The sequence below is a fragment of the Argiope bruennichi genome, chromosome 2 (assembly GCF_947563725.1).
Source record: "Argiope bruennichi chromosome 2, qqArgBrue1.1, whole genome shotgun sequence".
NCBI classification, from domain to species: domain Eukaryota; kingdom Metazoa; phylum Arthropoda; class Arachnida; order Araneae; family Araneidae; genus Argiope; species Argiope bruennichi.
In genome coordinates, this window is record NC_079152.1 from 110,389,847 (window position 1) to 110,450,794 (window position 60,948).

Sequence of the window (60,948 nt, forward strand, 5' to 3'; positions counted from 1 at the left end):
TCTGACAAATTAATGTCAGCAATTAAAAGAGCAGAAAAATTCACTCAAAAATATATTTCAAGTCTTTTTATAAAACAACGTAATTAGATTTTGAGTTTTGTGATTATGTCGGTGAGTTGACTTTGGATAGATACAAAAACATTTCTTGTATTTATACTTACTATTAGTAAAAGAATATATTTAAAAAAATCGGTTGATTGATGTGACACATTTCAAACTGAAAGTACTTACAATTAGAGTGAAATTTGCAATCATTAATGACAACATAATGTCTAATTTATTTCTGTTCATTTTTATAAATCTTTGCGAAATAAACTCTGAATTTTAAAATATTGTCATTACCTGTTAATAGGGACGATTGTAATTTTAGAGGATTTCACTGAATATTTTATTCGTTATTTTTATTCATATTCATTTTTTTCCCTTCTTTATAGAAGAATCTGAGATCGTTTTGGAAGATTATTTTATTTTATTTTTTATTGGTTTTTTGTTAAAACTTAGCTGCGTTATGTCAAATATTTATTAGCTTCGATAATAATTCAGAAGCACAAACTAGAAAACCTGTTTGGGATAGATTCTATATTAATGTATTTTATTACAACAAATCTGGCAATTTTCGAAAATGTAGCACAGAATTCATGAATAATGTATCAAAATCGCATTAAATGCCAAAAAAAAAGAAAAAAAGAAAAAAAAACCTTGCAGAAGACTTTAAAAAATTACTTCATTTAGGAAATAAAACCAACTTATATTTTACAAATAGGTGTCAAGTATATTTTCTTCTGTAACTTCAATTCTGCCTACATTTTTTTTCTTTTATTCATGTTATATATTATTACATTACAAAATTTAGAAGTATATGAATACTTTTAAAATTTAAAATGATATATGTGACATGTATGTATATTGAATCTGCACAACCCGTATCGCTGACTAAAGCCACAAAATTTAGAACATGAAATATGAGTGGGAATTTGAATATTGGGCGATTTTTTGACGTTATAATTAAAATTTTATTTAATTAAAAATTTGGTGTGACTTAAGCGCTTTTCAGCTATAACTACTTAAAGCATAAATGTGAATAAATTATTTTACACCGTTTAAATTTTTAAAACTTGTACATTTTTAAGGAGACCAATTCAGTTATCATGCAATAGTTTCTGAATTTTTTATATTTTTAAAAATATTTTTTTACATAATTTTCAAAAATACTTCTTATTTTTGCAAAGGGTTTCAAACCGTTTTCATTGTTTCACCAAATATAAATCAGATTAATTTCTTCCTATAAATCACATTAATTTCTTCCAGTTTTAAAAATTAAGCAAGAAGAATCTGCATAGTTTACTTGAGGACTAAGAAAGTGAAATTTCAATATCGCAGAAGACAACAAGCAATTAAAAGATAACTCGAAAAATTGTGTTTTTAATAACATCATGCGATGTCATAGAACTTGTTTCTATCAGAAAATCAATGTAAACAATAAACAAGACATTGCTATTTAGTCAATATCTATCACATTTAAAACTTTGTTGAAAGGATCATAAAAAGTAAATAGTGAATAGGAGTAGAGATGTAAATGAAATGAAACATGTATGATATAGCTAGGTGACCAGTTGGTCACCCAAGAGGGCTAATCTCATGATAATCTCTGAATTACTCTCTATTCCCTTTTCGAAATCAAATGTATTCTTACGTTTTTTATGGAATATTTTATATATAATTGTAATTTTATCATTGTAAGAACGCCACTATAAAACATGAAGAAATTATTTTGCACTTTTTGTTATTATTTTATTTTTGTTTTGCTTTACATCCCAATATAATCCGAATTCAAAATCTTCATTAGAAGAAATGAAGTGATCCGTGAAAAAGCGTTCATTGTCCTCAAGATGAATGCAACAAACAACTCATTCTGCTTTATTTTCCAAATCATTTCATAAACTAGAAGTAAGAGTTAAAAAAGTCAAATAGATAATCCTAGTCAACGTTTAACAAATTCATACATGAAAGTTCTCAGTAAAACATTCTCACTGACTCTTCAACACTTGTTTGAATCGTCACGGTTTCGCCTTCTTCCATATCTTTCATATTGCAAGTGATAAACTTGTTGACTTCAGTCGTAATGCTTCACTGATTGCCTGTTGATCTGTTCACAAGCAACTTTATGAGTAATTTTTGCCTTATCAATGATTTAAGCTTAAAATTATTTGATCACTCTTCTTTGTTGGGCTCCTAAGTTTCCTATATTTCCATTGAAATTTAAATGATTGCAATATTACATGTATGGCTAAAGAATGTCTAGTTGCCTTTTTTGTGTGGATTAGATCCAGTATAAAAGCTGTAGTTCTATTGATCATTCAGTCAGATCAAAGTAAACGTCCACTTTCTATCCCGATTTCAAAATTGCTAAAAGACTCTGAATAATGCATTTAAATTTTGTTGCATTGTGTGTAACTGTTGGTGTTGTGAGTGTTTTTGGAGGATGTGTTAAAGATCGATTCTTGTTCCATGAGCATTTCCCGGCTAAGGAAGCCCATTTGAAAGATGTGGAATTAATTGATGGTGAACTTAAACTCAAACTGGATCGTAAAATAGAGGAGAAGGAACTGTTAGAGAAAACTTTGGCTGCTCTGAAAAGTTATTTTATGCACGAGCATGAAACTCTTGAAAAAGGGAAAATTCACTCGCTGGAGGAATTTCATGTCCCTACTGAAGAAAAGCATGAAATTACGTGTAAAATTCTTAAAGGCCTGTTCGGTTCTGATTTCAAAACAGAAGAACTCACTGAAAAGGATCTTGCAGCCTTTGAAGGGATTTTGAAGTATTTCTTTGAACACAGCAAAGGTGAAGAAGCAATCGATAAAATTTTCAAATCAAAAGTTGAGGATTCATCAGTGAAGCACAGTGAAGATGTAGAGAAAATTGCAAAAATGTCAGAATTTGCCCCTGAAGAAGGCAAAGATGTCAAGACTTATATCGCAGAAAGTATCCTACATGCTGGAATCAGTAAAGATGCCGATGTTCATCATGGAATTGAAGAAGGAGAGGCCTTATTCAAAAAACTTGAGAAAACTGGAGGAGAAATTCCATATTTCTTAATGGATGACGAAGCAAAGAAGTATCTCAAAGGCATAACTGAAGGAAAGATCAGTGAAGCTGAAATCCATACTTTAGTTGGTGGGGACGAAGAAGCATTGAAGAAGCTTTTTAAAATATTGAAAGATGGCGCATCCCACGAAGAAGGATCATTTTTATATTCATCAGAGCACATCAAAGGAGTTGATTTGGAAAAATCCGCCGAAGCTGCTAAAGCTTTAGAAGAACATAAAACTTTGCAAAAGGAATTGATTTCAAACCACGGTAAAGATCATGTTTTTGATGAAATTCTCAAAAAAGAAGAGGTTCATGAATTAGATGAAGGTTTTGAGGAGAAGAAATTTTTTGGCACAAGTAAAGCATTGGCAGAGCATAAGGAAACGGCTTTGAACCATGCTAAAGATCATATTTATGATGATATTCTTAAGAAGGAAGAAATCCACTCTTTGGATAAAGGTTTTGAAGAAGAGAAATTTCATGGGGCTGCTAAAAGTTTTGAAGAACATCTTATAGGGAAAGATATCCACGCATCAGGAGAGAAAGCTTTTGGAATTGATGAAGCTGTGGCAGAATCAAAATCTAAGGAATTTATTGCTAAATCTGAAGAATCTGCATTTAAGAAATTGTCGAAAGAGGAGGAGAAAGCGAAAGCTGGGAAAGATCTTAGCATAGAAGAAATTTTGAAGGAAGATGGTTATTACATCACCGGAGGTACCCACGCTTATGAAGCAGCTCGTGACCAGGCCCATGAAGATGCTAAAATACCACTAGTAGAAGGGAAGGAAAAAGCTATTGATTCTTCTATTGCTCATGGAGAGGAGGTATTTCATAAAGCAAGTGAAGAAGGAGCTGAATTCTCTAAAGGAAAAGAAGCCGTTCTTCATGGCATTAAAGGAAAAGAAGGTATTTTAAAAGAAAAGGTTCACGGAACTGATATTGCATTAAAAGAAGAGCATATCAAACATGGTATCAAAACCGAAGAAACTCATTTGATTCATGAAATTCCTGAAGAGCATCATATTGCGACAGACCATAAAATTGATGAAACTCTAACCAAAGAAATTCCTCATAGCAAAATGCATCAAATCAAACATAAACTTTTGAGCATGTTAGGTAAAATTTTGCATATCAAAAAGTGCCATCTTGTCACCATGCCACCACGTGAGCTATTAGGAATTGTTGACTGTATTTCCAGAAGTAAGTGAAATATTCTTCACAAATATTTATTGATTAAGAAATTAATTTAGTCTGTTTAAATTTTAATTCAGTTCAGATCAATTGATCAGTTCATAGTCACATCCATTTATAATTTGAAGCATTTTTATACTAAAATACTTTATTTCTATTATTATTATTATTATTATTATTATTATTATTTAAAGACATATCCTTCACTGGCAATGCTTTAAAAATATATATTTAACTAAGCAATTGCACATTTTATTGTGAAAATTATTGTTAAAAAAAATTATTTTTTCTACTGACACATGTCATAGAGCTGCTTATTACAGACAGGAAAATATTTGAATAAGGTTAACTACAATATTTTACATTAGTAAAAAGCTTAGAATAATATTTGTAGTAATTGATAAGTGATTAATGTTTGAATAAATTTAATTTTGGAAGCATGATACAATTAGTGTGCTAAACAGCAGAAATTTTTATATTTGATCTGCATTTTAATCCGTCTCAATCTCTCTGATAGGTAGATTCACTTCATATAAACGAAAATATAATTCCATTGATATTGATAATTAAATTAATATTAAATTCTAAAAATACTGAAAGAGTATCTTATCATTAACAGTATACAAATATAGAAAATATAACATAGAAAAAAGCGAGTGAAAACTGATCAGAAAATATTATCTTTTTAATCATAAAGCAAGTCACTTTAAATAAAAGTGTGTAAAACTTATATTTCTGTATCTATAACACATTGCATATATAATAATTTTATTATTCTTTTAAGGTAAAAATCCTTTACTTTGTGAGAAATTCGCTATGTGTGAAAAGAAGATGCCATTACAAGTAAGAATTTATGCATATTTTGAATTGAATAGTTTTTTTTTTAATTTGTTGTGAAGAATTAAAATGCAAGAAAATAAGAACGAATTCTTAGAATAATATTTATAATAATCAATAATTCTTTAACTTAATAATAAATTTGCAATAACATTTAATAAGTAGGCAGTTCTCCATATTAATATGAAAGCAAAGGATGGATATTAAAACGAAAGCAAACGATAATATGATCAAAACGATTTTTTTAACGAAACTAATTCCCACATATGTAAACAAAATGCAATTTAATATTTGAATATTAATCAGTCTCACCAGTATGATTTATTTCGTTTTCAATTGTTAAAATAATCTTAAAATTATTATTTGTATTTATTTTAATACGTAAGTTTTTTTAAAGGCATTGAAAGAGCGAATAAAAATGTATCTCTATACTTTTATTATTACTTTTCTTTTTTGTTAGTAAACAAGAAGTTTTTCGAAATGCTTATTTATATGCAATTTTACCAATTATTTTAGGTAATTCTTGCCCTCGAAAAGTGCCAAAAAGAAACAATTCCAGGTGAAGTGAAACGATGCAGCAAATATGAGCCACTTTATCCTTCTCTTGAAATTCCATACAAGGTGAATTTGAAAAACATGCATTGTTTCTTTATTCAAGTTGAAAACTCTTTTCACTTCATTTTTAATGATATAACACTTATTTTTCAAACAAGGAATTTTTAAAAGCATACTGCATTGAAAAACTATTTCAAATTACAACCTTCTTCTAACGTATAATATTATTTCCTTAAACGTGATGAATTAGGTTAAGTTTTATTTAATAAGAAATTAAAAACATTTCATTTTTTAAATAAATTAGATAAGAGTTTAATAAATTATTTAGATTTAATTTAAATACTGGCAATGTGCTTGATAAGGTTCGATATTTTATTATTAAATTTCAATCATTTTTTTATTCATTAAAAAATTTCAAGTTTTAAATTCAAATTTAAATTAAGAATGAATTATAATGATTGAATAATTTTACTATATAAAGGAAAAAAATAAATGTTTAAAGAAAAAAAACGAAAAAAAAAGAATTTAAGATAAACATATACTCTATATTAAATAAATTTTCATATATTTATATATATTTCAACCACTAATAAAAGAAATTCCTTTCAGTAATTCATATTAATAAAATTTCCTACAAAATATATTTTTATGATTAGCGTACTATAAAAATTAGTTATATTAATAATATAATAAATTCGAAACCAGATAAATATCAGGATTTCTATTTAAGCTATACGTGCATTGATAGAACGTTAACATTTTTCTATTCAAGCTATGTTTGCGTAATGGTATAATGGCAAACGAGTAATTCCTTTTTGACTAGCTACCTTTATCGAATTCACATTATTTATTATTGTGATTTGGTTTATTAGCAATGAAACTTAATAGATTTTTTTTCTCCCGTTTAGATATTCAAGTGCATTGTGAAAAATACACATGAGGCAAGTCAATTTTCTTTTTCAAGTTAAATACTTTGCTTACTTTAGTATTCTTTCAAAGTATTGTGAAAGTGATTATATCAAGGAGCATATAATTAATATCTTGTTATTGATTTTTATGAATAAAAAAATAATTTTATTGATATCAATTTATAAGAATACTAACATTTCTTTTTAGTAATTTTAATTTATTAGCCTAAAAATGAATCTTTTTTTTATTTCAAAATTCAATGAAAACTCAGCATTCAAATTAAATTTTATACAAATTCCTTTTTATCATAATAAATGGTGAAGGTGAATTTTTCTTTTTCAAATTCACTAATTGGAATCTCATTTTTTTTTTTTTTTCCTTTTTTACAGTTAACACCACCAGAGAAGAAAATGATGATAGATTTTGAGGTAAGGACACATTTGAAAAAATCTTTATTAATCTTAATTAATCGTAAGCATATGTTTTACGATACATATCACGGAATATCATTCGTTGTTGTGTTTTTTTTAAATACAGCGAACGATTTTCATTATTTTATACGGATTTTATATCCATTTAACTTCGTCCAAAATATAGACAATTATTGTTAATATCAAATTTTATCTTTAATAATATAAATTAATGATAATTTTTATTTATAAAATGCTACGTCATTCAATTAACTTTATTATTCAGTTTCATTCAAAAATTAAATCATAATTTTTAATAAAGTTGCATTTTTTAAAAATTAAACCTATATTTTTTTTTCCAGGAATGTGCTCGGCAAGTAAAGGTCGAAAGTTGCGGTAGAATCCCGTGGGGTTAACCGGCCATCATAATTTTAATCAACGAAGTTCCATTTCGTAGCAAATGTGCGCATTGATCTGAGCTTTCAGTTCTTCATTATAATTTATGAAAATAATGTGTTTTAATGCTATTTTAAATGCATACATGTGTTGCTTTTATTGCATTGCCACTTAATACAAATGCTTTTGATGTAAATGCGTTCCTAAGTGTTTTTTGTGAAAAGAATGTAATAAATTTTTATAAAATATTTATTTTTTGTATTTCTTTTGTATTTTTTGTATTATCATTTTAAAGACATTCATGCGTTTTGTTGTGCAATATCATACAGAAAAATGACTAGTGATAAACATTCAATCAGCATTAATGCCACATATCAACAACATTCTAAAATAATTATATTTAACACAATATTTAAACTAGCGGGATTAACCTTCTGAATATAGTTTAGACAAATAAGATTCTGAGCTAAGACAAAGACCGTAAATGTTGGTGAAGATATAATTATAGATATGTTTCGACTGATATAAAATCAAATATTGCATAAGAAAATAGATGTCATTTTTTGAATATACTATAAACATTTCAAACCATAAAGATTTTTAACATTGAATTACTCAATCAAAATATAAAGATATATAATACATAAATCTAATTATACTTCGAGTTTAAAATTCATTAAACCAACACATCAGATATTTACAACTTATTCTAATGAGAATATAAATGAGATTTCGACAATCAAGTGACTTTGTACAATTGTCAACAAATATAATATTCGAAGGGATAGTTTAACAAATCATTTCCTAAAATGTTCGCTAGATATATAAAAAAGAATACATTCTTTGACTATGCACAGGCAAAACATTGTCTTAACTTGAGCTTAAAAATTATTAATTAATGCTAGAAAAATTATTTCTTTGATTCCTAAACAAATAAAAAATATTTTATACATTTTTAACAGTAAATTAACAATAAAAATTAAAACATTTTTAACAACTTCTGTATAAGTATACTAAAATTTGTAATTAATTACGATGGTTTTAAATCACAGTTTCAGGGAATTAATTTATATTTCAAAAATACAGCTTTTATGATAGTTTCTTTTAAAAACAATAAACAATCAATGAAAGAAAAAACGTTTATAATATTTGATGTTAGGGCAATAAGACGCATTTTGTGAAAATAAATTATCATTACAATATGTAAAGAGTGAAAAATACTATCTCTCCTGAATTGATAAATACTATCTCTCCTGAATTGAAATGATCTCCTGAATAAAATTGAAAGAGAATCTCTTTGATAAACCATCGAAGGAAGAGCTATCAAATTTTGCAAAAGCATAATTTGAAGGGTGCAAAAGTGCCACGACATTAAGTAATAACCTTCCACGACATTAAGTAATATATCTAATATGCTAAAAGATTATAATCAATATTCTTTAATTTTTTTCATTTTCAAATCAAATTAAATTCGCAGCGTCATTTTTATATTGTATATATATATCCTGACATTTTATATGAAAAAAAAGCAAATCAATTTACCGTATTAAATAATATTCAATGAGATAATAGATGATATTCGTTGTTACATTTGCATTCAAATGTGATCTTATGTTATTTGATTTCTTCATGGAAATCTTTGTAAATAAATAAAACAGGTATAAGACTGCTAAAATAAACTCTATAGCCTAATACAGTCTAAATGTTTAACACAATTTGATGTTTAAAAATGCTATGTGGCGGGCATCATAAACATCAATTATATAAGAGATAATGAAATGTATAACAGCACCAATATTACCGTGAATACTAACTAGTAGCCAAAACCAACTGGCACTAATAAAAGAGTGAAAAACATTATAACGAAAAATACAAAGTAATTGGTAAATTTTAGAAGAAATCTATTTAATAGCATATAGTTCTATTTGAAATTCATTCATAAAATTATGAAAAAGCAATAAAAATTTCTTACTATTCCCCATAAAATAATAAGATTGTATTGCAGGGATCTCTATTTAAGTAGGTTTTATTGGTGTCCAAACTGAAAAATTAATACACCATATGTTATCATAAGTCCAACTACAGATAAAATCAAATTGTTCTTAAGTGCGAACAAATTCCAACCTGTAAGTTCGAGCTCTGTGCCTCTTATTGTATCTGCCAGAAGTGCTAAACAATGAAGTTTTGACAAGCTAATTCTGTTTTCTTGATGTGAGAAATGACAAATTCCTCTTTCTGATAGTCGAACCACTAATTTCTTTAAGATTTCGTCTTCTTCGCGTACTTTGTTGGCGCTACAAACTACTGACAGAAATTCGAACACTGACATCGAAAAACCACATATCGTGAAGAGTAAAACCATTTTGTGGTGGTATGCTTGATCCCCAAAGGCTATACCACTGAATATAAGAAAGAAACAGCTGACATTCGATCCGATCAGGAGCAGGGAGCATACTGAAAAACCGTCTTCCACGCAGTTACTGCAGTCTACGATCTGTCTAAAATTTCCTAGATGTTCTTGGATTCTAAATTCATCCAGAGAACCACATGCTATGAATTTCAGTATAGTTTTTCGATATTCTCGTATTCTGTCTCTCAGGTTCAAAAATGTTTGGAAAGACAGTAGGGTGACAAAGAGCATGGTCAGTAATCCATTTATGTAAGTCAGTACAAAGCAGATTCCATGTGCATAAACAATCAATATTGAAACGATTCTTGGCAAGTCATAACCAAACATCTTTTGAGATAGAAGTCTCCTTTTAAGATTTTGACGCAAGAAAATAAACTGTGATATCGATATGACAATAATAAAACTTCCGATTAAAACTGCTAGCAATACTGTATAAATGTCAATGTTTTTACAATCTTCTGGTAGTTTTGGTGATAATCGATTTACCTCCTGAACTGCCCTGATGATCTTTCTACGTTTCGAAAACATCACAAAAGTCACGATTATGGCACATGCATTGTAGGTGTGGATATTAAATGCCAGAATAGAGAAGTTCAACAAATCGTAAAGACATATGGACGTAAACAGAAAGGCAATAAATTTGAAAATGCTTACTAAGACAAGACACCGTTTCGAAGGGAATCTTATGTTTCGCTTCGAAGATTTTAGAAGACCTGGAAAAAATGGAAGGCCTAACACAAGCCCAAATCTGTAGAGGATTTTAAACATTGCCAATTTCGTGGGAATATTTATAATGTCATAATGTTTTTAATGCAGATACACCAATTACTACGGTGCTCTAACAAACAAAAAACACCTTCTCTAAGAAATAAAAAAACTGTAATTAAATAGTAAATATCAGGTATTTTTTGAAAAAATGTTAGTTTATTCTGCTTTGACATTAAATGAATGCAACTTCTTTGAAACAACGAAGAAACTTTAAGCGTTCTCAAAAAATAGAAAAATTCAAACAATTATAGCTGACCAAAGTAACTTTTTTCTCCTTATGATGTCAAGGTAAAGTAAATTACTTAGGATATGCTCGCAGAATGTGCGATTTGCAGCTACGGAGGGCAAATAATTTTGTTGTGACATGATATTTGTCCAATTTTCTGTACAATCACTTTTTCCCCATGCCATCATTTTATTCCGCATAAATACATTAGCGTAATTACGTAAATGAATAAAACTATTTGCATATAATCTCTAATATTAGCAATCATACATCAGAAGATGAGCTTATAATTTATTCGCATATGAACAACAGATACTTAAGGAATAATTGATTTATTATAAAGATACTCATCTTGATTTTCGTAACGAGAGCAGAATTTTCTCAATCAAAGAAAGTCAACAACAGCAATAATAAGTTACCTTATATAAATTATTACAGATGCATTATTAAAGTTAATGAAATTCAAATAAAAATTTATTTGTAAAGTATTCTCAACCTTTGTTTCTTTTTCATCTGAGATTTGAGTGATGGTTCTTTGAGTTGCTTCAGAAATTTATCGTCAGATTTTGATTTATTTGGTATGTGATGTTGTTTAACTAATTTTAAGATTAAATTACTTTAGCTGTATTTCAAGGTTTGATTTTTATTCTCATTGCAATGAAAACAAAATTTTAGGCAGTTTCAAATGTATTTGGAGATTTTAATTATTCAACATCATTTAATTCCCCTCAAATTAAATTATATATTTGATAAATAATGCATTTGATTTTTAATCGACAGTTTCGACTTTAAGAGAAATCGATGCTTTTACTTTTCTGTAACTATTTATTTAAACTTTCGTTACCACCAAAAATTTAATAAGCTTAATTCTAGAGCAAAGTATTTAAGCTCTTCAATGTGTAGATTTGCATATCAGTTTTTATTATATGTTTTTCCGTGACTTCTGTGGATTTTGTCTAACTTACAATGATTCTTAGAAGATTTAATTATTAATATTAAAATAATTTTTGTGCTTGTCGTAATTTCTCTACTCTCAATATGGGTTATGCCATTAATAAAAAATTAAAGAGGAAAAAAAATTTCCTAAATAATAAAACGTTTTTCCTGTTTACATTATATCTCCCCCCCACACACACACAAAAGAAAATATAATAAACTCATTAAGACACAAAATAATGCTTTATTGCTCGTATTTGTTTAAATGGGATAATTTTTCAGTATGTATTTTGTCCAAAAACAGGATATAAGAAAGGACTTAAGTTAGTTATACGTTAGTCAACGTTGTGCCATGGAATGACAGGGGATTTCAGTGAAGCATAAAAATCTGAATAATTGCTAAATGACGAAGGCAACAACTAAGATCTACTTAATATTTCAAACGTCAACCCTAATGTTTCACCATTGTAACAACTTCGGATTCATTATAACTATTGAACGTTTTAACATTGTTCTAGATATAAAAATAATGGATTTATAGGTCTGTAGATTTCAATTATATATAGTGGATATATAAAAACAGGTCAATAAATTTAAAAATAGAAGAATGTTAGTTATATCTGTCATGTTCTTTCGAAACGTACATAATCAGAATATCTAAAGCATTTTTTAAAAAATAAATGTATAAAACCGATTGTGCGTAAATGCTATGCTGAAAATCACTTTACCATGAACTTATAGTAACATTGGTATGTTGCGCTTGATGCACTTTAATACATAAGAGGAACGTTATAATAGATTAAATCTATTAATTAGGCGTAAAATAGTCAGAAATAGGGATAATTTTTAATAAGTACGGCCAGTAAGCATTAGTTTTAACAAGATTTTAACACTAAAAGGGTCAAGGATGACGTTGTAACAAATATTAAGCACTCAGTAATCTATTCCAAAATTAAATCAGCATGAGTAATCTATTCCAAAATTTACTAATTTAAAATGTTTCTTTTTTCTTTTCAACGGACGTATGCAAGGACATTTTTACTTAATGTTCAACTTTAAATAAAGTTATTAAAATGCATTAATTAAAAACGGCACTAACTATGCATGTATATATAAATAAAAAAAGTATGCTTTCTGTTAAAAAGTTTCTAAATGTTAAATAATTAGAATAATGGATAGTGTGAGATATACTAAAGTAATTTATGCAAATAAATAGAATAATAGACTGATAGAATTACAATTGGGATAAAAAACAAACTAAAATTATTTTCAATCTTTTTTATATACAATTAAGTAAATTGCTTGGAATATTTTTGAAAACTCTAAATTGAATTCTTTAAAAAAATTAGCTTACTAGAAAATCATTGTTGAATCAATAATATTTTTTGTTTTCCTATTGATAAAAATCGCATAAAATGTTTATAACACCTTTACGGCGACTTGAAGATTAATTATATCTAGATTAAAATTTAACCGAACAAAAATGTTTCTTATATCCCGCAAAACTTGATGTCAATGAAGCAAATTATATAGTTGAATGTACCAACATCAAAATAAGTTCAGATTCAAGCTGTAAAAAGCTTGTTTATTTTTAATTGGTTAAAAACTTTTCAATCGTTTGCATTTTAAAAATCTGAATCTCGTTTGGTTCTAAAAACGTATTGACCTAATTGCAAAACTTCAACTTCTGTACCTTAGGGTTGAGTTTTAATTTGAGACATATCTTATACGCAGGCCTGGGGTAAATTAATCAATTATCGTCCGAAATAATTTATCTGAGTAAGCTAAAAGTTCCACATCCCAAATTAATATATATTCTTATAATATAAAATATGAAATTCAAGCAACTCTTGTATTAATTAATGCCGGGTTTTCTCAATTCGAATGCTGAGTGTTCAAAAATCATTTTTCTTTAATGAAGGTTATAAATTTCTCAACAATTTAATACAATGTGATCATCGTTACTAAAATGGAAAAAATAATATTCTAAGTAAACTAAGAATTCAAGAAACTAATTTAATTAATCGACCTCAAAGGAGGACGCTAGATTTATTACATCGAGATCAAGTGCTCACCACTGTTATATCATGAGAATTTGAAGTGAAAACTCATTTATTTTCCTCGTCATCTGACCAAAATTACTTAGTCTGCTACAAAATGTTGCGTTATTCTTAAAAATTCTTTTAGTTTCCTTTTCTTTTGTCAAAAATGAAATCTCTTTGAAGTCAGCAGTAGTGAAAATATGTTTTTCATTAAGAGGAATCTTTTTTTTTTCCACTGAAATAATTTTTAGTTATTTCAAATATCGGTTTAAGATAGATTGCACAACTTAGAAATTAATTATGCCTTTACAAAATTCGTTCATTAGGTACGGAAAATTCGTTATTATTTCTGAAAATTGTAGATTTTCATTACAGATAGTTCTTAATAATCATATTATAAATAAGAATTGGGCTGAATTATTTAATTATCTTTTCAGCCTTCAAAAGAGTTTTCTTAATCTCTTTAAATCAGAGAATAAAGAAACTTAAATAAGTCTCCAAAATGTATAATAATCATCTGTCAGCTATAAATTGAGCTGCAGATTTTTAGAATTAAACAGTTTTGAAAACCGAAAAACATCCATACTAAAAATACATTTCAAAAATAATACAATAAAACGACAGGCAAATAATGGTATTCTTTCAATTCGAAAAAAAAATTAATTCTAATATCTGGCATTATACATTTACAGCATATTCAAAAATTATATAAATTCTTATCAGAGAAGAATGAATATATTCGAATTATTGACAATATATTGGCGTTATTTTGATAGGAAATTCAAGGTACTAGAGAAAAAAATCGAATTACTGACAATTTGATTTGAAAACTTTCCCATTACCCAAATTTCATTATAAATAGAATCTTTTGAATAAGAATTGAAAACTACCTGGGAGTTTTTTTTATGAATCTAAGAAAAATGGTATGGATGACAATTCTCTTTTTTTGACATTAAAAACATTAAAAAGCAATTCTTATTAAGATTTTTTCCAAGTTTGACATCCACGACATCAGTAACTCTTCTAACATATATTACAGGTTCTTTTTCTTTTGATTCCACGTTTAATATTTTCATTGTATCTGTAATTTGTTTTAAATTTGTGTAATCTAGTTATTTCTGCTATTTTCAAACTAAAGTTTAATAATCGAAAATTCAGCTGAGTTTTCTTTCTTATTTTGGTGTATCAAATGGTCCGTATACAATTATTAAAAAAAATTATGATTTAAATAGAATATAAAAGACATTTATTTACTAAAAATTGCATACGATATATGCTGAAAAATTCTCAGATTATTTTTTTTTTCCATTTGGCATTGCTTACTCTTTAAGGTTTCAAATTTTATGCACCTGTTTTCTATTTATTTGTTTGTATTTTGCAACATCATCCTTTGACAATTAATTGCATTGATTATGCGATTTGATATATACTAAATACTAGGGAATCGATAAATATTTAAAACATTAAGATTAATCTATATAAAATCTATATAAAAATCATCTATATAAAAATGGCATATTTATGAATCATCTTTAAAAAAAGGTTGTTTTAGCAAATACGAGTATTGTATCCAAGTGAATGAAAATCGGCATTTTTTTTTCCCCGAACAGCAAATATTTTTTTGATAATTTCGTAGAGACAACAGCTTTATCTTTATATAGCTGTTTCTTTCGAAAATGTTTCAATAAATGTCAGCACATATTTCGTAAAAATATCGAGTTAAGAATTAAAATGTCACTTTTTTTTACAAAGTAATTTCGGTACTTACGTATTAACGCAACCAGACCAAAATTCGCATAAATCGCCAAATTTGGCGAGCCTACTTACGGCAACCCTACGTGTTAAAAGAGAGAGAGATACAATAGAAATACAATAGAGATTAACAAATCGCGCCAACCTGGTTGCGATAATACGTAAGTACCTTAATTTCTTTTACTTCGCATGTGTCGACGCACGGAATAAAATATCATGTTCAATTATCCCCTTCGAATAGAGCAGACTAACGACCAAAATGGCAATACCCTAAAAACTCTGACGGGGAATCTAACCCCTCTTTTGCCATATTTCTAATCATATATCACAAAAAAATATTCTATGGATCCACAGCAACTTTTTTTAAAAACAATGATTTAACATCAGAAAGGTTTTGGTACAGTTTATTCAAATATATTTTTTAATATTCCAAATCAATCTTTTTGAAGTAAATATTCAAATTCCAAATGAGATAAAAGTTAAAACGTGTAAGATAATATTTTAAAAGCAATTCTTAGCCAACAAGAGACTATAATAATAATAATAAGTCTTAAATGAAAGGTTTCTATTTTTTCAATACGAATAACATTGTTACGAATCTGTAACATTGCTGCCCAGAGCAATTAGCTCCATCAAAAGAAATGACAGCTCTACTGGTTGCTGAATGGATGTCGAAATGAACATCCGGGCTTGGCGATAAATTTAATAAACAAAATTGAGGATTCTAGAATCCTTAGGAATTTCGACGATAGTACCAATAGAAAGCGAATTATTGCAACCTTTTCAGAACTTTCTGTATCTTGTCTTGGAAGCTATAAAAGGTCGTCAGTCTAAGCCGGAATCAGTCGTTTATTTAACCAGCAACAAGTCGGTTAGATCAATCCAGCGAAGTGCAAGCATTGAGTGGAACTCAAGCAATTAGAGATAACAGATATGAGCCGAGCACCGAGTCTTGGAGTCAAGTATTGAAGCAGCATCGAGTCATGTGCTGAGTCGCCATTCACATGGTAGTAAGTCGGAAGTTGAGTACATCTAAAGTGAGGAGACAGAATAGAGAAACAGGCGTTTGAAGAGACTTTAGCAGCTGTGAGAAGAATACCTTTTTGTCCAGTTCTGTCTGGCCTCTTTATGCATTGTTGTGGCTGCTAACTACCGATTAGCTACTTGTGGATTGCTGTTTGCTGTAAGTGCTGCTGTTTATTGCTTGTGTACATCTCGGATGTGTTTTGTCATCTCATATCTTCATATTCGTATCTTTGAGTTAATAAATTTCACTGTTTGGTTATTGAGTCTATTGCATTGTCACCTACTACAGAGATCTCGTCTATTGTTCTTGCGAACAGTGTTCCGTAACAATGTATTCTACAAGAAATGGTAATTTCAGAAATCGGAGTTTAGTTACGGAATTGAAAAATTAGCACTCCATATGTCAGCATGCACCCAATGACAGATGTAATTAAACTTTCTTTTAAAATAAACATCTTCCCGCCGGTCAGTTCAAGTGCGTTTCGTCTTAAAGTGCTTGCCAACACAGAGAAATAGTGAAGTTTCAATAGAGATATTTTTTCTTCCGTCCCCGATCTTCGAGTCTGAAACGATTTTTCAGCGAAACATATGGCAAGTCTCTTCAAAGCATCGTCTGCTTTGCTCAATTTGATGCCAGTTGTTGCTACAGCGAGAAATTCGAACGCAGATGCAGTGAATGAGCCAATAATGTTCATCAAAACCATTACCTGTAAATAGTTAGCCCATCCATCAGCTATTGCGCTCAACATCAAAAAGAACGTACTGATGTTGGATATCAGTAGAAGCAACGTAATCCACGAAAATCCAGCCTCAACGACTTGAATGCACTCTATGATTCTTCTGAAGTAAGTTAAGTGTTTTTGAACGGATTTCAGATCATCACATCCACTGTATATCAAATCTTTCAAAGATTTGCGATATTCTTCAACGCTATCACTTAAAATAATAAAGGTATGATATGAAAGAAGTGAGAAGAACATCATTGTCAATAAGCTATATGTGTGGGTGAAAACGTAAGAAATACTATTGGTATAAACAAGCAATCTTTGTAAATCATGATAATGAATTTTACCAAAAAAGTCTTGGAAAACCATTCTAGTTTCATGGCTGTAATATGAATACAATGTTAAAGACAGGAATGTTGTAATTATTGGAACAATGATACAGACCGAAAGAACGAAAACGTGTGCATTTCGTTTTATCCCTTTTTGTTGAAATGAAAGGCGATGCACATTATAAATTGCCTTAAAAACTTTCTTCCTTCTTGAAAATATCATCACAGTTAAGAACATCCCGCAACTGTTAAAGGTGTGAATGAAAAACGCGAGAATCGAAAATTTTAAGACGCCATGTAGAACAATTGAAGAAACCAAATATATAATGAATTTAACAGAACTGAATGCAATGGTGAACACTTTGCAAGAAAAACTAACATCTCCTTTTAACGACCGCAGAGTATGAACTTGAAAAGGCAACCCAATACTAAATCCTAATATATATATAAATTTTAAACTTATTGAATTACTTAGCCTTTTGTTCCCTCTTATCTCCATCTTGATTTAAAAAAGATTTTTACTATTTTAAATATTTTTACTTCACATTTATCTCTTTCGAAGACACATATTTCTTTTGGAAACTAATATAGTTTTATTCTATTTAAGTCCGGTACTATAAGAGTATATCATGGTGAAAAGATATTTCGTCATATTTTGTACACACATAAATGCGTATCTGGTTCTTTATTCAACATTGACCCAAATAAAACTCAAAAGAAATATCTCCCATTCTTTATTATCCAATAATAATGTATTTTTAATATACGAACAGAATTAGTATATTTTATTTTTAGCAATCTTTCTCAGGAAGAATTAAGTCGTACTCTGTATGTTATAAAATAATAATAAGTTCTATATATTCTGAATAATAATCATACCAATAATGAGTAAATATCATTAAGATAAGATGTATAAATTAGCAGGTTTCAATATTTTTTCATCTTAAGACTTTCTTATCGATTTAATTAATCTATTAGGGAAACAAATTTATCGGAAGTAATTTATTTTCATTAATTTGTTTGTTCTGACAACGGAACATTATCCATTTGTTTAATCCTCGCAAAAGTTTATTAGAAAACGAAAAAAAAAAAAAAACGAGAATAGTCCTTTTAATTTGGTTTCCTTTTTCATTCATATATAAATAATCTCACGAGAACATGCAACCACAGATACCCCTCCTTCTCTGTGGTGCGAACATTTATCGGTAAAATAAAATAAATATATTCTGATGAAAATGTCAACGGCAAAATTATGAACAGAGCTGTCTGTAGCTAGAGGGGGGGGGGACTTTCTAGACATATAAATTTTTAACAATAATTAAGACATTTAAATGAAGATGTTTTGAATTTTTTAAATACTTTTTTTAATGCATTAACGCCACTTTTTGTTGATAGATTTTGACTTCCATTTATTACCTGAAAGGAACTACAAAGGAAAAAAAATCAGAAATTTATATTAAGTTACCTTTAAAAGTATTAAATTAGAAAATGGTACAAAAGTTAGATTAAAAAATTCGAAATAATTCGAAACAAAGACGATTCGAAATAGAATGTTTCTATCGCTGCTATATTTTCAAGAATCATATTTCTGAATGAAAAAAAAAATCCTTAAAGAATTTTCATTGCAATATTTTCAATCAACAATGCAACATTTTCAATTTCAGGTATCGATACGAGGAATGAATCAGTTAATAATCTCAGCATAATAAATACAATCCACTATTCCGCTGAAGTTGTTAGATAAACTAATATTTCATTCACATCAATATGAAGACATTAAATATTAATTTCCTCAAAGATTTTCAATAATTTTGAACACTAACTCCTAAATTTGTAAATGTTTCAAAAGAGATAAGAGATAGAAATATCATTGTTAGTAAATTATATGTGTAAGTGAAAATGAAATAAATACTGTGATAATAAGTGTTCAAACTTTGTAGATAGTAATTCGAAAAGTTGTCCAAAAAACTCTGAAAAGCCATTCTGATTTCATGACTGCAATAAAACTACACAGTCATACTGACAATCAAAATATAAATTCATGTATTGCCTTTTCGACTGATGTATTTACTTCTTAGTATGATAAAAAATATTCTGCAACTATTATCAGTATGAACGGAAAGGGCTAAAATCGAAAATTTAAGGCTCAATAAGTAGTAGCTAAGTAGCCAGTTTAGTAACTAAATTCAAAATAATTTTTTTAAAACTAAATGCAAAAATAAATGGTTTGCAATGGCTACTAATATTTCTTTTTAAAGAATGTAACATGCAAGCTGTAAAGGGCAGCCCAATGATATATCTGAATGCATAAATGTATTTCAAGTTCTTGTTGCTTCTTAATATTCTACTCTTTCTCCTTGAATTCCATTTTGTTGCAGAGAATATTATTGGTTTGATATCAGAATTTGCATTAAATAAATAAATGTTCTTACTTAAAAAAAGTTTATCAAATTTCTATGCATCCTAATTTTTTAAAAGTAAATTCTTGTTTATCTATTCTTGTTTATTCTAGTTTATCAAATTTCTACGCATCCTAATTTTTTTAAAGTAAATTCTTGTGAAGAAATTTATTAGTTTCACAACTGGATTTACTATGCTTTTCCTAAATATTTTATATTAAGCCTAAAATATTGCTACCTTGCTCAGCGAAAGGCAAACATAGAAAAAAATTACTTTTGACTATTCATTATGAAAATGTAAACAGTGGTTGTCATTTAAATTTTTTTAAAAGTGTGAATATTTTAGCATTTATACATAGAAATCTTCAATACTACATTGCATAACTTCAATATGATTTATTCAAGAAAAAAATCGATATGATTCAATTTAATACGATGAGAGAGATAATTCACTGATTGACCTATACATAATTCGTTATTGATTCATCTACCATCTAAAAATTCGGTACCCTATATTACCGAAAGCAATTTATTTTTCTAAATTAGTTTAATATTGCTGTCTGTTTTGTTCAGGTTTAATTATTCTACATAAAAGGTTCAATGTCAAATCGATTACCATATACATAACATACAAATAGACGTAGGTGCATGCATACAAACGCATGTTTTGAAGTTTCAGTAAAGCATTGTATTTTGCATTTTCTTTCCGTCTAAAACCTATTTTAAAAATTTAATCTTATAGAAACATTAGAGATCTCATTATTTTGAAAGAACTTATAGAATTCAGAATGATACTTCCCTTTATTAAAAGAGTCACTGGAAATATATAAAAGTTAATTGATGATAAGCCCAAACTTAATTCAGTTTTGAATTTATTTGTGAGAAATTAATAGATTTGCGGCCTGGATTTAAGAAAGAGAACTTTTTAAAAGGCAAGAATAAAATTGTATAATACTTACTGAAAACAAAGAGAACAAAGAAAAGAAAACATCATATATTTTTACTGAAGTCCAACTTGGATTAATTAGATGCGTTCAAAATTCTAAATGTAAAATAACAAGAATACATTGTTGAAAAAAGCAACACAATTCAAGACTTCACATTTTATTTAGGAGTTATCGGGAAAGGCTCCAATAATCGATCCATTTCACAGAAAATGTAATGAGAAATACATTATATATGATAGATAATTATCTCGTATTATTTTAGAAGTCTTACCTACTTCTGTTCATTGTTTCATGTGCACTTTCTTTTTTTTTTTTTTTTTTTGCAATTTACTTTGAAATTTTGAGCTTTGATTGGGCCTGGAAAGTTATTAAATTTCAGTAAATTCAATAAATCGTTGGTTTACTGAATCCATAGAGCTGAGATCAGCTCTATGACTGAATCGAACATGTTCGTAAGACATTCGGATTATAAGTAAACCTATTCGCCAAATTTTATGTTTATAAAATAATATACGTCAGGATTAAAGTAAAATTTTCATGGACTTTGTTTTCTGATTCAATAAAAAAAAATATACATGGTATTAAGAAAGTAATATTTCAAGAAAAAAATACATAATAATTTTGCATTACTTTTACATCCAGCTATATTACAGGAACGAGTAATAGAAATTAAAATTGGAGGAATTTTAGATTTTTTTCTTCATTGCTTGTTTCTGAAATTAACTCTCACTGTAATTACAACGAAATTAAAAAATAATTGAATAAATTCAAAATTTTATTGAAACCATATTTTAAAAAGAAACTTAATCAATAAGAAAAAAAAATAAGTCGAATCATCATATCGTTATTAATAATAGTAAAATGTTCGGGATGAAATATTTACAGCAGCAATGAAATTATCTTAAATTTCATAAGAATAATGAATAATATTAAGATATCTGACTAAGTTCAGTGGCCCTTTTTTTAAAAAAAATAATGACATTTGAAACGATTCTTTATATTTCCAAATGACATTTATTCAAAAACTTAATATATTGTATTGAAATATTTTATAATTTAACTGTATTTTTAAAAATTTAAGATTTTTTGCCCTATATTTGGCTTTCTTTTCAAGCACTCTAAATAATAATAAAAAAAAAATTAAAGGAATAACATATATTTCGACTTATATAATAATTCTTATATTGTCTAGGGGAAGAAGCAAAAATTTAGCGACATAATTTTTGCAATTACAAGAGTTATAATGTAAAAATCATTGATTTTTTTTTTTTTTTTAAGAAATTTATATTTTTTTCGGAATTTAAAAGGTTTATAAATTTACAATACTTCTCATTATAAAGTTATGGACCCTTCAAATCATTGGAATCATCACTTTTATATTTATATTAAATATAAAAGAAAAGTAGAAAGTAAAGGTAAAAAGTATTTTTAATTCTTATAAATTAAGCCATTTCGAAGTTACATAAAGATCCATGGTGGCCTGGTAAGGAAAATCATGGTTTTTGGAACTGGGTGAGGAAGTCAAAGTTTGAAACAGTGCTACTAGTAGTCCATCGTATGGTGTCTGGTTAATTATCTGGTGCACGTTGACGTTCTGCCTCTGGTTGAGTCTAAAAGTCTAGAAGAGAAGATGCCCTGTCAGTTGTCATTTGTTGGCTGACCACAGTTCAAGCTTACAAAGTCTGTTCCAAAATACCTGAGGTTACTTCAAAACGAGATATTAATATAATTCAATTCTAAGAAAAATTATTCAATGATCTTATTGGATATCTGCAAGCATTGTTTTTTTTTTTTTAATGTAACCCCAAGAAAAAAAATATTAAATACAGTTACCTTTTGCACATCAGCGAGTTTTCGTAATCCATTAGAGAATAGTATTTGATTTTTTTTCTCTGTTTGCCTTTTTTCCCATCAAAACCCTAGATAGTCAATAAAAAGGAAAAACAAACAGTTTTGACATTCATGACATAGGATACTGCCATGAAAAGAAATAGAGTATTAAATAAATGAGCAATGAATTCAGCGTGTCTTCATTTTGGGAAAAATTGGGCAAGAAAATTTTTAGTTCTTGCCTCAAACAAGTGCAATACAGTCAGATAAATAAAACGATGAACTGTAAAATTGGTATGCATCGAATTATTATTATCCACTTACAAAATTATTTACTTGCTCATCATTTCCAAGGAAAGGGAGGTGAGGAACTCCTTTGTGATTATTTATTCATCTATAATGATTGATGGAAATGAGAAATAAAATGCAACTTTTTAGTGATTTTAATTTTTCAATTTTTACATAAAAATTGTTAACAGTGCTTGAACAGAATTATGAATGCCAGAACTTTCTCGAATAACTTCTTGATTATTTTTGTCAAAATTAGAATCTTAAAAAAAATATAGGCGCATAGATAGAAATAAATAATTTAGTTTTGTTCTTAGCATCAATAATATCACAATTATAAAAAGTCGGAACTCACAACACATCTTTTACATCAATCGAACAATATAGGTGAACACTCATGACTTATAATAACAAATTATAATTCAGCAAAGAAAATATACTTTCATTCAATTTGTCTTATTTATCTTAAATGTGAATCATTTTGTTGACACCAAAAACTTTTTGTTGAATTCTATATTAAATAGTAATGGCAAAAAGCTAAAATTGTTTCTAACTAACGCTTAAAAGTCGAAGCACGTTGTTTGACGTGGATAGAAATATTATGCAATAAAAATATTGTTCATAACTTTATATAAGTAGCAAATCCATTTAGTCACAATAAAGTAAATAATTCATAAATTTGTCAGGACTTTTCATCAGAAATTGTGTACTTTTGAGATAATTAATTCTCTTTCCAGATTAATGTTTACATATCCAAAATTTCTCAATGTCTCTGATCAGCTTCAGATGTTTCAAAACAAAAGATTCTTTCACTGCCAGAAAAGTAACAGTTACAAAAATAAAAAGAACAAAATTATAACACATAAAAATTACAAAAAAAATGTATAGAAAATATCTAATATGAATAAAGGAAAAAGTTTTAATTATCCAAAGAAATTTGAAATTTTTAAAATAACTGTCAAAAGGAATATTCTGTCTAAAGTCGCTATTCTAATAATATGCGCATTAAATCATTCTCACAAAAGCAGCTTCAAATCATCAAACAACATTAAAACGCCATCTTTTAATATTTAGTCTAAGGTAGGTGATATTTTTCATGTATGTTCAAATGATGGAAATGATTTCATTTGAGTAATAATAAGATTCATAAAATTCTACAAAAACTGAATATAGGTTAATTTTTTTCTACTTTTCGCAAACTTAAAGCAGTTATAAGAAATTTCATATCATGAATTTAATGAAGAACACTAAAGTAAGTTTACTCAGTCTTCAAAGCATCCATTTGATACATAAGCACACCATAAGTCATCATTAATCCTGCAACACTTAATATGAAGCCTTTTCTAATAGTAAACATATCCCATCCAGTTACTACTATGTCCGATCCTTTAATGTTTTCTACAAGAAGAGTAAAAGTCAAAGTAGTTTTCAAATTTGGAGAGAGCTGTACAACCAGATCGGAACAATCAGTCACGGCTTGCTTTATGTTATCATGTCCCTTCTGCACCTGAGCACCACTGAATGTAAGAAGGAGAAATGTAACTAGAGCAGTCAGGGTTGACCATACTACGTACGCATCAACAACTGGAGTTCGGTAGCTTTCACTCTTTGCCAGTACCACGCTGACAGAATTGAAAAGGCTACAAATTACTGTTACAAACAAGAAAAACGCACTGGTGCCTAAAGCCTCGTCAATGTCCTTAACAGCTTGCGTGATGGCAATATATAATGAAATGTAACGACACATTTGCTTATGGGTACAAATTCCTCGTTTCAGTTCACTTTTCAATTTCCAACCATAAACGTTCATAATCTTGCTCAGAACGCAATATGAATTATAACAAAGCAAAAGCATGAGATAGCATGTGGCAGCACTAATATTGTGAGTCATCACCATAGAAAAACTCACGATCCAAACATAAATATTCATGTAAAGAGTTTGTTCTATGATAGAAATTTTCAATGATTGAAGGCTGCTCTCCCATTCTTGGTCAAAGAAAAACACAGTCTGAATACTTATTGAAATAGCTACCGCAATCGCCAATAGTAAAAGTTCCAGTTTGGTATTTTTGCTCCCTATGTAAATATGTGGTAGTAGCTGCTGCGAGAGTCTGCAAATATTTCGTATTGCTGAAATAACTGATTTCCGAGATTGTATAATAATCCACATGTTAATGAATCCACAAATACCAAAAAAATAGAAGGTAATTTGTGAAGCTAAGGTGTAAATAATGCGATAAATATGCAGTGCGCTGACAATGAAAAGAAATGTTTTGATAGCTGTGAGTATAGAACACCAAATTTTGGCAGAAATGTTCAAATCTTTACTACCAGACATCAAAGATTGTGGCGGTAACGGAAGTCCCATAATCAGTCCTGCAGCAAATATACTTCTGAAAGCATTTTTTCTGGTGATCATAGCCGTTGGGTCTTCAGTGTACTTCTTAGATGCCAAAGATTTTTTGAAGAGTTCTTCGAAATTCTCCACTTGCATTTTACTGAATTTAGAAGCGTGGAGCTCTCACACTTGTCAAAATTACAAGAATAAAGAGCAGCTAGTCTTTTCAAATATATATAAGAAAATATTTGTTACTCTCATAGCTTAGTGGAATAATTACATTTGTAGCGTTAAAAAAATATCCATTTTTCAGACAATTGTTCTAGAAGAAAAATTTTATAAATTTACTCACATTCATTAAAAAAACACTTTCTGCAACAAACAAACAAAAGAACTTTGAAGAACAATAACATTCTCTGTAAAAAGATTACTTTCCTTAAGCTAACAATTATAATAAACAAATAAGGAGAAATAATTATAATAATTTAGTATAAATCGAAAAAATCGTCAAGGGATAGTTATTGCTTTTATAACATGAAACTTTAAGCAATTAATGAAGTTAGAATACCATTTTTATCAATCAAAAAAAAATTGACATGAAAAAGACAGATAATATCTTGAAAAGAACATTTTGTCATTTAATCTAAGTGTACATTTTATTTTATCGATTGTTCTTCCTTCATTTTTATCTATAATAGAAGCGTTCTATCAGAAAATGTAAAAATTCATAGAATAATTAAATCAATATTTTTAATGTTATGATAATTATATTTCTTTGGCAGTTCTTTAACCAATGTTTTTCTATTCTTGCAAACGATACACATTATAATTTTATGACTTTATTCATCTTCATGGCAATTTTTGAAAACATGTCATTTGACTTACAGTAAATATTAGATACAGAAAAATAATTTAAATCATTATATTTTTCAGCTTCTGAACAACCCTTTCTTTTCATGAAAATCTACATTACATTTATTGATCGATATTATATATTTCTAAATTTAAAAAATCTTCACAATTCTTTGAAATGCATATTCGCACGTAAAACAATATCTTGTACAAATAATATACAATTGCGTGACTTAAATAAACTTATTTGCTACTGGCCTCAAAAACATATATAAACTAAGCCCTCTGTCATACCCGGAACAATAATCAGACAATAAGAAAATTATTGTTTTTATTCCATTGTATTTGTTTAGAGCTACAAAATTTTTTTAAATAAAAATAAAACATTTAAGTTTTGAAATGTTCAGGATTGTTAAATGAATGTTCAAACAAATGTAAAATTAGGAAGACAGTAAACAGGGCAAAATTCTATACTATTTACAGTTGCTCTTTGTAATCATATTTTTATCATAACTATCTGAAGAAATTTTATCAAAAAAGAAAATTATTCTGATCGGATCTGTCAAATATCCTTTGCAACACTAGCATAACAAAAAATACTGTGCTATACTACAAAAAATGCTATTTCATGGCTTATTATAATGCTCAAAAAATGCTTTATGAGAGAGAGAGATCAGGATTATATAAAACAGTTATGAAGAATAAATATTGCTTAGGAAAAAAAATCGACATTTCAGCAATATATCTTAAACGATTAGTACATATTAAAGTGTTCGAAATGCTTCTTAATTCTCGATATTTATCAACAGATTAAAAACCAATTGCTAATATCCGGTTGTGAAATTTTTGCCTTATTCATATTCTCAAAGAATAGTTAATAACGATAGTTTATTTAAACTGCAAATGGAAGTGTCTGTAAGCTGCTCCATAAAGAAATTTAGTCACAGAAACATTGAATGTATGGAATAGTTTGAATATCATTCATTCTTGATGGTGATTTAATTTTTTTTTGAAAGTTAAGGAAATTAAATCTTTGATTTATTCAATCCGAACATGTGGAATTCAATTAACATCATACTTTCAGAATCTGTACTGTTATAGATAGAAAGCTATTTATGACTCTAACAAATAGTTTTACTAATTTTCAATTCTTTCACACTGTTCTTAAGCTGAAATTTCTTTATATCAGTTTCCAAAACAGAATAATAGGGGAAAAAAAGGTGAAGTTTTGCAAATAAGCGTTGATGTAATTATCATTCACTAAAATTCAATTCCTGCAGAACAAAAATCCAGCATAATATCTATATAAAATACAGTTTGAATATACATCTGCTTCCTAAAACGCAGCACTAAGTATTTTAGAGAAACTCACCTGTATTAATTAAATAGTTTTCATTTAAGAAATAGTGCAATCTCGATATAGTTACATCTTTAGATTGATATGTCATTTATAAAATTAAATCTATTACACTTTTGCTTGTAGGCATAACATAAAACCAATTCAGAAAAAAAAATCACCCTAAACACCTATGTCAGGTATTAAAAGTCTATTATTTATACCAAATTCTATCGCGAAAAATCAACTTAAAAACCTTTTATTACTTTACAAAAAAATCGAATTACAAATGTCAGTTAAATACGTATTGTTAGATTTTAAATTGTATTTCATTAAATGACTTATATATAACGAATATAAGTGATCTAAAGAGATATTACAAACAAAATCTTCTGTGACATGAGCATCAGTTCATAATGCATAAAAATGCATTTTTAATATAATAATAAAAGATAGCATTTAATATTTACAAGGAATTCAAGTTAAAAATTATCCTCTTGTTATTTCTGCTATGTATAACAAAACTCATGAATTAGTCCCCCCTTTTTGACAACAGTAGCTATAATACATTTGTTTAAATTTTTAAGCATTAAATATAATAGTCAACATGGTATTTAATGATTTTAATTTCGATGGCTGCATAGAAATGACTGCAGTAAAACATTTTGAGCTTATAAATCACATTCTCATTGTTGTAAATAATTTATGAAGTGATTACATATTTATTTGTAATATAAAAGATTGACAATTTTTGTTTTAAATTATATTATATTGTAATTTCTTTTTAAATATTCTGAAAATTATTCCACTACATTATAGTAACAATGGATTCACCGAATGAAAGATTGCGTTTTTCACCAAAAAAAAATGGAAATTGCACTCTTTCTGGAAAAAGGTTTTAAAAAAGCGCCACATTCTACATTTTTTCTATCATATTTATGCATAACCACACCATTAAGACAAATTTTTTTAAATGAGAAAAAGGAAAAAAGTACAATTTTTTTTTCTTGCAAATTTTAACTCAGTAGTGGAGAACTGTGAAACATATAAAAGCTTTTTGGAACTAAATGTGACAAATTGGTTTTGAATCGATTAATGTTCTATACTTGTATTCTCTTAAATATTTCAGAGGTCATTTCATCTCTATGTCATTTCACTAGAGACCTTTTCTATATATACTCTATTCTGCACGTAAATATGAAATTTAAACCAGCGTTAGTGATCTGCCCCAAAACTTTCTCGCATACTATTTAATAAATTTGTCATGCTCTGGCCAATATCATGCAAGGCGTTCCATAGAACGTCGTGCATGATATTGCCGTTCAATACTTACGAAATGTAAACTTTTGGTTTCAATTTAATATTTTTACTAAATCTATCATGTAATCTTAGGCAAGAGGGTTTTTTTTAATTAATATCTGGCAGGCGGTTAGTAGAATTCGATAATGGAATTTGTGCTTTAGAAATTTTCTCAATTGATTGAAACAAAGATTTGACAGAAAACTGCACTTGTAGACAGAAAAGAACCATACCTAATTTGATATATTTAAGTCATTGCGCTTTTGAATTATCGCGTTACATGCTTCTGAAAATACAGACAGACAGAAAGTTGTTGGATTTGGCTCAAATTTGGACAGGTGTCTGCACTATATATGTTAAATGTGTGTGCAAAATCTTATCTGTCTAATGGTCTCTATTTGTAATTATCGTGTTAACTTGTATTCCAACAATCGGACAGATGGACTTCTTGTGAAGAGATTTTACACAAAATTGGACAGAAATCTGCGAATTTGGTGTAAAATTCATATACCAAATTTTAACTATTTAGCTCAAAGCGTTTTTGAGTTATCTCTGTCACATACAGACAGACAGTAAAAACGGACATTTTTCAAGAATGTGTTTTCCGAACTCAAGAAGGTCTAAAACGTGGAGATACGTCAAAATCTCAAGTTCGAATTTTTTGAAATTTGGATTTTTTTTTTCTTCGGGTTTTTAAGAGAAATTTAACTTTGTACGTACTTGGATGTATTGAAATTAAATATATCTTTCCACTTTTAGAGATTAACCTGTTTTTTATTCGATTGTGAATTAGAGATGCCCAATTTGTCTTTGCATCAAATTCTTTACTGATTCTCAAATCAACAACCTTGACCAATTTTATGTTTGAATATTAAGGATGAGAAATAATTATTAGAGAGTTTTTTTTTAATTTTATTCTTACCATTTTGTTTAAATTTGCATTGTATGAAACGTTTCTAATAGGAGTGATGCTAAAACCAATTCTCTAGAAGCAAGGTCGCAATTCAATGTTTCCTTAATTCGCTTTGCAGCAATGTTTATAATTTAAAAGCAAACTGATATTAAAATCGGTAGTAAAAAAATGTCTAATTTTTGGAATTTAGAAGCAAATACCCCCACCACCATCAACAACAACAACAACAAAGTTTATTGCCTGAAATTCCTCACGGAACTTAATCCGACATTATGTTGATACTTTACATGCAGCTAAAAAAAAATTACTTTCTCTTATACGTAGTGAAGCCCGGTTCTAACGCACAGGTCCGAGGTTCGATCCTCGGTCTGTGCAAAATCGACTCAGCCTTTCATCCTTTCAGTGGTTCGATAAACTGAAGACCAAGCATGCTTGAGAACTAAACATTGGGGGTTCCGCGTTAGGCAGACTACCTAACTGGGACATATGCCTTGCACGCTAGGGAAAGGTAGGGCAATATATATAGGCACTGTAGACCTTGGCCCACATGGGCTGACATGCCACTGAGTTTAGTTTAGTTCATAAGTAGTACAGAGGAAGTATTGGAATCGTCAAAGAATTCGAACTCCAGATTTTGACCAATCTCCACGTTTTATACCTTCCTGATTCCTGAATTCGATAAACGCATGTTTGGAAAATATCCGTTTGTCTGTACTGTTATAACGGGTCTGCAACAAAGATAACTCAAAAAGGCTTTGCACTAGAGGGATGAAATCTGATATAAGGTTACACTAAATTTACAGATTTCTAGCGCATTTTGAGTAAAATCAGTTCAGAGGAAACCCATCTGTCCGACTGTTCTAATATAAGTTAACAAGATAACTACAAAACGAAGAGAACTATATAGATAAGATTCGGTACACAAGTTTAACATCTATAGTGTAGACTCCTCTCAAAGTTTGAGCCAAAACTAACCAAGGGTTGATTGTCTGTCTGTCTGCCTTTTCAGAAACATTTTAACGCGATAGTTCAAAAATGCGATGATTTAAATCTATCAAATTAGATATAGGATTTGGGGTCTTTTAAGTGCTGTTTCGCGCCAATTCTTTGTTTCAGTCGTTTGAGAAAAAGTGTTTAAAGCACAAATTCGATTTGAAGCTCATGAAAAAAAAAATTAATTTAATTTTTCTTCATAATTTTCTAATGTTTTTGATGAAAGGCATCATAAATAGTTTATTATTATTATTATTATATTGATTTTCCCGCCAAATCTGATTCTTATTTTAATAGCAATCATTAAGATTAACATAAATTTTAAATAGTGAATTTTCTGTGCAGTCTTACATATCAATAAAATAGCGTCAATTTAATTTTCAATATAAAATGAGCTGTTTGTTCCAGTACTATAAAATAATAAAAAAAAATCTTGAAATTCATACGCGCGCAAAAGAGAATTTTTTTTACGCATTTTGAAGCAATAGTATAAAATGGGATTTCAAATGAGTAACTTTTATCAAGGATACAATTTTTTTTTTGAAGCATTTTCTAATATTGGAATATGAATACAATAACTTTGAATGCTAGCAGTTGATTTAGGGCTAATGAGTACCAGATGTAAGTATTTTGCGATCCCGCCCAGTGAACATAATAAAGACCTGCCTTAACAAAATAGTTAGTTTAGTTTAACATTTCAGTACATTTTTAATATGCAAATGTTTTATGTAAATATTTTTTATAAATTTCGTGAATGTTAATAGTGAATAAAATGTTAATATTACCCTAATATTTTATTATTAATAGAATTTGTATTTTTTACAAACTTACTTGTCTAGCAATTAAGAAAATATATCTTTTTTTAATCTACCTAATTGCGGTTCCCTCCTGCTCTAAATGTTTTAAGCAGACGCTTAATATGTCTAATTAGAAATCGACCATTATAGATAGTCACTTGCCAAACGGTAGAGAAAATGGAAATGAAATCGCATGTTCTTCTTCTTTATGAGCACATCAGTCCCTTGAAGACCTTGGCTGCCTCAACCACGCGCACTTTCCAGTACTTTCTATCCCCCGAAACTCCTTTCAAGTTCTTTATCCTCAGATCACTCAGGTCTCTTTTCACATCATCCAGTCATTTAAGTGGAAGTCTTCTTCTGGCCCGGGATCCCATAGGATTTTTAAAAAGGGATATTTTGATGATGTTGTTTGCAGGGCTCCTCCAGATATTCCCGAGCCATCTTAACGTATTGCTCCGGATAATCAGTGTTATCTGTGGTTGCCTATAGAGTTTGTATAATTCAAAATTGAATCTAGTTTGCCAACATCCTCTCTCTAGTTGTGGGCCAATTATAGTTCTGAGGATCTTTCTCTCGAATGTCTTCAGAGAAGCTGAGTATCTAAGTTTCACTTGCATAGAGCAGAGCAGAACAGACTTAATAAGAGTCATAAATTCTTAGTTTAGTTTTTCAACTGATTAAGTTGGATCATGTTTATTTTATATTAAAATAACCTTTTAGTAATTTCATGTTCATTTTATATTAAAGTAGAAAGCAAGCAAGTTTTCAATTACAACTATATATATTTTAAATGCTATGGGGACCATGACGGCTTAATCCCTAATTCTGAAATCCTACGTCCTCTTGTTAGATTATGTGGAAATTTCGAAGGTGGTGTGCAACTCAAATGCCACATTTGATAACGATTTAAATTACAGGCTCTCTTTTCATCTCCTGTTAGTTTAAATGGGACTTTAATTTAACTCATCTCAAAATGAATATATTAATTTTTCATCTTAAGGCAAACATCACCCATTTCTTTATTTGAAATGAGTATGAATGGTCAACAGTAACATACAATTAGACAAGTGTATTAATAGTATGCACAATTTAAAAAAAAGAATTTAAATCTTAAGATTCTTTTTTAAAATCATTCCTTTAATGATTCTGAAACAAAACAGACTGCGTCATTTCTAATTTTACCATGCGTCTTTACTTTTATAATTACTTTTTTGTGACTTATTTTTTAAATCCTCATTAACAAAAAAAATCAAGAAAATGTACTACCCTGAATATAACTTTTCAAAGCATTAATGATTTTTTATCCTTATTTTTTGAAGCGGCAGTACCTGAACATAGCTTTATCTTATTATGTAGATTTCATTAGACTTCGATTTTCTACAAATCTAATTATATCGTTTATAACGGGTGATATTTTTAATAAATAATACCATTTAAGAATTGTAATAAGACTTTCGAATTCGTCTTTCCTTTTGAATTATAAATATTTAAAATATTAAAAATAAATGGTTTTTCTGTCAATGCCAGTTTAAAAGCTTGTATAAAAGAGCAGATGTTCTTAAGGATTAGTAATGTGAAATATAAGATGGCAGTTATTTTTGAATCTGAGTTTTTCAAATTGGAGAAAGAGAATAACACATTATAAATTAAAAGAAATTTTTAATTCATCATACTATAGCATATTATTCTAAATCAAAATTGTATTTAAAAATTACTTTGGACTGTGAAAGAAACCAACGTGAAGCGTAAATAATCATATAATAAAAAATAGATTATAATCTGTTTAATGTTTTTATCAATTCAATAGTTCATTGCTTTCGATTTTATAATTCCATATGGGTTCATCTGGTATCATATTTGCAATGGTTTAAGTTGTATAAAACTTGAAAAGGCAGAATAGTTGGAACATTTGTTGGGCAATATAACCATGATGTTGTTCAATATTATGATATCGTTACAGTATTGTTGGTCATATAGTACTATAGAGGAACTTATAAGTAATTACATTACTCCATTACAGATTAAGACAAAGATATTCATCTTTCAAAAAAACTGAGATGAAATGAGGCTACTTTTTATAGGAATTCTTTCTTTTTTTCTTTTCTTGTTTTAAATACTTTTATAGAATAGAAACAATTTTTTTTTCCCTTGATGATTTATACTATCGGTTAATGCAGTATTTTATCAACTTCATTATATATTTTTCCTTATTAAATGTGGTGTAATCGTTAAAATCTGTTGCTGTAAATTATTAAAATAGCCTCAAGTGTTTATGGAGATCAAGAAGATAAGATAAATAACTTAACACTTAAGAGAAGCATAAGAAATCTTCCAATTCGGAAACGCTTGTGTGGGAAACGGAATGGAAAAGCTTGTAGTAGTTATCATTCAACTTCTTCTGGTGCATTCTCAGCCGGAGATACCACACGGTTGAAATTGCCCCGGTGGTCTGGTGGTAAGGTCTCGGCTTCGAAATCGGAGGGTTTCAGGTTCGTGATCCGATTCCACCGAAGAGCCGAGGTGTGAACGGGTCTAGTGCACGTTAAATCCGTCAGGGTAAAACGTCCTCCCACTGGTTTGATGTGGTGTGGAGAGGGTGGTGCCAGCTTAGATGTCGTCCTCCTCATCTGACCATGGCTTAAAATTATGAAGTCTATCCCAAAATAGCAATAGTGTTGTTATTTGGCTTTACAACGGAACGTTAATATAACTAAACTCAGCTACACGGTTGAACGACTGCATTGCATATAGGTCATTCGAAAAAAACCCATTCTATATTTGAAAAGAAAGATTTGCATAATTAATTTTTTTTTACTTGAAATAATATATAAACGATTTAATTTTTTTTATACTATTATATCTAGAATATTAATGATTGATAATAGTAGTAATTCTAACACATATTTTTATTTAGCACGCTGTGAATAAATTGTGGAAACAATTGTTGATTACGCTTTTCCAATTGGCAACGGAAAATAATTTTTAATTATTGCATGCTCGTCGTAGTAGTAAATAAGGCATGCAGTTTGCCCAATTATTTATTGTTGATGTTATATACTAATAATTGAAAGTTTCTTGTTGTAAATTTATTTAAAAAAAGTTCTCATAATGACTGAGCTTTTACTTGATCCTGATATCCGAGTATGGGTTTTTCTCCCTATAGTTATAATAACATTTTTATTTGGAATCGTTCGTCACTATATTTCTATTTTGTTAACTTCTACAAAAAAGGTTGAACTTACTCAAGTTCAAGATAGGTAATGTCATAAGTTCTTTCATTAATATATAATTTATATCATTTGTTGAGCTTTTTAAAACTTATTTCCTCATTTAATGTGCATCATTTAATTTATATTTGTTAATTATCTGTTTATGCAGTCTAATAAATTGATATTTTACTTAACATGAATAAGAGAATAAAAGAATTTCCAGTGAAGTCAATCGATATGATAATGTAATTGATTCATCTCGTTCTAAAATGGAAAACAAAACTTAGCTCACCACGTCAAAACAATTCTCCCATCAATATTTATTCATAAAACTTTTTAACTTACGTTAATATCTTGTGAAAATTTTGATACTATATATCCAAACACAGCTCTTTCACCATTAACTAAATAGTTGTAACATGCAAACCTTAAAGTGCAATATCAAGTTTATTGGTCCATGCCATTTAAATTTTAGTTTAATATTGCATGACCCAGAATTTATTTTGTTCCTGTTCTTATCAATTTCAGAATGTTTGAAGATTTAAGAACATAATTTTGTAAACTACTCGGTAAATTTTTAAATAAATATTGCATATATTAATATGTTGTTAAAAGACTAGGAAAAAATTGTGTATGATCCTTTTGTGAATAGTTGATATCTTCATATAGTTCTGTAGTTACTGGACTGTATTGATTAATAAAGATAGACTGAAATTTTCAATCAAATCTCCGAAATTGAATTTTAGTAAAATCATGGTTTGCTTTATATTATATATATATTTTTTTTACTTGTATATGAATTTTACAGGTTTTTTTTTATTTCATTCATTTGAATAAATAAAAAAACAGTAAGGGATCATTGCACAGTAGGATAGAACGAAAAATGAATTTTTAGTTTGTAATAGTGCAGAAAAGTTGCCTTTTGGTATAGATAAAATAAATTATAAATATAAAAATATTGACTTAGGTCTTGAGGTGCCACAAAGACGTTAACGTTTCAAAATATTGAAATTTTTGCTATATTTTAAAGTTTTTTATGAAATACTCAGCTTTTGATTTTTAATTAGTAATAGTGTGGAAATTTGTCTTTTGGTATAGATAAGATAAATAAAAATTATAAAAGATATTAGAGTATATCTTGCGGTGTTGCAAGGACATTAAATTTTTATAAAAACACACTTTTTGAGGATTTTTTGCGTGCCTCGATTATGCAATAAATAGCTTTCATTAGGCATTGCCATATGAATGAAAGTATAAAAACAGTTTTACTATTGCACTTGCATAGCACAGAGTCGTCACCAAAACGGTTATTGTTGAGGTAGGGTGGAGATTTGTCTGTATCCAGTAACGAGGATAGAGCTGGTTTCGAATCAGTAGCTTTACTGAGTGGAGTTCAGTTGGCATCTTCCTTCCCTCTATTGTGTAACTGATTTGTTAGTTTGTGCTTGTGTACTTTGCTGTTAGTAAAAATGGCTCATTCTAAATTAATGAAGATAAAACAAATATCGAAGTATTCTATATTTAGGAAATATAGTAATTTGCTTGAAGTTAAACATGCTATCTAGTGCTACTGTAATATTAGCAGTAATCCCAAGATTGCTTCAGAGAAGGATCCTTTAAGTAAAATATGTGACACTTTAGTTCCCATAATAGAACAGATATGGTCAAGAGCTTCTGTTCCCGTAGCTTCTGGCAAAGGAATTTCACAAATGATGAAAGCTTATCATGAATTACAAGAATTTATTAAATCCTGAAAGCAGAAAATGTTCAGATAAGTTTAATTCCAACCTCACAGAGTTTAGAGAAGAAGCTAGACGTTTATTTGATATTGCTGACTTGTGAGACTAGTGGGCAAATCGACTCAAAATGTCCGTGGTTCAATCATAAGAGCAAAAATTGACTTTCATGTAAATATGCCAAAATTTAACCTCTTCAGTCCTGAGGTACACATATGTGTACCTGCAGTTTTTTTTTTCTTTTTTTCTTATCTGGTAAAGTAAAATTTTGTCGGAATAATGCATGCATTTCAACATTTATGAATGTAGCTTCCATTTTGCATCAATAAAATAGCACTATAGTTTGATACTTTTCTCATATCCATCGCTATTAATTAGAGACATAACAAAAATGGCGTTGAACAGAGAACACAGCAAATATAAGTACATTTTTTAATATTTATTATTAAAATAAATGCTTGTATTTTTTTTTTATATAATACTAAGTGTCTGGGTAAAGTCATTACCAAATTATATCTTATTATCTATAATAGAATCGGTGAAAATACAAATTTAACTAAGTTACACATATGTGTACCTCAGGCATTTTCGCGCCCGTTTCCTGACTGCTTGCTATCCATTGTGCTGTTATCTTTTGAGTGCTTTTTTTTTCAAATTTTCATTTCTTGTCCTTGAATATATTGTATATCTTTTTTATAATAAATAATTCTTATGTTCTGTAATGTAATAAGATATAAATTTAAAACTATTTATTTTTTAACTTGAAGAAGAAATTTAATTTTATAGCTGTCTTATAGTCAGTAATTGATATTTCAATCCGACATTATGTATAGAATATACAGAATTTTATAAGCTAATAATATTTTTTTTCACGTTAAGGTTCAATAACCTCCTTTTGAGTTTACTCAAAAGGAGGTTATTGAACCTTTAGAAAAATGTGATTTTAAGAGAAGACGTAGTATTTCCCATGTATCGAAAATTATGAAACCTGTAAAATGGGATGAATGCGTCACAGACGATAGTCGAATGTGCCTTGTCAAGTAGAAAGATAATAAATCCATGACTCTATTATCCACATGTATAGGTAATGATCCAATTGGAATAGGCCGAAGATAGGCAAAATAATGGAAACAAAAAGCTGTATAAAATAATCTGCTATTATAAAAGCATATAATATGAGAGGCATCGATCATTATTTTGCATATTACCGCTATGCAATAATTACAAAAAATGACTGACGCGAGCATTAACGCTGTTTGCAGATTTAGTAGTTATCAATTGCTTGATATACTATAAAATGGTGGCAAGGCGACAAGCAGAGCTGTTAGGATGGAAGCATAGTATTTTATGACCATTAATGCAATTTTGAAGGCATATAATTCGGTCTCTGTTGAAATATGAGGGAATTCTCATCATCAGCAAGAAAGAAAACCAAGAGCAAGTAAAAATTCATCTTGAATGAAAACAAATTAATAGAAGAAAGGCCATCAAATGATGGCGATGCAACTAAACGACCATTGGAGATTTCATTACCACCTTCTGGTAAAAATGCCTCTAAAAGAGTAAGAAAAATTGTCCCTTCCCAATTAAAAAGAAATAAAACTAGATATGTCAAGCCATATACAACATTACATGGACGATAAATATGAATCAAAATGCAGGTATTCAGGATGTTAATCTAGAAGAGTTAAGTGTTCAAAATACAGTATCTACTTATGTAATATTTAAAAAAAAAATGAAAATTCATTCAAAATAAGGTTTAATAGATTATTAATATAATAAATTTTGTATTTTATTTTATTTGTTTATTTATTTTTTCATTTATAAGGCCTTAGAATAGGAAAAGTATAGCTATTATTAAATAACCAGGAAAATTAAATATTTTTTTTGTCGAGGATGCTTTAACTTGCTTAAGACCTGAAGTATACATATGTGTACCTGAAAATTATAGACTTTAAATTGTTTGATCAGAAAATCTCTGATCAAACAAATTATTGAAATGTAACAAAGGTGAAAAAACAGGTCTGAAGGGATTAATTTAAAAAAAATTATTTAATGTAGCAGTGAAGTAGAAACAAACATTTTGAAGCTATAACATTTGTAATCATTAATGATACAGAAGTAAGAAATGCAAAATTTGACATAAAATATATTTTTTTATTATTATACTTTTTAATTAATAATTTTCACCAATTATAATGCTTTTATATTTATTTAAAATCATCTTTTGTAACATTATATGAATTTTTAATTCATATAGATATTTTATCAAAGTTTATAATTATTCAATTTTTTTTACAAACTTTAAGCTCTTTTGCGGCACTTTGAAATATTGTTGTATTGCAACCAGAATTTTTAAAAATTCTTTTTGAACCTAAAAGCTAACTTTTCACCGCTATTGCCAAACTAAAATCTAAGAAACACTTTTAAGGGCCCTTTTTAAAAATTTCTATTTTTTTCAATTTTTTTTTTTTTTTTTTTTTTTTTTTGTGAATTTCAAGTTCTATGCGGCATCTCAAGATAATGTAATACTGCAACCAAATTTTTAAATATTGTTTTTGAACCTAAAAGGCAATTTTTTCATATTACCAAAGTGAAATCTAAGAAAAAAATTTACAGACCCTTTTTAAAAATTTATTTATTTTTTGCAAATTTCAAGCTCTTTGCAGCACCTCAATATAATGTAATATTGCAACTAAATTTTTAAATACTGTTTTTGAACCTAAAAGACAACTTTTCCGCATTATTACCAAAATAAAATCTAAAAAAAATTTTAAGGCCATTTTTCATCCACCTATTGCACAGTATTTTCTTAATGTCCCTTGTCTGCAAATACATCAAATAACTTCCATTAAAAAGAGATATAAAATTAGTAAAGGATCTAAAGATGATTCAACCTTATATGTTTTTACTTTGGCATTTTTCAATCAACCATGTCTTGACAAAGATAAACTGATAAGCAACAATGTTGTGAATGACAGAAAAATCAAGGTATTATTTGGAGAATTTGTGCATTAAGAATGAACACTACTAATAGCAGTCAGCAATGAAGATCATTTTAATAATAGATCTACCAGAAAAAGAAAAAAACATTATTGACGATGCATTTTGAAAATATTTTATTTTAATACATTTTTTAATTTAGAGAATATTAAAGGAAAAAGGTTTAAAAGAGAAATTAAATGAAATCATAAAAACAATAGGATAGATAATATTTGATCAGTATCATTATATCTTTTCTTTAAATGTATGAATACATTATATTTAAAGGAGTTGAAAATAATATTTTTTTTTCGGTGTGCATTATCTGTATGAAGACCTTGATCTTAATATTGAATAAAAAATTTCTCTTTTTTTTTTTTTTTTTTTGTATTGAGGATTTATAGAGCAGCAATTAATGATACAAGCTGTTGCTATATATGATTGATAAATACTTCAATAGACTTCATCAAAAAATGAATGTAATGAAAAAAGTATGTCTTTCTAGTATAAAAGTAGCAATAACAAATATTTTATAATTATAATAGTTAACAGCAATTACACAATTTGGATTTTTAAACCTTATTTTCATCCTATATTCATTTTAGCTTATCTAGTACAGAAATTCAAAAGTTTTTTTTTTTTTTTCAAAAATATTTTTATTAAGCTTTATATATTATGCTTATATCTAAAGAATATTCTATCTATAAATACTATTAAAAAATTGTGAATCGGTAAATCTGAATGCCTTTTTTTACCTATATGTGTGTTAATTAGTTATATGTGAAACCATTTTGATTTTGGTTATATTAGGCTATATGTTTAGTTCATAAATTTCAAAACCTCATAAAAGTCTTTACAACAATTCAATAGTTAGAAACATAATTTCATGGAGAGTTAATTAGCATTTTAAGAAGAAAATTTTGAACATAGAGATAGATATATTATTTTTATATTATGAAATTTGAATATTAAGTCTTGAAACAAATATATGAAAGATGAAAAAATTTTATTTGCTTGCATTTTTAACAGAAAAGCAGTAAAATGATTTCTCTGGGTCATTTTCATTCTATTGATTGAGATGCTTTATTAATGTAAATTTTGTTATTACAGGTATATTTTTTTAATTTAAAAGAATATATGTATATATATTAAAGGTAAAATTTAATGAAATTGCTTTCCGGGTTAAATAAATTTCTTTTAGAATCTTATTATTTCCAGGGTTATTTCTCTAAATTTTCAATTACATCGATAGCAACTTCATTTAAAATTGAGTAACTGAAATTTTCATTATATTTTGCTATTTCTAAAATAAATTAATTTTATTTATTTATTATAGAAATAAAATAGAATAATAAAATGAAAATTTTAAAAATAGATAAGATATTGAGCATTACTTTATTTAGCAATTTTATTCCACATTTAGGTTCATATACATTTTTTAGTAAATAAGTAAAATTATCAAATGTGGCCATGTTTTACTCCCATTTTTCAAATAATATAATCGATTGTGAGATTTTGTATTGTGTGTTTATAAACAGCAGTTGAGGTATTCTTATTTTATGATGTTGCTTAGTGTGGACTTTTTTCATAGCATGAATATTTATTAAATGTTTGCTTTTGAACTTATTTTTATTTTATTAATGTTTGACACTAAGTAATGCAACAATGAGTTGCTTGTGTTATAAGTCATATTCCTTTTACTGCATTGAAACATTTTTTTGTAGTTAAATTCAAGATTGTGACTGCAATTGATTCTGCTGACAGTAGATAGATAAAAATTTACATAGTTTATAATATTTTTATTATTTTTTAAAAATTTTGAATAACAAATGTACATTTGTTCAATTAGACTTAAGTAAATAATGTAATCTTTTAATATCATAGATTTTGCTGGTCATTTATAATACATATACTAAATAATTATTTGTATTTTAGCTCTAAAAAACTTGATATCAATCTGATACTACCAGTGAATTCTTTAAAATTATAAAAAGGAATAAAAGCTAAATTTTGATTTTATCATGAATAAATGATTTTTGCAAATAAGATACATTAATAAGCATTTTGTTCTTAATTTAAGGTTTTTTCTTCTGTATTTAATGTAAAACGATTTTAGCCTCAGTTTTGAGATAACAATATGTTATTTATATATATTAAAAATCTTTTTTTTTTTTTTTTTTTTTTTTTTTTTAATTCTAGTCAAGCAATAATTCGTAGTAGACTCTTAAGAGAAAATGGAAAATACATTCCTAGGCAGGTAAGTAATGTGCTTTCTTTTTTTTTTTTTTTTTAATAAAAGAAATGTTTTCAATGGGTCAAATTTCAAGCAAAAATGTTCTTAATATGTTTTTGCAGATATATAAATATTTTATTTGCTAGAATAATACACAATATTGTTTTAATGCAATTTTTGATTTTAAAACTAAAAGACATGCATTTTATGCTTTAAATGATTTTAGATTATAAATTTCAATCAAGCATTGTTCCTTAAGACTAGAACTTATCATTATCAATCTAGTATATGCTATGCAAATACTAATAAAAATAGGTAAATCGATATTTCATGAATAAGAATCAATAAAACAAAATTTTCCAACTATATGTGAAGAAAAGAATTTAAATTTTCATTACAAGATACTAATTACAGATATGGTTTTTCTATAATAAAAAGCAATTAAAAATATAATTTTTTGGAAACAGTATAGAAATGATGTGAAAATAAATAGTTACTGTTTTAATTGCTCAGCTTCTCTTTCTATGCTGAAGATGTAATGAAACTGAATTTAATTTCTAACCATTAACTATGAAATCTTGAAAGATCATTTCATTCTGCATAAAAAATGAAAAGTTGTAAAACAAACATTTTCTCTGAGTATCAACATAACAAAAAAGAGGAAAAGTAAACAAGGATAAGGACCTCTGAAAAATCTGTAATTTGCATTATAAATTACATTTTTTTTTTTTAATTCCATCAATTTCCTATATATTTAATTTTTTATTGCATATCCTTGAAAAATGCAATATTTTTTAACTGATAGAATCAAAGAATATTTGGGAGCCTTGATTAAATTCTTTGTTCTATTTTTTTATAGAAAAATTCTTATAAATTTCAATGCAAATTTTTTATGGATGGAATATTTTAACCTTAAGTATTTGGAATGAAGTATTCATCATAAATTCTAATCGATTAATTTTTTAGATTATGAAGAAAAAAATGAATATTTGAATTGTATAAATGTGTGAATTATATTTTAACTATAGAAAAGAATATTAGAATTTTAATCAAAATTATAAAAATATGTATGATATGTGTTCTGTATATAAATTTGACATCTGAATAATATTGATTGATTTACTATCAATATCTCACTGAACTATTTTATTTATAACTTAGAATCATTTTAAATTTATGCTTTAATTTTATTTTTAAAAAATGTTGGTATTGTTTTATTCTTACAATAGTCATTAAGCTGTTCTGTTTGAGCCAAGATTCTTCACTAAGATTCAATAATGAAAGTTATTGCCTGAGCTTTGGCAGATTTTTTTTTTTTTTTTTTTAGTTACATTATTGGCATTATTTTAAAAGATTAATGTACTTCTACCAGAAACTAAGTAACTCTATAAAAGTAAATTCTATTTCATGCTAAAATATATTTATATGATGCACTTTAACATCTCCAAATTAAATACAAAATTCTCATCAAAAAAATAATTTATTAAATTATTTTGTGCTTTTCTATTCATGACTTTAATTTAACTGGAATGAAAATGACTTTCATTTGTATGTTTCAATTAATAATGTTACCCATTTAATGTTTGTTCATTATTTTAGTTTAATGGATTTTTCTGCAGAAATATTTTATTTGGAATACTATTACTATTTCATTAGTAAGATTCATGATAAAACTTACTTAAACAATTCACTAGTGGAATTCTACAACATTTTGAGCATTTTTGTTCTCAAAAAATAAGAAGTGTAATTATACATATGTGAGTATAAGACCCAGGATGTCAAATTTTAATGCTTAGGAAGCTGAAATCTCTACTGACTAATTGATTTTCAATCCTAAAAATTAATCTCAATATTTTCATTCTAGGGTCTTTATAATATTCATTATTTAATGATGTTGAGTATGCAAAAGACTTATAATGATAGCATAGAATCTTTATTTTGATGATAAATTGGACCTGATAACAAATAGTAACAAAATAATATTTATGCTCTAAAAGTTATCTGTTCTCTCTTTATCAACTTTTAGGCATTCCTAATGCGTAAACATTATTTCAACAATGAAGATATTGGATATTTCAAAACACAAAAGCGTAGTCCACCAGCTCAAAATCCAATGACTGACCCTAGTGTCATGACTGACATGGTGAAAGGCAATTTCACCAATGTTTTGCCAATGATTATTATTGGTGGCTGGATTAATTGGACATTCTCTGGTTTTGTCACCAGTAAGTTGTTTAAGTGATTTTATAGAAAATGTGAGATAGCATTATTGTCGTTTTAGATGTAGCGTAATACTAATTATTTTATTTGTTCAATTTTTTTAGCTAAAGTGCCATTTCCTTTAACCTTAAGATTCAAACCCATGCTACAAAGAGGAATAGAGCTCTTATCTCTGGATGCATCATGGTAATTTATTTATTAGTTCATGTTTCATTTAATTAAAAATGTAAAATTAATGCAGCTTTTACCATAGTAATTTTTATTTTAAATAATTGTGGTTTATATGAATCATGTTATAATTGCAGTAATTTTTTGATTACCTAATTTGTTGCCAATTATTTCTTTGGAAAATGGAAGGTTTTAGGCTTGATGATCCTTTTCTGAGATATAGGGAAATTTCCTGAAGGTAGAATCTTAATTTGTGATTCATAATACTATATAATTATGATATATTCTCTAAAGTTATTGAGTTTTGAGTTATATAAGCATATTCTTTCATACATTTAAATTTATTACTTCTTTTGTGAATTAAATTATTTTGATCAAGGAACCCTGCATCATTTCTCAAATTAAAGACATTATAATATCCAGTAATATACAGATCTGCTCTGAACTAGTTATAATAGCTAAAATAATAGAATCTGTGCACATTTATTTAATAGCCTTTCTGTTATGTAATCTTTTAATTATAACTTATTTTAATTGTAAGTAAAGTTAGAATAAACTGATATAATTTATAGAGAAAATAGGAATTAGATAAAAATTTTGGATGCTCATTCTAGAAAATATTTTATTATAATTCTAATTTTAAGAAATATCATAAAAGATAATTTATATAAATGTTTAAGAGTGTGAGTATTGTCTTGATAAACTTGATCAATTTAGACAATAACAAATGATTTATCTCGTGGGTTTTTTTACTTGAATTCTATTGTAATATATATATTTGTATATGTAACACATCTATACTTCTACACACATCTCATCAATACTCTATAATTCATCTGTTATTTGAATTTGTGCATGTAGGAAAAAATATTATGATAAATGCGATATATATATATATATATATATATATATATATATATATATATAATATAAATTGTAGTTCCAACTTATTTGTCAAAAATTAATAGAAAATATATTTGTGTGAATATAAAAGTCATATATTTGCAGATATACATTTTGTAACACTATAAAAAAATTCAAAAGAGAGTAGAATACTTAAAAATTTAACAGAATCTTATTGAAATACAGAAAATGTATGATCATCATGTGTTATTATGCAGAAATCATAAGAAGTAAGCACATGTAAATAAATGATTGGCTTTTTATAAGGAAAAAGATAGAAATATTGGCAAAATGTACAAGAAGATGTGATATTTCTAAATAAATATTTTTAAAAAATATATTTTAAGTTTGCATAATTTTTTAATTAATAATATTATTTATAATTAATAATATTTTAAACAATATAAATATTTTCATGTAATTAATATAATTTATAAACTACATTTATTTTAAATTAATATCTGTTATAAATTATATTTATTTCTTGTAAAATATTTAAAATATGATACTTGTGTAGGCAAGATAAAAATTCTGCAATCTTCAATTTGTTTATATATATATATATATATATATATATATATATATATATATATATATATATATATATATATATATATATATATATATAGTATTCAGGATTGTTCCCATAAACTGGAATCTTGCTGTACTAATAAGTTCCTTTAAAATAATAATATAATGGAATTGTTTGAATAACTGTGAGCTTAGAGATGCATACATGTATATTCTATAAATTTTCTCATTATTTTTTACATAAATAATGCTCACCAGTTTGCAAGTGGTCTGAGAAAAACTAATAAAATGCTCAATTGATAGATCATGCAACTACCCTAACCTACAAATGACACCATAAATTATTAACTGTTGCATCTCTTAATCGTACAATTTTTTAATTCTGCATGTGCATCCAATTGCTGTTTTAATACTCTGCCCTCTTCAGAAATTATTTTACACAACAATGAAACTTTTCCCCCCTGTTAAATGGAAAAAGAATTACATGTTATAGATAAAGCTATACTTTAATACACATTGAAGCAAACTGAAAATATATAAAGGAAGGACATCTTTCTTTGTTTTGTAACAAGGCTTTGAAACCTTTAACTTTCTTTGAACTTTGAAACATAAATGGGAAATATAGGTAAAATAAAAGGTTTTTATTAATAAACTTAAAAGCCGGGAGTAATTTTTGAGAATTTGGGGACACGAAAAAAAAATGCATTAGTGTGACATTCTGATAGAAATATGTTTAGCAAATTAAATCATATTCATAATTTATTTTAATGGATGTTTGAGAATTTCCTTTTTTGTAGTATTTTTTTACTTTATTTCCCTATTGTGTTGTTTTAAGCACTTTACACTTTCTTGTACTTGGCTTATAACTTCTAAGTTCTTAATGTTAAAAAATTTTATTGTCTATTTTTCAGTTGTTGATATATTCATTATAATTAGTGTAAAATCTTGTTATCTCTGGTTCATTACCAGATTATGTCTGATACAGAATCAAACTTTGTTTAAGACAGTTGATAATTAAGTTTTAAATGTATTGCATTGTCATCTGCATTACATACCTGTACAAAAGTCCATCTTTTCAAATATGGAACTACTAAAAAAAAATTTTTTTAACATTATATTGTTGTAAAATATTACATTATACATTTTTTTTTATAATTTCCAAATAAAAAGGAAGAAATTAATGTTGTTTTTTTTAATTACTCTGTTTACTTTAATATTTTCTCTTTTTAATATTGCTTTTGTCTTATTCAGGGTCAGCTCAGCATCATGGTACTTTCTTAATGTTTTTGGTTTGAGAAGCATTTATGCCCTTGTTTTAGGGGAAAATAATGGTAAGTATAAATAATTTTTGTTTTGCATTTTGAAATCTAATTCTAATAAAATTTAAAACGTTTCTGTTAGAATAAAATTGTATTCACTCAAATTATTTTTACATCTTAAAAAAATATAAGAATGATTTTGACTTTCGTATCATCATCCTAGCTATTTATGAAAATTCAACATATGATTTTAAAGTTGTTTAAAAATATTAGGAAATTGATTGTTGTTCATTAATATAATGTACACATATTAAGTACAGAAATATGAATTGAATTTCCTTTCCCATCTTTGAAAAGACATTTTACTGTGCAAGTTAAGTATTAATCTGTCTGATAGAAACAAAATGATAAAGAAAACTGTTTTAATAGTAATAAATTTTTTACTCTTTAAAAGTTTAATATAAGTATTGAAAAGTTTTGAAATGTACTTGCGATCGGTGTTAATATCTATGCCATAGTCCTTATATAGTTAATAAAAGTATATCTGAATCACACAGGAAATATTAATATCCCCTTTTTTTTAGTATAATTTAATGAAATATGGCTCTACTTAATTTGGTAGCTTTTTATGTATCAACTTTTTGAAGAGGGTTGTTACTATATGCTTTGTAAGAATATTATTCTAAACTATGTAAATTTTTGCTTTGTTCTAGCTATGAAAATTATATTAATGTTTTGTACTCGCTACACAATTCTACATATTTGGGAATTTAATTCTAACAGTTTATCAGGCTTTTGCTAAAAGGCAAATGGTTAGATTAGAAAAACATTCTGTGTTATTACAAAAGTATATTTCTCCAAATTCCTTTAATCTTATTTATATAAATTATCTTTAGTTTATAAGCATCTAGTTAGTTTCCTGATTCAGAGTTTTTAATATTGTGGTCTTAAAAATATGCTCATCTAAAATTGATATGCTTGCTGCTTTTTCTCTGTCTATCCTCACCTTTCCAATTTTTCACAATTGTATGTTTGGCTCACATGATACTATTTTCTCACAAACTTTTGATTATTTTATAGCTATAGGAAGACCAGGTCTGTTTTATTTTAATGCGATCCCTAACTTTATTTTTAAATTTTCATGACCTGTACTGAATTTAAGTATCTTTTTTAATTATTTGCAGCTCTTTTTAATTTTGGAGGTTAGTCATTTTATCATCTTTTGTTTCATTCAAAAATTATTCTTTGTTACTTTTCCATTAGTCTAACAGCAACTGAAATATTCCCCAAATGTGCCACTATTCTGTTAAAAAAATGTATGCCAAGTATCATAATTTTCTTTCACAAATTTGGGCATATTTTAGTGCCAAGCTATTGAAAATGCATTTTTACTTCAATATTTATACTTGGTGGCTAGAGGAAAATTATAAATTTAAAGTATAAAAGATTCCATGTTATCTATAGAAGGTAACTCTGATACATAATTTATTTTGAATATCATTAAAAACCTCTTTTGTTGCATTCAATTGTTATTATTTCATGTTTGGATCCATATAGCTCACAGTTAAATGACAATAAACTCTGGGGAATAGTTAGTAAAAAAAATAAATGTCAGAGCTTTATCAGCACCAGCCTTAGGTTTTGCTTGAATTTGAAATTTTCAAGCTTTTTATGCAAAATTGATGTTAATGAATCCTAATGATGATTGTACTTATAGTAGAAAGGAAATACCAAGTTTTTCATTGCTTTGAATAGGATTGTGCATAATTCTCAATTTATAAAGCCTTACATTGAATGAACACTGCTTAAATTTTCATTCATTATAGTTTTTCATGGTTATATTTGTAATAATTCTTACACATTTTTTTTTCTTTCATCAAAATCAAGCTGCTGATCAAACAAGAACCATGCAGGATCAAATGTCAGCACCAGCAATGGCCATGCCTCCAGATCCCAAACAAGCATTCAAGGTAAATTCCATTATACAATTTGTTCACTGCTGTTCAATAATTCCATATTTTATTCATTAAAAATAAGTTTGCAGAAAGTATTGTATATTTAAAACTGAACATTAGTTTGCTGTAAACACTTATAAATTATGAAAGATTTTGCTTATATATGTAATCATTTCCATTTCATTGTTGTGAAAATATAATTACGTTACAAAACAACATATAATTGTATAATTCTTTTTCATTATTTATTATGACAAAATGTTTGTTCCAAGGCATCTGTTTAACATCTAATTTTAAAATTCCTTCTTGAAGTTACAAATATAAATTTATCTGTTTGCTGAATAATAATAATACAATAAATTTGAAATCTTTGGTAACATTGGAATTTAGTTAATTTTTTGGAATAACCACAATCACAATGACTGACTTAATGGAGTCTAATTATGCTTTCAAACGTTTTTCTTTGTAGCAAAGCTAAAAGTTTTAGGATATATAAAAGTTTTTTTTTTATCATATGATTTATTTTGTATCTGTAAATGTATTCAGAGATGATGGCGTGTAGGATAAAACCAAAATTCCGAATTTTTTTATGCCCTGAATTTTGGAATTCCTGGATTTATTTAATGTAAAAATCTTTATTAAATTTAGTTTCGCAACAAAAATATGACTCGAAGATGAATTACAATTGCGATTCTTTGATAAATAGTGCAAAAAATGTGCAAACTTCGAAAACAGATATTAAAAATAAATCAAACTAATAAAAATGCATGCAGACGTTTTGCTTCAATAATTGTTCTTGAGAAATATTTAGGAACTTTTCAGTGTATATGTATATGTTCAGTGTATACCTTATTAAATAAATATTTTTCTAATACTTGAGAGAAGAGTAAAGTGATCTACATCAAAATCTCTTTTTGATGACATTAAACTTTGAATAGTTAATAAAATAGGTTTATAAACATCAATTCTCGGATTTTAATCCCTGCTCAAAAAAAAAAAAAAAAAAAAAAATCTGTTGTTAATTTTTTTTAATGTTGAAGATTGTAAAAAGGTAAGTTATATTAGGAACTACTGCAAATTTTTCAGAATAAAAAAATGTGTACATCTATTACCTCAGTATTCTAACTTATTGGAAATTTACAATATCATTCTGTACTTTTGAAATGTGTCGCAGCACTCCTGTGTATTTTACATATAAAGCAATTATGAAAGTTGAATCTTCTTGTAAGAGAATTATCATTCAATCTTAGTATCTATATACGACTGCTTATTAAATAACATAGAATTCTCACTCGGAATTTCGTGAAATGAACTTGATTTTTAAGTGGCTAAATATTTCCAAAATAAACTATTCCTTTTATTCAGTCTCTGTTTCTCATTCAAGAATATTAGGTTTTTTAAAAAAAAAGTATTTTTTTCTTTCTCTAAATCATCTATTTGAAAAGATATGTATATTTAATGCACTTAAAGCCTGCTTATTGATAACTGAATTTATTGAACTTGAATCATATAAGACTAAAACTAAATTCTTTGATACAGGAAATCTGATTTCCTTATGATTATTTAGTTTTCTTCACACTGGATGTATATACAGTGGGCCACAAATTTGAGTATACACCTTAGAATCTTAGAGACTTTTTGCAATTACAAATTAAATATTGCTTTAAGATGACTGAAATTTTTACCTTATATACTTTAGTCTGTGCTTTACTGTACTATACTAATAAAATTGTAACGTGTATTTATTTTTTATGAAAAAAATTAAAAGATCTAAGACGAGAGGAAAAATAACACCACAAAAATAAGTATACACCTTTATTAATTTCCTTTTAACGTACAAATTAATATTTTGTTGCATAACCTTTTGCTTGAATTACAGCTTGTAATCTTCTGGGCAGTGATTCTACTAGTGTTTTAGTGGTTTCAACAGAAAATTTAACCCATTCTTCTCTCAGAACCTTCTTGAGAACTTCCTTGCTTGTGATTTCGTGCTCATGTACAGCTTTCTCTAATTGCGACCACAAATTTTCAATGACATTTAGGTCTGGAGACTGGGTTGGAGTGTGTAATTGTTTCCTGCAATGGTACAGCAAGTATAACTGCACAATCTTCGCTGTATGCTTGGGGTAGTTGTCCTGCTGGAATATGAAGCTTGACCCAAGCCCCAACTTACTGGCACTTTTTTTATAGTTATCATTTAAAATCCCCAAATATACATGTTTGTCCATAATACCATCAATAAAAGCAAGCTCTCCAACTCCTCCAGCCGACATACAACCCTAAAAGAGGACAGATCCACCTCCGAACTTGACTGTCTTAATGGTGTTTTTAGGTGCCAGTGCTTTCCCAGCTTCTCTCCATATTTTAAATAGTCCATCGCTTCCGTAAAGATTAAACTTACTTTCATGAGAAAATATTACAGTGTTCCAGAAAGAAATAGGCTTTAAACGTTGTTCTTTGTCGAAAATCACTCTCTTTTGTCTATTCACATACTTGATGAGTGGCTTTCGTATTGGTGTACGGCCATGAAACCCATATTGGTGAAGGGTAAGTCGAATTGTTTCATCTGAGATCTTTTCCCCGATTGTAGAGGACATCGATAAAGCTAGTTTAGATGCACTCACCCTCGGACCTTTCTTTACTGAGTGAATGATCTTCCTCTTCGCTGTAGTACTCAGTGTTTCTTTACGTCCTCTTCCAGGAATATTGGCCACAGATCCAGTTTTTTTTATACTTCTGTAGTATTTTTTGAACACAACCATGAATTACACCTATCAACGAAGCGATTTCTCAAAGAGATTTACCCTCTTTCGACCATTTTACAACCAATAAACGTTCAGATTCAGTAGTTTCTCTACGAGAGCTCATTTTACGCTTTTTAATGAGAAGAAATACTATTTAAAAGCGTTGAAGTGCAATAGCATGTGTTATAAGCAGCAGCTACTCCTGAAACTCTTTAAAGAAAATTTGAAACTAAAAAAAAAATGTGGCAAAATTTACAAATATAAGAAGTATATACTCAATTTTGCGGCATGGTTTTCTATCTTTTCTTCGAATCGCTTAACTTTTTTCGTAATAAATAAGTTAACTATAGAATTGTGTTATTATAGGATGGTAAAGCAGAGGTTAAAGTATCTAGGATAAAAAAAATTATCTATTTTAAATCAATATTTAATTTGTAATTGGAAGAGGTCTAAAAGTTTTAGAGGTGTATACTCAATTTTGTGGCTCACTGTATGTCTGCCATCAAGCAAAGTTAATGTGAAAATGAAAGCAACTTTATGTAATCAGGAGTATTTTTTTTTAATTTTAAAAAATGTTAACTATTTAAAAAATATTTCCCCTGTATCTCCCCACCATCTCTTTTCCATATATTGGCACAAATTTCTCAGAAACATGTGACATTTTTAATTATTATGACCATCAATCTATCTGTAAAGACCTTAACTCTTTTTTTTTTATCTAGGCTGAATGGGAAGCTTTAGAAATTTGTGATCATCAGTGGATATTAAAGAATATTGAAGCAGAATTAGTTGACTCATCACCTTCACAATGATTTCTACATTAGGCTACACAGGTTCTTCAAGTGAACATCTTTAGTAGATTATTATCTTCACTTTCAACTTTCTTAATGCTACAAAAAAGTAGTTTTCTTTAATTTTTACATTTATTTGTGATTTTTTTCCTTCTTTTTAAATGTCATAAATAAATATCATGACCTGTACAGAAACTATTAAGATTATTTAATGGAACAAAGCAATAAATTGTTTTTGAAATTTTATTCCCCCTTTATTGTGTTGATATAGATATTAGTAACCCTTTTCACATATGAGTACAAATACAAATATGATTGAAACTAAAAGAGTTTCATTTAATATTCACAATTAATAGTTTAATTACTGTCTAATGGATTTTCGAGATTTAAGCTACTAATCTTTATTTTTCTTAACATATTACGTCCAAAATTCTAGAAAGCAACACTGGCTTAAAAAGAAGATAAATTATTCTTGCTACTTATTATCTCTCATAATTCTATCCTTATAAATTTATAATAAATTTGCCAGTAAATGAAAAAACAAAACTATATATTATCAAATGTTGCTTTAAAATTAAATACACTATATAAATAATGCTATCTTTTAGCATTATGAATTATAAATCCTTGAATTTTATTTTCATAATCGTAGACTTATGACAATGCTATTAAATTTTAATATTATTAGAAGAGAATTAAACCAGTCATTATTCTCAACAATGCACAAGTAAGACTTCAATTATTTCTTGAATTTTTATTGCATAATATAAAACAATAAAATGCAATTCTTACTTTTGGATATATTGTAAAATCTCAATTGAAGTAGCTGGATGCAGAAAGAAAAGAGAATGTGGAAACCAAATTTTGATGAGATTAGGGTTTAGTTCAATGGCTAAAACATACTAATTTTTGTTGTAATCTTCAAAGAAAAGGGAGGAATTGTGCCTTATAGATTTCGGCGGCAGCAATGGTTGGCTGGACTGTTTCAAAGACAATTCCTTTCTTTTTAAAAAATTTACAAAGAATCTGTTGATTATGATGCTACAGAAGACTGGAAGAATAGTGTTCTCAATAACATTTTATCTAGGCTTGATTCATCGAATTTTTAATCTTGATGAAACTGGCTTATTTTACTATCTTTTACCTGATAGAGCTCTGTCATTTTAAAGGTGAAAAGTACACTTCTGGAAAAGCAAGCGAACAATGCTTGATATTTCTGCTTGGAGCTAATGTGAAACTAAAATCACTTGTGATTGGTGAAAGCAAAACACTATGCTGCTTAAAAATGTTAAATTTCTTCCAGTTGAATTTGAAGCAAATTCAAAAGCATGGATGACTACAATGATTTGGGAAAACATATTCGTAAACTGGATTCTCAATTTTCGGGGCTGAAAAGAAATATTGCCATCAGGGGTGATAACTGTATGGCTTATAAAAGCGATCAAAATTGTTTGTTTTTTTCCCATCGAAATGTAACAGCACTTCTTCAGCCTTTAGAACAAGGGATAATTTGTGACATTTTAAAAACAAAAGTACAAACAAACAAAAAGCTCACAAAGGATTTGTTAAAAACATTGGATCTGGACAATCGATTGAATTTCGATTTTAGATGTACACACAAGTTGGAGTTCTGTTTCATTCACAAACTGTTTCGAATTGTTTCCAACATGAAGAGTTCATAGCAAACACAAAATCAAAAGAAATTCTGAACTAAAATATTTACCTGGTACATTAGAGACCTTGCTATAAATCACAATGTGGCGTCAGTGACGTTAATGCAAGTGTAAACATTAATAATGTTCTGCTCATAAGCGACTAATTAATCTGTAATTTAAAAAAAAATTTCATTTATACTACATAAGTAAATGAATGTTAGTAAATTCTTATAAATTAATAAATGTGTGGTATTTTTAGATTAAAATAAAAAATTTGAATTTTGAGATGATGTTGCTATGATTTTCTACCTGACGATGTTCTACCGATTTACATAATTTCACTTAATTTGTATTTAAAAATAAAATTTCTTTAAGGTGAGAATCTTTATTCTTTAATGTGCATAAGTAAATTTGGTAGTTTTAGATCCAACACTAGGAGACAAATAAGAAACAAGGAGAAAAAGATAAAAAAATTTATTGAGTCACAGTCATTATGAAACATTATTTACATAGCACACATTAAAATAACATGTTAAAAATGTGCTTACAACTGTGCTACAGTTTTGATATAGACCATTTTGAAAAATCGCCTAAATTTTACTTAACAGACATTACAAATATGTTCTGATTTTTTTTAGTTGTAGTTTTGTTTTTATAAATTACATGACACACAAAGAAATTTTGTTATTTGAAAATGGAATTTCCTTTACATACATTATAATGTGCATACATTAATTACATAAGTATTCCATTCCAAGACTGTTCAAACTTGACAATAATCATTGAATGGGATACAAAAGAGATCAATAACTTGTAAAAGGAACACAAAAATGACTTCATATGTGACAATGCACATCCTTTCTTGATAAAAATGAATATTTCAATCAAGTGGCAAAATAAATAAAAGTCTTACTTTTGATGGTTTTAAAATGCAACTTGGCAGGACATAACAAGAAATACAATTCATATGCAGATTAATCAATTTTCGTCTTGAACTTTACACTTCACAAGAAATAACACTGACATACATACACATATAATAGTTGCTCATTAAAAAATAATAAAACTGAAAAGGTAAAAACAAGATGTTACAAATTAAATAAGACAATCCTATACATAAAAATTTAAACAGGTAACCTTAAAAGAAAGAATGCAAGATTCTGAAGAAAAATATACATACTGCAAAAAAAAAAAGTATTTTTAAGATATTAAACTTAATTTTAAAAAATTCTTTTGCTTCTATGCAAATAATTGAGATCAAATGGAAAATACAATGCTATAATAATGATAAGAAGAAAGTCAAACAAGTGTTATAACACTTTGATTGCCACATGGTTAACCTACTATCTACTGAACCATTTATCTAATTAGATGATCCCTCCTCTAATAAAAAGACAACAAAGGAGGATCCATCTGATTAGATCGATAGTATGAATATCAGACAAACGATTTGTACCAGCTAATGTGTTAAAGTATAACTCAGATTTGCAATATTGATAAAATATTCAGAGTCAAATTTAAAACATACTACAAATTTACCAGTTACTCATTTATTTGTTCCAATGATAATGCCTTGTAAAAAGAGTATAGCTAACATAGATAAGATAAAAATATTCTAATAAAAGAAAAAATAGACAATGGTTACTATTATCATAAAATTCATATACAAGTTCAGAATTTTAAGAAAAAAATTGTTTCTACAAGATTATTTTTATTCCATGAAAGCAAATAAATAATATGTATCTTTAAAAAATGACATTAAAATCCCTAAACTCTATTCAAAAAGTGAGCTAATTGTTTACTTTGGCAAGTCTGACCGTATCTAGGCACCATGAATCTATGTCTTATATATTTAATGCAGATATTTGGAATTCATAAATCTCTATACTCAACTCAATTTAACGGTAAGGCAAACTAAAATCATTAAAAGATCATATTTAAACTAACTTCTGCATTTCAACTCAAGCCTGGAAGGGGAGGGGACTAATATATATAATCTATTATTTATCTACTCACTACTGAGCATTTTCCAAACAACTTTCTACAGCATGAAAAAGAAAAAAAAAAAAAAATTCCTTCCCCAAACATCAAATTATTTGGATTTCACCCCTTCCCCAGATTTTTGTTTCAGTTTTCATAAATAATAAAGAATATTTTTCAAGAACATACATTTTTCCTTCAGCAGCTATTATGAAAGAATAAATAATAAATACCTGTTTCTTAAGAAACATTTTAGGTATTTTTTAAAGGTATTTTTGTCAAACCATTTCATTATTGGTATAATTATCAAAAACACAAATTCAACACTTAGATACGGACATATTTCTTTTCATAAATAGCAAAACATATACATTAAAAGATTAACACCACAGTTAAACATATAACAACTTGGGCTTTTAAATGACTTTCATTTGAAATGAAAAGAAAGATCAATACATACATCAACCCTGTAACAGCTTGGGATTTTAAATAACTTTCATTTGGGATAAAAAATAGTTTTGCATATTTTAATATCTCTGAGAGAAGATAAGATGCAAAAGCATAGAAAAATACTATAAAAGAAAAATACCCTTAAAGGTACTTTTATTTCTGTACTATTTCTGTATATTAGTTGTACTAAAGAACCATAGCACAGCTGATCAAAATAAAGCATGGTGCAAATAAGATCTATTATTAATCTGTGACTATATGAGTTAGGATTAGGATGACTGGGGAATATGAATATGGGAACGAAAGTCATGGTTTCTGTTCCCAACTTGTCAATTTTTGTTCTAAAATAATTTTCAGATGAATATCACATTATTATCAGAAACAGTACAATTTCAATGTGAGGAGTTTGAGTTTAACGTATACCCTTTTTTTTTTTTAGTCGATTGTTCAAATATAAATACATAATTATAATGCATCATGGTGTAAAATCTTCAATGCCAATAATTTATGTTCTAAAAGGAATTAGGCCACTAATATAAAGTTATCCCTTATTATTTATTAATATATTTGTAGTTTGTATAGGACAGAGTGGCGAACCTTTATGGATCAACGTGCCATTTTTTCTAACAAATGCTTAATGAGTATAGACGTGCCATCAAATAATTCTGACTTGTGATCATTGGGAAGATAATAAAACTAAATACTAACAAATCCAAACTCTTTATTTACTACGAAAAAATAGATTTTGCACTATATAACAGTAAATCTTTTCGTTATACATGCAATTCAAATTAAAGTAACATTAGTGTGACTTCTGTTGTTGACGATTAGATGACAAATAACTTATATTAGGTAAGATTTTAATATGTTAAGATGTATTGCAAGATGTTTTTAGCAGAATGCCTGCTGAATCGGAGTCATCTGCCAAACGATTTCTAAGCGAGTCTTTAATGTTATTAATGTCTGAAAATAATAACTAGCAGGCATATTTAAATTAAAATATGGTTAAAATAGCATGAGCCAGCTTCTTCAAACAGTGTGTTTGGAATCGAAATCCATGCTTCCAAAATTTCGTTACTGCCATTTTTACTTATTGCTTGTTAATGTTTCTGTTTCAATCAATTCCAACTTTTTCCTTGTTTCAATAAATTTTTGAATCCATACTGAACTAGACTGGAAATTAATCAGTTGCATTTCAAATTCTTCAATTTCCAACCAATCGAATTGGGACAAGTTCAGTTTATCAAATGAAGTCACATCTGGATTCATAATAAACCTGAGCGTTTCCGATAATTCCTTGAATTCAGAAAATCTCGCTGAAAATTCCTTGCTTGAAGAATCAATTACGAAAATAAATTCTTCAGTAAATTTTTCTTCGCCTGGTTTCTCATGTACATCTGAATCTTTGATATTTATTTTTCATGTTTGGGAAGTAGTAATAATATCGTTTCTGAAAACATGCAGTTTAGCGTCAAAAGCTCTAATGAGATCCATTTTTGTTTGTTTGTTTGAATGAGGGGGATTTAGGGATTTTTAGCTACAATGGCTGTCATCCCAGCGTTCAACAATATCTCCAATTAATAAATGTCAAAAAATTTCAAGTGTTGAAGGAAAATATGGAGCGACAGTTTATCTGCAAATGCTTTGCTCGTGAGTTGTTTAAAATTACAGGCTGAAAGAGAGTTGAGGCCCAACTTCGACCAGAGGCAACGTCTGATGCTTGAGTATTTTCGGCAGTGCAGTAAGATATGATCCAAATTATTCAAAGATTGGCATGTTTCGCAATTTGGTTGATTCGACAGGTTAAAACGATGTAGAAGGCCAGGTGTAATGAATGTTTTGGTAGAAATTCTAGCGCAAATGATATTTTCTATTTCTTGTCCATTTAACAATATTTTTTATGTCTGGAATTTCTCCAAGAATTTCATAATATTTGCTCTGTCTATAGCTGTCTGTTGTTTTTCTTTTTGAGATTTGTTTGATGCATGAGATGATGTCTTCCGATGCGATCCACTCAATGCATGGGCTGATTTCTGTTACTGATTTTACGATCAAGCCTGCTTTTCCATTTCATAATATTGTCGAATGCCCTGAGATCTATGGTGACGCTTTATAAGCCAGATAACAGCTACGAGACATGAGAAATTTCTTTTGTCTTGTGGTCATGTTACTCGGCTACGAACCCAGAGGCTGCGAGTTCGGTCCTCGCCTATCGCTAATAGCAACAGATCCATAGAAAAGTAATATGTTGGTTAATCTGAGATTTTTCCACGATTTTGCCCACAGTTTTATGAATAATGGATGGGGATTTATATGAAAATTTTTGAAGTGCTGTAAGAACTGAAAGACTATCTGTAAGAAGAAGTAAATGTTTCTCAGGAACGGAAAGATAGTCCAGAGCCTGGCAAATTGCAAGAGCTTCAGTTGTAAAAATTGAATTGATGATCATGACGATAATTGTTTTATTTGTGCCTTGAAACTTTAAGCAATTCATTTAAATGTTGCATACGTCTTTAAAAAACAACAATTTTGAAAACCTTAATTTACCAGTAAATAAATCTTTTTTTAATTTTTTGGAGGACATGATTTTCTATTGTTCCAATTAGTATTTATTGAATTCCCAAATTATTTCACTCATTCGTTGATACCATCCATAGATTTTAAGTTGCACCTAATGGAAACTATTTCATTGTTTACAACCATTTAAGTTTCGAAATTAGGAGGGAAATTCTTGACTGTTATTCATACAAATATGCTCAGACAAATTCATTTAGTCGATAAATAACAGATTAAAAAGTGAGAGAGAGGGGTAGATAAAAATCACACAGCAAAGCATAAAGGCAAATTTGTTCTTCGGAAATTTCTAAGTACAATCCTAGCAATACGAACAGAAAGTACTTCAAATTTTGCACATAATGACGTCACATAATCGTCATTGACGTTATCAATTGCACATAATTGACGTCACACCAATGATATTGCCCGATTTTCTTCCATACAAAAAAATAGGTATGGGAATGCGCACTGCGACTAATCACTCACGTTCGTAATACTTCATAGTGAACTTCGTTATGAACTGAAATACAAACCGTTTTGATCGGCGGCGTGCCCAAAATAATGTATTGCGTATGGCCCGCGTGCCACTGGTTCGCCATCCCTGGTATAGGATCTTTAAAAATCAATTAAATTATGTGTGAAATTATTAGGCAAAGAATCAATTGAGCAGAAACTGGTATTAAGACATTTTCTTCTTAATATGTAAACTCTGCTACTGCTTATTTAGTGTTTATACGAGATTTCAAGCAATTTAAAATATAATAATATATTTTAAATTGTTTGAAAAAAAAAGCTGTAAAACCTGCATTCTAAAAAATGTTAATTGGTAATGTAAAACCTGCATTCTAAAAAATGTTAATTGGTAATAAAAAATGATACTTATGTAAATAGAAAAAAGATGTTTATATATAGATGCAGATAGCTGAAGCTCTAGTATTACCAGTTCTAGTGATATTTCAATGAATTGAAAGTTTTAAATTATCTAACTAAACTGCCTAGTCCTTTTAAAAAAGAATCAAAATTTAAATTGTTTCATAATGCAAAACATTAAAAATTAAAAATGCTGCAACAAATATAAAAAGGAAAAACAATTTTCAATAAGTAAAGTAATAAAGCATACTTAGGAAAAGTGTAAACTAAAAAAAAAAAAATCATAATCAAACCTTTGTGTTAATAAGTGCAAAACTATAACAACAAGAAAATGTTTTAAATGCAATAAATTAGTAAAAAAAATACATTCAGTTTATAGCAACTAACAAACTGTCATTATTCACAGATGATCATCACAAAATAGTTATATACAAGTTATATACAAATAGTTATATACTTAAAAAATACTGATGAACAAAGTCTTATATACATTACACATGGATTTGATACTGAAGACTGATACTAGGCTTATCATTGCATAGATGTGTTACGATGTAAAGATGAATTACATAAATATAAATAAATAACCCTGATTAGAGTACACTTTTGATACAAGTAAAAAATGCAAACACTTAAAACAAATGTATGAAATAATTTATTTCAGTACTATGTTAATGATTTATGATTTAATAAAGCTTATCTAAACTAGTTATTTAAAAAATATCTAAAATGAAATTATTCACACATTTGTTTTCATTTTTGTTTTAGCATGTATTCACTTACACAAAAAGTTTTTAATAAATTATGAATTTAAATTACACACATTAATAATTATTTTAAAAAAAGTATTTCTAGCATCCTAAAGAAATTGATAATGCATTATTGTTTAAAATTATTGTTAAAAAAAGAAATTTTACTGATATTGTTGCCCCCTCCCCTCCAAAAAACATGCTTTTGTTTTTATAAAATGAATATTTAGATTTTAAAAATAAAAAAGTTTTAACTTCTGAAATTTCAACATTTTCTAATACTGAGCCTGCCAAAAAGCAAGTGGTACAATTTAAGGCTTGAAAGAATCTACATCAAATAATGAACCAACTTGATAG

General features: G+C 27.8%; 2 protein-coding genes across 2 annotated transcripts; both read left to right on the plus strand.

The window, feature by feature from the left end:
* The first annotated feature begins 2,385 nt into the window (after positions 1-2,385).
* LOC129960286 (uncharacterized) lies at positions 2,386-7,545 on the plus strand. Its single transcript, XM_056073595.1, has 6 exons — positions 2,386-4,293; positions 5,069-5,127; positions 5,638-5,742; positions 6,585-6,617; positions 6,975-7,013; positions 7,358-7,545. The coding sequence occupies exons 1-6, from the start codon at positions 2,424-2,426 to the stop codon at positions 7,409-7,411; spliced, it is 2,160 nt and encodes a 719-aa protein (XP_055929570.1). The 5' UTR covers positions 2,386-2,423; the 3' UTR covers positions 7,412-7,545.
* A 27,035-nt stretch (positions 7,546-34,580) lies between these two features.
* Positions 34,581-52,577, plus strand: LOC129961787 (ER membrane protein complex subunit 3-like). Its single transcript, XM_056075356.1, has 7 exons — positions 34,581-34,857; positions 41,727-41,784; positions 43,787-43,985; positions 44,085-44,166; positions 46,834-46,913; positions 48,729-48,811; positions 52,263-52,577. The coding sequence occupies exons 1-7, from the start codon at positions 34,709-34,711 to the stop codon at positions 52,350-52,352; spliced, it is 741 nt and encodes a 246-aa protein (XP_055931331.1). The 5' UTR covers positions 34,581-34,708; the 3' UTR covers positions 52,353-52,577.
* Positions 52,578-60,948: the final 8,371 nt, after the last annotated feature.

Excerpts from the sequence above, each read along its gene's own strand:
- LOC129961787 (XM_056075356.1), top strand. The coding sequence starts at position 34,709 with ATGACTGAGCTTTTACTTGATCCTGATATCCGAGTATGGGTTTTTCTC. Across the intron at positions 46,914-48,728 it reads TGTTTTAGGGGAAAATAATG|CTGCTGATCAAACAAGAACC; the intron begins GTAAGTATAAAT and ends ATCAAAATCAAG. Across the intron at positions 48,812-52,262 it reads ATCCCAAACAAGCATTCAAG|GCTGAATGGGAAGCTTTAGA; the intron begins GTAAATTCCATT and ends TTTTTTATCTAG.
- LOC129960286 (XM_056073595.1), top strand. The coding sequence starts at position 2,424 with ATGCATTTAAATTTTGTTGCATTGTGTGTAACTGTTGGTGTTGTGAGT. Across the intron at positions 6,618-6,974 it reads TTGTGAAAAATACACATGAG|TTAACACCACCAGAGAAGAA; the intron begins GCAAGTCAATTT and ends CCTTTTTTACAG. Across the intron at positions 7,014-7,357 it reads AAATGATGATAGATTTTGAG|GAATGTGCTCGGCAAGTAAA; the intron begins GTAAGGACACAT and ends TTTTTTTTCCAG.